We start from the raw sequence: 72,089 nt of genomic DNA on the forward strand, positions 1-72,089 counted from the left end.
ATATATATATATATATATATATATATATATATATATATGTGTGTGTGTGTGTGTGTGTGTGTGTGTGAGAGAGAGAGAGAGAGATGATATTAAGTTTAGTGGACATTGACCTCTAGATCATGTTTTTTTCTGACATACATGTCAGATTTTATTAAGGTTGAAAATTTAACAGCTAGTAATGTACCAATTTTTCAAACATCAAAAAATCATATTTTTATGTTACTATGATCTAAGGGTTGATTACTACTATTCTGATCATGTTGAATGCATTTATCATGTGAGATTTGGCTATATATTTGTGTGTATGTGTGCATGTGTGGCTATATATTCGTGTGTATGTGTGTGTTTGTGTGCGTGTGAGAAAATATTTGCTACAAACAAAGGTAAAGAACTAATGAGCTGGAAATCATAGGTGCAAGTTCTATCTACTGTTTGCTAAGGATCAAACCTTAGATAGTGCTCTTCTAATGCAAAAATGTGATCTTTTGAGTTATGAAATTTTGGCACATTGTAAGCCATTGATTTTTTGACTTCTTTAAAAACCTAATTACTTATTATAATCACATGAATCAAAATAAGTTTTCTACCAAACAAATCATGCAGATCACATCCATAACATTTGATCTACACTCATTAGTTCCTTACCTTCATTAGTAGCCAATATTTACCATATATATAGCCATTAGAATATGAGAATTAAAGTGTAAAACTCAGTATTTTTTATTCTTTTGCTTTTTATTTTTTGCAAATCTGATCATGCATCTGGCTTTGCCTGCCATACTTACTGTTGTTGTCCTGATATCCTAAAACTCTAAGGGCTTAGGCTTGCGCAGAGGTGACACTCGAGATTTGAACTTAGACCACCTGCCTAGCAGCCTAGGCCCCTCCCACTACACCAAACCCCTTGGGGCTGGTCTATTTGTTAGTTGGATCATGTTTTTTCAACAAGGCCCATGGGCCTAACTGATGGGTCATGAACCAAAAATTCTGCAAGGGGTCAGCTCGTCAGTAGATGGTCCAGTTGGGCTGGCCCATTGGGCATCCTCTACTTTCTCATCTATGAGTATAATGTAGTTTTTGGTATGATTAGACAAATTGCAACACAAGAAAATTATTCAACAGTCAAAACAACAATGCATTGCACCTGGAAGCTTCTTAAGAAATCAAAAGTTTAGGCTCTGTTTGGCAGCATTGCATTGACTTGGAAACACCATTTTCATGTGTTGCCAAAATATGGTATTGCCAAAAACACCCTATTCTGAATGGTGTTGAAATGTGGTATTGGGCTGACAGCTCCATTCTCAATGCAGTGTTTTGGCAACACCACTGCTCCCAAACAGCAGAAAGCATAAGAGCATTGGGGGAAACCGCAATACACCTCTAATTCGAAGCACCCAAACAGAGACTTACTTTGGAAGGTGAAACCACAAGATGGAATTTTGTGAGAAACTTACTTCCGAAGAAAGAGAAGGATGATTTTCTCAATAGGAAATGCAATTTCTTGATATTGTAGATGAAAACAATTATACTTTTTGCTTAATTGAATGCACCTATTATGGGGAAATACCTTTAGGGGCCAACCTTTTGCTCCTAATCTCAAAAAAGAACCTCACATTGTGAATTTTCTGATGCAGGCCTCTATTTATTAATCATTTTTTGCTACCAAATCCAACTAAATGGATTTGGATTCGTTCGGGTATGGGACCTGAATCTGAACCAAATCAGACAATCCTATGTCTAATTGTCTTGGATCCAAATTGTTGCGCACATCCATCCAAATCTGACCGGTTTATGTCATTCATTCTCTTGGCCACATGCAATTGAGCAGTACCCAAAATTATGAGTCTTTTGATCAAGTGGGACTCCTCATTCCAAGACTTGAATTTGTTCATATAAAGACTTAGCTGACTGGTGAAGCCTACTTGATCAGTACATGTTTGATCTAGCTCATAAAGATCCACACTAGACATGATTTCCATCAATAGGTAGGGGCCAAATCAAAGTGGCCCATATCCAAATCCAGGTCAAGGCTTAAAATCCCAGCTAGGCTCAGTCTAGAAGGGCTGAGCCATGAGCCACCGGCTCCATACCCAGCCCTACTTTCCACTGGGTCCATGTTGAATTGTCAAAACATGCAGAGACATGAATTGAATCATGTCTGTCTCTTGGATAGCAGGCAAAATTATGGATCCAAATGCTTGGTATAGAAGACACAAGCTCATATCTAAATTGGATCTTGAACATCATAGTATCAAATTTGATGAGAATTGGATTTGATATGGGTAAGATCCGAGTTAGAACCACAATTCTCGCATGGAATATGGAAATGGCTTACACAACTTGATTACAAATCAGAATCTTACATTTTCTTTTTTTCTTTTGGATTGGCAAGCTGGGGTTAGGCAGACCCCTTCTAGTTACTTCACAATACTAAAATGTTCTCAAAAGTAGCTTAGAAAGACCAAATAAAACCAATCTGGTGGTTTATCCTTCCAAACATTATCAATCCCCAGGATTCATGGATCAGCTAAACGAAATAGTTTGGTATTACATTCTTTTTAGGTCCACCTCTGTACACACTGGACTAGGGGTGTCAAAGGGTTAGGTTTGGTTCAGATTCAGATAGAATCAGACGCAAACCTGATTTGAGATAATGGTATCGGGTCTGGACTAGGGTCTAATCGGATCCACCATAAGAGAAACCACACCTGGATCCTATAAGGATTACATGAACCATACCAGGTAAAATAATATTTTTTTTATCATTTTTACATTGAAAATTTGCAGATCTTAATGGGAAGTCGGGTTGGCCCCATGTCTGGTATGAAATTTCACAAACCATACCCAGCTCCATAGTTTAAGCAAACCCTTCCGATTCGACCCAGATTCTAATTGGGCCTTTTTATTTATCACCAACCCTAACCCTATAGGGTTTGGTACGCGTCGGGTATAGGTGAAACCCGACCCATTGACACCCCTACACTGGATTTTGCTGGCTGCTTTGAATCATAGCTTTGGGAATCATATGAACAAATATCCTTCCTCGAGCTATCCAGCACAATATGAGAATGATTCACATCACTAAGAACCTCTTTCCACCAAAACCACTCCTTAATTGATAGTTTCATATACCTACCAAACCAGAACCCAAGTGACAAAACCAGTCAAACCTGCTGAAAATAGATAGCATCACCCATCTTTGAAGTGGTGCAATTGGGTTCCACTCATCCCTTATGTCATCCCCCATCTTCCTATCCTCTTAAATGTTGGGATGCAAGTTGTTTTGATCAAATCTGACTTTATAGATGGATTCGGCACGGTCGACTTAATAAGAATTGACTCTTGGATTGCATTTTTTTCAATGAAAAATACGATTTCTTAAATCACAAAATTGTGTGTTTTGTCAACCGTGGCCAAAAAATCCTAAACACAAAGTCAGAATTTGGTGATTTAAATGTCTTTCTTCACTAAATGAATGAAGTGTTCTATGGAGTCCGATTTGATCAAAACAACTTGCATCAATAAAATCCTGAGGGGTGTGAAGATAGGGATGGCATGGGGGTTGAGTAGATATGATTTGGAGGTGGTGGGTTTCATCGATTGGCAAACATTTTTTTTTCTTTTTGATAATGAAGGAACCTCACCGAGAACCAGGTCACTTAATGGGCCCACCTCTCCATGAGAAAAAACTCCTGGTTGAGGACTAGGGGTGGCAATTTCTGACACGACCCGCCCACCCGACCCGCCTCTTAGGCAGGTTCGGGTTGGGCTTAAGCCAACCCGTTTAATAAACGGGTCGACCCGCGTAACCCGTTTATTAAACAGATCGGGTTCGGGTTGGGGGTATGCCAACCCGCCAACCCGGCTGACCCGTTTAATAAACGGGTTAGGCGGGTGGGTCAACCCGCCAACCCGGCTGACCGACCCGTCAACCCGCCAACCCGACCCGTCAACCCGCCAACCTGCCTACCTGCCAACCCGACCCGCCAATCTGACCCGCGAACCTGAAAACCCGTTTACCCGACCCAACCCATTTATTAAATGGGTTGGCGGGTCGTGTCGGGTTACCCGTTTATTAAACGGGTCGGGTTCGTGTTTGCCACAGCTGACCCATTTAATAAACGGGTCGGGTTCGGGTTGAGGTATGCTGACACGCCAACCCGCCAACCCGACCCGATTGCCACCCCTATTGAGGACACGACCACCCCCGCCTTACATGCCCACCCGTGATAAAGCAATGGCGGGATACTAAGGTATATTTGATGGTTTGATTCCTATTTCAATAAGCATAGCATGTGCTCCTTAACACCATTAAGAACATTTGCAACTATCCTTACAACAATTCTTTTTTTTTTTTGAAAGGCAAGATCGGGTTAGGCAGACCCCCACCAGCATGGATGCACAACCAACCAGGCTCGGCTCGACTCGGCTCGGCTCATCCCATAAATGAACTGAGTTTTGAGGCTCGGCCGAGCACACGAGTTGAGCTTGATCGGCCTACCAAGCTCGATAAGGCTCGACTCATGATATTTTATATAATATAAAATATGATATATGGTTTGGGTTTTATAAAATAGATTTTTAAAATATATTTTTGATGAAAAAAATTTATGCAAGTCAGACACCAAATACAAAAAACCGGCTCACACTAGAATAAGATCCGAGTCGAACTCAGGAAACGTGAGAAAACTTTGTATTCCACACAAATCTACTCTTTATTGCCTTGAAAATAAAAAAATTTAATTAATTAATTGACTAAGAGTACAACCCTCTACGGAGGGCTTAAACAAATAATAAATAGTTACACGCCTTTTGCAAATTTAAATTAATGAAATAAACAACCTTAATCTAAAAGAAAATAGAAAAAAGGGTCTTCAGTGCTTGAGTGTCTAGTCCCTCCTTTCTTATTTTATGCTTTAGCTGGTTTTCTTTCTTCTGAGGGACTCAAAGGGACCTTTTGAGGGGCCTTTTAGGAACCTCGGAGAGTTCTTTGGGGGCTCTTTTGAGGGCTCATCGCACAATCAACCGCTTTCCTACAAAACAAAATCACAAAACACAGAGAAACTAAACCAAATCTAATGTTAGTTCAAAGAAAAAACACAAAAACAAGAATATAACTAACCTATAACAACTAATTACATGTAACAACTACTTCACTATCACTATGAGACAAATTAGCAAAACTAACTAACTAACAATCAAGAAACTAATCAACTACTAATCAATTATGAAACTAACAATCAAACTAACTACTTCACAACTAAGAATCAATTTAACTAAATGAAAAACAAACTAAACTAATTAACAAGAAAAAAATAACTAATGTAACAAACTAAGAACACATTAACTAAAAGACAAAAAAAAAAGAATAAATGAATACAACAAGAACTATATGTCGTCCGTATTTCCATAATTAATCAATAAAACCATAAAGTAAAAAATTAACCTAAGTTATTCAATAATCAAATGAAATAAGCAAAAATCGGCTATCTATTAACTTAACTAAAAATGCATGATAAATAAAAAATAAAATAAATCTAAAGTGGTTAACGTGAATTGACTATGATCTAAACTAACTAAAATTAATTAAGAATTGCTCTAGGCAAAATGTGATTAACGAGAATATTCTACACTAAAAAAAATGATAATTAAGAAAGAACAAAAACTGACTAAAAATCAAAGAATCTAATTAAAAATGATAATTACGATTAACATTATTTTCTAAATTAAATAAAATAAATGCATGGTGGAATTAAAATAACATAAATAACTGATAAAAAAACATCAAATCACATGCTCTCTTAAAATCAACTGAATAGAAAAAATCTAATTATTCAAATCTACTTTAACTATCGATTATCTAGATTGACAATAAATTAAGTAAAAACTAATTAACCCAATTAAATTTACTAAACTAATATAAGAACGTGATATAACTGAATATAAATTCACCTAATGAACGTAAATACATTCATTAAAAAAAAATAAAATCTAACAATCTAATATTGAAAAGAATCGAAACTAAAACAAGAAACCCTAATCGACTAACATGATTAAATCTAAACTAAATTTTAATTACACTAATTTATGTCTATTGAAAGTAACTAATTAATTCTGATAAAAACAGTAGCTAACGTAAATTTAAAATTATGAATTAACCACATAAAAAATACTAGTATCTAACTCGGCATGCAAATCGAGAAAAATGGCTACACTAAACTATTTTATATATTTTTTATTTTTATATTTTCATGTATTAAAAATAAAACAAATTTAATCTATATGCACTAAATATGCAATGATCAAATAAACTATATGCAATTATATGATGTATGCATGCAGGAACTAAAGCTATGAAACTACGGAAAGACGAAGGAGAAGAAATATACCTTCTGATCCGTTTTCGATGAAGGGGTTGAAAAAAAAATGTGGTCTTACGTTTGAGCTGTGACTGCCTCCGTCGAGAGGGGGTAAGAAGAATTGATGCCAGAAAAAGGTTAGAAGCAAGATGAAAATGGCAGAAAAAGAAAGAGAATGAGGGAAAACCGATTGAGAACGAGAAGGAGGAAGAGAAGAGAAGAGGCTTGCATTTTCTCAAGAGGAAAAAATGTATTTCATAGCTGAAAACATACTATTTATACTAAAAAAAATAGGTTATACATTTTTTTAAAGAAAACTCCAATTAATTTTCAAAAACTTTAAAATAGTACTTCTAAAAAAATGTGTTTCACAAAAAAGACTCTTCTAAACTGAATGAAATACTAATTAAACACTTCTAAACTAATTAGACTAATAATTAAAAAGTTTTAAACAAAACTAAACACTGAAAAATGCAGGAAAAAACTTGAAATATGTAATTTTTTCTTTTATTTTTAATTTAAAATAGTTTCTCAAAAACACTGATAAGAATGAGTTTTTAATATAATTTTTTATTAAATCATGCATAAAATAGTATGAATAAAATGCAAAAATTATACATGATCAAATTTCTCCATGCTTATCATTTGTTAGTTCTCGAGCAAACTGACCCTAAACAAAAAAGCAAAAGACAAACTAACCAAAGCAAAAAACTAACTTACTTTCGTAGGAATCACGGTTGCATTTAGCATATGCAGCAAGCTCTTTAAACTCATGAGTTACCCCAGTGGACGAGTAAGGTCTTGTGAGGGTTTGCAGTGATGCTACCCATAAACATCTCTGTCATGTATGCATAAAAATTCAACTTCAAAAAGTATTAAGTAGTTAAAGAATTTGTTTTCACGAATATTTAATGTCATTACACTCTCAAAACATATTTAGAGTCTTTTACATGCCACCAAAAAAGTAAAATTGTGTCTTTTACTTTTTAAAAAAAAGCCATAATCATTTATGCTTTATTCTCAGAAAATCAAATACACATATGTCATTGTTTATTTATCTTTACTCATATGTTTTATGTACAGGTTTTCTCAATACTTATTTCTAAGTAGTGAACTTACTCTTTATGCTCTTGACTTTTCTTTCTTTTTTTTTTCCGTTTTCCAAATTTTAAATTTTTCTACATTTTTTTTAGCACTATGTCAAATTTTAAGTTTTCGTTACCCGTGTATCAAGCTTTGGGTCAATGACTCCCAAGCTAGACGACCTTAGGGCACTAGATACAAAGTATCCCTTGGACTTAATTGTTCGAGTCACTAGACCTTTCATTTTAATAGTTTTATGTATAACTTGTTTCTTGTCATGTGCAATGTCAACATCTATTAGGCTCTCTATAAAGTCCATGTAATAGGCTTTGAGGTTGGTGACTCTCAAGCAGATGGCTTTATGGCACTAGGTATAAACACCCCTCAAGCTCTACCTACTTGAACCAAATAGGCTACAAAGATCAACTTAGATAGAGATGTGATTTCTTTCGTTATCCTTTTTGACATGGGAATCAAACACTTCAACTTGTGTCTGAGCCCAGCTACTAGGGAATACGAAGGCATCAAACAACTAAATGTATGCACTTTTTCACTTTTTGAGCTCTCATTTTCAATGTTGTTCATTTGCTTAGTTTTTCAAAAATAAATCATGTATATTTATACTTGTGATTCAAAATAACACTCTAACATGCATCTATCGTCATTTCTTTGAAATCTACATAAATAACCATATTTTTCTAGATTAGTGTCAGAATTTTTTTTATGGGGCTTAAAAATTCTCTAAAACCTTAATCTATCTAAGCATTCATATATGGTCAAACTCATTCCTTAAAAGCCCAATTTGTATGAGTTTTTATCAATGTGTAGATACATAAACAGAAAAGATTTGGGTATACAAACTACACCCACCCCCATGCTTGAATGACATTGTCCTCAGTGGCACTCCCTCATGCTTACATGAAACTAGATGAATGTATACTATGGAATAAAAGATATGCAAGGGACAGAGTAGAAGTTACATGATCGGTGCTATAAAATCTGTCCTGTTAATTGTAACTCATAAATCATATCCAAGTAATGAAATGTATGCATGATCTATCATAAATGCTCATAAAATAAAAAGAAGCAAAATCTACTGGATGACTAAAATTACAACAACAATATGGGTTGCCTCCCATAAAACACTAAAATTTACGTCTTCAGCCAAACGGATCTCTAGTTACCCTCCATCGTCCATGAGATCAATGGACTAAAGGTCATGCTCAATCAAGAGGTCTCAGATATATGGTCTCATCTTTTGCCCTGTCCACTATGTTTCCTAAAAGTCGACCCCTCTGCACCCAAATGACTCTTTTCTCAGCTATGCACAAGATTAGCTCCCCCACATATTTGAAAATCTCTTGGATACTCGTGGGGACACTTTTCAAATAATGAGCCATGAATCGAAGTATCATTCATGCATCTCTCCAACTGTAATGGATTAGATTGCTTTCATTGAGGATGAGTGCCCTCCACATGAAAACATTAGTCATTTTCGATCACTCTCATGGCAGTATCGAATATGTTTATCTGCAATCGCTTATTGCCAAAAAAAACATCCATCTCTCTAGTACGACAGTCAATACACGCATTGGCAGTGGTCAAGAATAGACTGCCAAGAATGATGAAGGTCAGGTGAGCGACATCAATACCTTCCATATTCTGAATGAGAAAATTAACAGAGAAATAAAAGTCATTGACCTTGACTAACACATCTTCCAATATTCTCTGAGAAATCTTGGTAGACCTGTCAGCCAAGTGTAAGATGGTCATAATGGGTTTTAAATCCTCAATCCTAAAATGTCATAAAGGAAACCCGACAAGATGTTCACACTGGCCCCAAGATTGAGCATAGCACGCTCGATAGTCATATTCTCGATGACACAAGAGATGATTGGTGCCCCTGGATCCTTAAGTTTAGGTGGGGCTTGGTGCCAAAATACCGAACTCACATGCTCAATCAGGAAGATTTTTTTAGGCAACGCTCTTGTTTTTTTTTTCTGGGTGCAAAGTTCTTTAAGAAACTTTGCATAGGCAGGTACTTATTGGATGGCATCGAGCAGAAAAAGGTTTATGTGAACATGCTTGAATATCTCAAGCATTTCTTACATTTTTGCTCTCTACTTGTCAAAAATTTTGGTCTTTCTAAAGCCTCAGGAAAGAGGGCCTTAGGTATATATGATCTGGAAGACTCAGATGGAGGAGCCCTCCCACTTTTTGGGGTTGTCTCAATAGGGATTGAGTACTCAATAATATGTCTCTCTCTTTCTTTTGCAGTCTTCCAGCTTCTATGAAATTCCTTCTTACTCCTGAAAGTAGTAATAGCATGGACCTGCTTATAGTGTGAGTCAGTCATGTGCAGGTCAGAATACATGAGTTCCTTACCCCTCGGGTTGATGACAGACTGATAAGAAAATGTTCTCTCACTTTGCTTGCTTAGCGCCTCGATGAGTTGTCTCATCTGTGTTTCTAATTTGGCAATGAATTGAGTATGAGAGCTCAAGTTTGCCTTAATACCCGAGAAAGCCTGCATCATCTTATCCTCAAAGGACTGGCTAGAAGTAGGCTTCTGAGATGGAGGCTGACTAAAGGGGGGCTTGGCTTAAGGGTAGATAGATCTCTGAAAACCAGGCGTATAGCCGCCTTGCCTGGGTTAGTTCTGGAAAGGGATGGGAGGATTGTTGTTGTGGACTCTTCCACAAGAAATTGGGAGGGTTTCGCCAACCCGGATTATAGGTGTTGGAATAAGGATTGGGCACTAGTTTAGCGAAACCTTTCATCACCTAAGTCTATTCATGAACAAACTCAGAGTACTACGGCGTTGTGGGGCTATCAAAGACATAGTGTGCTAGGCTAACACATAACACACACTTGTATGGCTGGTGAGGGATTTGACAACAACTGATCCAATTTCTGGATCAGCATGTCAACCTTTTTTGTAACTCAAGGTGTATCCCTATCTCGAAAATCTCAGTGTTCTTCACTCCATCATGAGCAGGTGCAACCCTCTCAGAACATGAGGTTAAAGCGTGGTGCATCGAATTCTCGCTAAGGGTCTCAAACAGAGCTCACGCTTCGTTCTCACTCTTCAACATAAAAGTGCCCAGACAGACTGCATCAACCATCTAACGATTTTTTTTTGTCAACTCATCATAAAAGTATTGCACCAGTTACCAACGGGGCACCTGGTGGTGGAGACACTTTCGAAGAAAATCTTTCATTCTCTCCCACATCTCATGAAATTGTTCTCTCTCAATCTGAGAAAAACTGGTGATGGCTTTTGAAACTGATTTGTCTTACCAATTGGAAAGTATTTCTTGAGAAACTCTCTCTGCATTCATCCCTAAGTAGTAATTGAAACCGTGTTTAAAGCCTTTAGCCAGTACTTGGCTTTGTCCTTAAGAGAGAACGGGAACAAGGTCAACCTCAATGCGTCATCTCTAAAATTATTGATCTGTACCATAGAACAGATCTTGAGGAACTCATCAAGATGACAGTAGGGGTCCTTGTTACTAAGGTCGTAAAAGGATGGTAACATCAAAATAATATTGGCCTTGATCTCAAACTAGTTAGTTCCTACAGCGGGTCTAGCAATACAGGAGGTGGGAGTGTATTCAGTAGGAATAAAATACTCCCGGAGGAGACAGGTCAATTGCTGGTCATCAACCATGGGGCTGGATAGACGGGCTTTCCTAATGATATTCTCAGAGTCCTCTACTAACTCAGCAAGCTCGGGGTCAAGAGAGTGTCGCCCTTGCATACACCTGAGGACAGACTGGTGTAGCAACCATCCTAAGAAAATGTGCTCTATCTAAACCTAGTGTGCACACATGATCAACCATACAAAACACAAAGCAGGCAAAATAAAAAAATTCAATAAAGCAGGAAACACGCACCACTCACTTGCACCCAAACAGATATTTTGCAGAAAGCAAACTATGTGCATGGTACCAATCATGCACAATCACATACTAAGGGGGTAACCTACTTGATGGGTTGTAAAGGAAAAGTAAGATGGTCTCTTGGGCTCGCAAGCAACGTGGTTTTACAAATCCTAATTACAAAAATAAACTAACAATCCTAATTAATGAAAAGGAAAATAAACTAGCAATCCTAAATAAATAACAAAAATGAAACTAACAATCCTAAATAAACTAATAATACACAAGAGGCAATAAAGTCAATACTCGTTTCTATCGTTGTTCCCTGGCAACGACACCAAAAATTTGGTGTGAGTTTTATGAAATAGATTTTTAAAAGATATTTTGATGAAAACGATGTATGCAAGACAGACACAAAATACTAAAATTTGCTTAAACTAGGGTGAGATCCACGTTGAACTCGGGGAATGAGAGAAAATTTTGTATTCCATACAAATCTACTCTTTATTGCCTTGAAAATAAAAATAATTAATTAACTAATTGACTAAGAGTATGGCCCTCTGTGGAGGGCTTAAACAAATAATAAATAGTTATAGGCCTTTTACAAATTTGAATTAAATAAATAAACAACCCTAATCTAAAAGAAAATAGAAAAAGGATCTTCAGTGCTTGAGCTTCTAGTCCCTCCTTTCTTCTTTTATACGTTAGCTGGTTTTCTTTCTTCCGAGGGCTTCCTAAGGAACTCAAAGGGACCTTTTGAGGGGCCTTTTAGGGACCTCAGAGGGTTCCTTGGGAGCTTTTTTTGAGGGCTCACCACACGATCAATCGCTTCCCTACAAAACAATAACAAAACATAGAGAAACTAAACAAAAATCTAATGTTAGTTCAAAAAAAATCACAAAAACAAGAATATAACTAACCTATAATAACTAATTACGTATAATAACTACACTACAAGACAAATTAGCAAAACCAACTAACTAACAATCAAGAAACTAATCAATTATGAAACTAACAATCAAACTAACTACTTAACAACTAAGAATTCATTTAACTAAATGAAAAACAAACTAAACTAATTAACAAGAAAAAAAATAACTAATGTAACAAACTAAGAACACATTAACTAAAAGACAAAAAAAGGACTAAATGAATACAACAAGAACTATATGTGGTCTGCATTTCCAAAATTAATCAATAAAACCATAAAATAAAAAATTAACCTAAGTTATTCAATAATCAAATGAAATAAGCAAAAATTGGCTATCTATTCATTTAACTAAAAATGCATGATAAATAAAAAATAAAATAAATCTAAAGTAGTTAACGTGAATTGACTATGATCTAAACTAACTAAAATTAATTAAGAATTACTCTAGGCAAAATGTGATTAACGATAATTAAAATCAAAGAATCTAATTAAAAAATGATAATTAAGAAAGAACAAAAATTGGCTAAAAATCAAAGAATCTAATTAAAAATGATAATTATGATTAACACTATTTTCTAAATTAAATAAAATAAATACATGTTGGAATTAAAATAACATGAATAATTGATAAAAGAACATCAAATCACATGCTCTCTTAAAATCGGCTTAATAGAAAAAATCTAATTATTCTAATCTACTTTAACTATCGATTATCTAGATTGATAATAATTTAAGTAAAAACTAATTAACCCAATTAAATTTACTAAACTAATATAAGAATGTGATCTAACTGAATATAAATTCACCTAATGAACATAAATATCATAAAGAAAATAAAATCTAACAATCTAATATTGAGAAGAATAGAAACTAAAACAAGAAACCTTGATCGGCTAATATGATTAAATCTAAACTAAATTCTAATTACACTAGTTTATGTCTAATGAAAGTAACTAATTAATTCTGATAAAAACAGTAGATAACGTAAATTTAAAATTATGATTTAACTATATAAAAAATACTACTATCTAACTTGGCATGGAAATCGAGAAAGATGACTATACTAAACTATTATACATTTTTTTTCTTTTTATATTTTCAGATATTAAAAATAAAACTAATCTAATCTATATGCACTAAATATGCAATGATCAAATAAACTATATGCAATGATATGTTGTATGTATGCAAGAACTAAAGCCACGAAACTACGGAGAGACGGGAGAGAAGAAACATACCTTCTAATCCATTTTCGATTAAGGGATTGATAAAAAAAACACGGTATTACGTTTGAGTTATACATGCATCCATTGAGAGGGGGTAAGAAGAACTGGCGCCAGAAAAATGTTAGAAGCAAGACGAAAATGGGGGAGAAAGGAAAAAAACGAGGGAGAACCAATTGAGAACGAGAAGGAGGAGGAAGAGAGGAGAAGAGGCTTGTGTTTTCTCAAGAGGGAAAAACATGTTTCATGACTAAAAACATACTATTTATACTAAAAAATTAGGTTACACATTCTTTTTTCAGAAAACTCCAATTGATTTTCAAAAAAAATCAAATAGTACTTCTAAAAAAGCGTGTTTCACAAAAATGACTCTTCTAAACATAATGAAATACTAATTAAACACTTCTAAACTAATTAGACTAATAATTAAAAAGTTCTAAATAAAACTAAACACTGAAAAATGCATGAAAAAACTTGAAATATGTAATTTTTTTCTTTATTTTCAATTTAAAGTAGTTTTTCAAAAACACTTATAAGAATGAGTTTTTAATGCAATTTTCACTGGATCATGAATAAAATACAAAAATTATGCATGATCAATATATATATATATATATATATATATATATATATATATTACATAAAAAACAATACAACCCCCCCCCCCCCCTTGAGCCTCACCCAACCTCAAGACCTTTGCCCAGCCTCGAGCCTCCCGCTCTGTCTCGAGCCTCCCCCAGCCTAGCCTAGAGACTCCTTCCCCATCTCGATATGGTAGGCGCTAGGGAATCCAATCGGTGCTGCTGAGGATCACCACCACTACTCTCTCCACAAAGGATCGTCATTCGCCACGACCGCTCTCTTCCCCTCTCTTGTTGATGCACCGCTCTCTTCTTCTTCTCTCTCTCTCTCTCTCTCTCTCTCTCTCTCTCTCTCTCTCTCTCTCTCTGTTGAGCTCAGGCCAAGCCATGGTTGTGCTCAAAAGTGCGAAACCGAGTGATCCGGGCTTTGCTCGGGCTCAACCCGGTTAAGGTTCGGCTCGATCCAGGCTCGAGCTGAGCCTGTACACCAGTTTACTTAGGCAAGCCGAGCTTGAACATGCCAAGCTTGACTCATGTGCATCCCTACCCACCAGTTATTATTCAACGTACCATTGAGGTTTGAACCTGCAATGTCCCACCTCAAGGAGACATGCACTGACAGCTCCTACCAACTACTCAGAGCCCCCTTTGGTTACTTGCAGCAACTCTTGCTTTGAAAGACAAGTGCATTCCTTATCTCCCAAAGTTTATGAATCACGACCTGAAATGTTACAAAATCCCAGAATTCTTAATGAGTTTGTTGCCCACTTGCTTGGATGCTTGGTATCATGTTAGGCATCCAAGCAAGTTTGCTATCCTGCAAGCCAAAACTATCAAGATATTAAGAGATAGTATTAAAGATACAATTTGGTTGAGAGACATGACTTCAAATCACATATTTCACCATGTGATTTGGAATCTCATGCAAATAAGAAACTGAATGTGATTTGAAATCACATTTGAAGTGACTCTCATCGAAATCACATGTTTGGTTACATGTGCAAATGAGATTCATTCTCTTGATCGCATGAGATGTCAAATCACATGTTTGGTTAGCTTTGCAAATGAGGTTTTTTTTAAAGGCTATGCAAATGAGATTCATTCTCTCATTTGCATGAGATTCCAAATCACATTTGAATGCAACCAAACGTGCCCTAACTCTCTTGACACGTCTCTCTCCAGGAGACTATTGAGAGGGAAACAACCAACCTAGGGGTCAAACTAGAGCTTAGTTTGTGATCATGATTAAAGCTTCCAGTTTGCATGTTGTGCCACTATGTCCATCATGCTTCTAACATATTTTCATCCCCAAGACATATGACCTACCTTCCAATTAAACCATATGGGATTGACTTTCAGATATTTAAACTTCACCAGTTTAGTAAAAGGGCCTCTGATGGTGCTTCTATCCTGTAATAATTTGATTTGGAAAGACAAGCCACAGACTACCCCTGAGGGAGATCTTTTGTAAAAGCATTATTCTTTAATATAAAATTGGGGCAGCGTTCTTGTTTTAAAAAAGAGTAAGCACCTATGTAACACGGACTCTTCTAACAAGGCACCACATCCGCGTCACACCCTGTAATACCTGTAAAATTTGAGTGATGTTATACCTATTGGGCCCAGGATCCGTTACCCGGATCCAAAAAGAAATATAAATATGAGTATTAAAAATATATATGTAATAGTAATGTTTAATAAATAAATAATTAAAAAGTAATATAATAAAAGATTTGGGTAAATGGGGTTTGGATCCATATTGGAGCCAACCAGATCCAATTTATGGATCCATTACCCGAATTAAGGTGGATCCATGTGGATCTGTCAAATGGCGGCCAACCCGGATCCACATTAGAGTGGATCCATAACTTATTATTGACCCAAATCCACGTTAGAGTGGATCTGGTACAGCGGCACCATGGGTCGCGGGACCCGTACCAAGACCCAGACCCGACCGCATCTTAAAAGATTTAAAAGACAAAGAATCGTGTCGGAGGCACGATTCTTGCCCAATACAGGAAGAATGGGGAAGGGTTACAGAGAGGCTGTAACTCATTTTTTCTGCCATTCTTGGAGAGGGAGGGGACCTTCGCTCGATAAAGGGGAGAAGAGGACCTCGCCCTTCGGCAGATCCCCTTTCACCTCTCATTGTTCTCTCGCCTCCCTCTCGGCTCTTCCATCCCACCTCGTTGGAGCCCTTTCTCCTCGCCGGCGACGATCTTGCGCTTGCTTGCAGAAACATCGGCGCTGGAGGAAGCCGACCACCTGCAACTGCTAATGCCGACACCTCCAACTATTTTTCATCCGAAAAGAGGTAGGATCTTGTGCTTTTCATGTAGGTATCGACTGACATCGGTCTGTGATTGGGTTTGTCAAGGGAAGTGAACCGGGTTTCCGCATGTCTTAAGCATCGATGGGGGTTCTTGGATGCCGGAAACCCAAGCCTGTAAGCTGGGGATTCAGGTAGCTGCGACATCTATTGGGGTTCGGGTACCTGTGGTTGTATCGGATCAACCAGAAATTGGGGGTTCCGATTTCTTGTAATCGGACAAGCCCAGAAATTGGGGGTTTCCGACTCTTGGTATCGGATGATCCCAGATTTGGGAAAACTCGACAGCCACAAAGAACGAATGTAGGTTTATTATGTTTGATCTTTAGGTTGTGGTGGGGATCGAGCGTGGTGTGTGTGTGTGTGGGGGGGGGGGGGGTTGACATTAAAAGAATGTAGATTTTCCTGTTTTCCCCATTTCTTGTAGTTCTTTCGAGAGTCGAGCATGGGGCTCGGGGTCTTTCCGATGGGGTTCTTGGCTATTGGACTACTCTAGATCTGATAATTACTTTATTCTTTCAGAAATTTTGTTTTGTGTTTTCTTAGAATTCTTTCCGTCATATTGAAATGAATTCCATGATATGTTCGATTTCACCTTGTTATCTAATTAGCTTTCTGTTTGTGAAAATATAATGGACTCACATTTGGAATGCTCATGTCCCGACATGTTTGGGGTATGCTTCCATGGTTACATTACCACGTATTCCTGAATGTATTGTTTGGGTTTTGGTTATCCATGCTTGTGTAAGGTTGTTACTAAAATCAAGGTACATTTGTTTTGATAGCCAAGGGGGTTGTTACACTCTGACCACACATCCTTATATTGTTCTTTTTGGACAGCCGAATGTGTCTGCTTGAATTTTTGATAAACCGAGCATCTTTGGTGAATATATTGCGCAGTATATGATTGTGGTTGATTGATGGTTTACAGTTGTTTTAAGTCTAGGTTTAATTCAGGAAAATTAGATTAAATCAGTGAGTTGGAAATGAAACTGAAGTAACTATTGTTTTATCAAGTGTTATGAATCTGAGTTCTGCAGCATTGCTTATTCACATGCATGCTATTGGAAACATTTTATTCCATCTATGTATAACATGATGTATTGAGTTGTTTATAATTTACCCGGGCCTTGAAATCTTAAACTTGACTTTCTTAAACAGGAAAACTTTTCAATGTTCTTAAATAGTAAAGATTGTTTCTAAAACTCACATGTAATGCAAGTTGATCTTATACACAGAGTATCCCATACATAATGCCCAAACATAAAAACAATGTAAACATATGGTTTATATGATGATCTGTTGACAGTTAAATACGGGAGTAATATGTTATTTTATGGATGGTATTAAATCTGAATTCCTATTATTTTGTTGACGATGATTAAATTTGATTATATGATATCTTGTGTTCTGTCATCAAACTGATTTGTTTTAGGTTGATTAATATCCAAGATAACTATATGTCATCTTATTGATTATATCAAATCTGTTCCAAGGTTGAATTAATAATGGTTATTAAATTTGAATACATATCTTTTCGTTACCTATTATCATGCTTGATTTCAACTTATTCTATTACCTATGGTTAGACTTGAGTTCTAAGTTAATTTATTTTTCATCATCAGTATTGACTTCAAGTAGTTTGTGACTGGTTTACATGAAATACCACGTGCTTAAACTGCTTTTTGTCAGAAAATGTAATAATTGAATTGCTAGAATGCAGTATGTTAGTTGTTTTGAGGAATGGGGTTGTTATATTGGTTTCACACATATGATGGAGTATATAGTGATATATGGATATGTGCTTTGCCTAAGAGGGCAATATATGAATGAGTTACCCGATGTGAGTACTTGAGTTATTGGCTTGCGTGCTATGTTAATAAAAGTGATGAAAACCTAATTGTAATTATTAGGTGCTTGACTGGTTTAAAAGCACCGGAGCACTCTGAGTGGGATTAAGAAATCAATATGGAAAAAAATATATGGATGGTTTATACACCTTGGTAAAATGACTAAGGTTGGGATCTACTGTTGTGGCAGTAGAAGGAAGTTGAGAAATGTCCTGAACTTTGGGAAAATGATTAACTAATGAAACCAGTTTTTGAGGCTTACCTTGGAGAGGGTAGGTGGTACAAAACTTCGAGGACTTGTGTTGTATTTTGAGCGTGAAGCAGCTCGTTGGTCCCCGTCCTCGGATTAGGGACCAGGACTACCTATATGTCCTAGGTGGTAGTTTCATGTCTTCTGCAGAAGTTAGGGATGCATCCTGTCTTGAGTGGAGCCCTTGGGAGATTCTCTCGGCTATTAGTCGCTCCCTTGGGAATTTCAGTCTCAGTTAGAATGTTCGGGTTAATAAAATACTCTTGAATAATATACTCCCAAACGTTCTCTTCTGAGATGGTCACCTGTGCCCGTGTGTACCCGCAGAATAAGATAATTTAAACACAATTTAGTGCAGTTGGGTATCACAGTGAATGGAAATATTGGAGATATGCTTATGTTCTTTAACATGCTTTATATTCTGAGCTTGTGATGATAGAAAATTGTGAAATGTGTAGATATGAGGTAGTTGAACAACTATATGAGAGGTGTATATGTTAATGCTATGATTGTTGCAATACACATCTCACTTACTGATTAATGTTACACTCTGATATTATTATGACTGTTGCATATCATACATATTTTGCTTATTAATGTTGCACACTATACTTACTTGCTCAGTTATGGTTGTTGTATAACTGTTTACATACTCATGTATATGAATGTTGGCTTCGTTTGCATAAATTGCTTACTTGTTTAGACATATGTTGAGATTCACCTTTGACACCCACATCACATGCTAGAGTCATGACATACCTTCATTAAGAGTTACAGTTTTTCTACTTAGACGTGGTAGTCTAATTCCTATAGTTTTTACCATTTTCAGGTAAACAATTAGACTTATGAGTGGTTGCGGAATGAGGCATTGGATCGCGATTGTTGATTTACTATTCCGGTAATTCCTTGGGTTTATGGTAATTAAATGTTCATTTCATAATAAAATGAAATACATGTGTTGAGTTTTCTCTCAAATGTAATGTTCCGAAATGCTTAACCCTATATTGGTTATTCTTTCCGCTGTTATAAAAAAAAATCCACATAAATCTGGGTTAAAATTTTTGGGATGTTACACACCCGCACCCAGGCGGGTGCAACACTTGAACACAACTTCCTCTGTGTTAGGTGAAGTCAACCACAATGAGGTCCATTTATATGTAAAAGTAGATTCAGTTAACCCTAATCAAGTCCACTTTTATCTATATTATATATATAAATACATAAATGCACATAAATACATGTAGTGTTAACTTAAAACGGTTAGAATATATATATATATATATATCCTCCTCATTTTTTAAAGTGCCGCATCCGCACTCATACCAGTGCCGCATCCGCACTCATACCCACACCAGCACCTATGTGACATAGGTAAGCACCAATGTGTGAGAATGTGAAAAGAGAAACTGAGAATTAACTTGTGAGGTTAAAATCACTATCTTCATGCCATCAGTGGGCATTACTTTTTTCATTCCTAGGCATGAGCAAGCTTCATTTTCAACAGTGAATGTGTTGAGTTTTGTTACATCAGCCCCTAGGTTTAGATGGAGCATTAAAAGTTTTTCTTTCTTAGGCACCATTACTTGAACTTATGCTGCTTTCAAATTGAGTTCCTTCCAGAGTATACTGAGGCGATTTTATCCATGTTGGACAAGCTAGTTAATGGAGTCTTTGAAGTAATCACTTTTTTCTTTCTTAATATTACCAACGGGAAACTCCTGTTCAAGTGATGGTGCCCGAGGGAGAATGATGCCCTCCCATATGACACGCCCCCAAGCAACACAAGCAAAGAGATCCCTGTAAATTCCCCGCAGAATTTTCAAATCCATGTGGCACAATGGTTGGCGTAGTGGATTGGGGATTTGGCAGATAGACAGGTGATTAAGGTTCAATTCCCATGGGCATCACCCTTTTGCGCAAGCCAACACCCAGCATAGGCCCCATAACAACAGTAGGCACGTATGGCAGGCTGAGCCAACGTGATCAGGTCTTAGGGACTGGTGGCGGTTTCTTCGTCGAGATATAAATCGAAAAAAAAAATTTAATCTTTTCAAATGCAACAAAACTTTCTTTAATTCATCCCTTGTCTAAATGGAATATAACAAATGCTTGAAAAAAATCATCGAATAAATAAAATAAAACAAAGGCATGTCTCAGACCCAGCACATGTAGGTGGAGCTGTTGGGTACGCACCAGATAAAGGACTAGAATAACTTGGAGAAATCCTTCAGTCATAGACTCAGCCTAACTTGAGCCGGACTGAGCTCATGCAAACCTTGCATAGCTAGGCATACATCAACCAAACAATGAATTTGAATCACAAAGATATGGAAACGCAAGATGGAGAAACAATCACAAATTTTGATTTCTTTGGTTGAAGACCTTGCCAATATCTTTAATTCTTTACGTTTGATTACGTTTTTTGGTGATTGTTCAGACAAAGAAACATATCAGTGCTTATGAGGATAGAAAATTCTGAAGAAATCATGTAAGATATACCAACAATTTAAGACATGACATATCAAGCTTTTGCTTTGAACCTATGTCACACGGATACTCCATTTTGACTCCCGATTATCCACTTGTATATTAGTTACATTGAAAACTTTCACAAAAATGGCTGTATCCCTGTATCTTCAGCGATATCTATGTGACATAGCTTTGAACCTTGCAAGATACGCAAGCTGAGAAAGGTATCATATTACATATTACACTTTGTTGTTGCTAAGTTTCCTGTATCTATACTCCACAAGACTCTGGCCTCCTCACCCTGCAAAACAGTGAAACCATTTAGCATTCCTGTTTTCAAGATTCAACCGACCCACTCAAGTTCAAATATAGAGGTGTAAGCGGGTTGGTTGGTTCGGGTCGGGGTCTAACTTTAGGTTGATCGAGATGATTTTGATTCAGGTATGAAATTTTAATCCGAACTATGAATCAGGTGTAAGCATAGTACTTGTTTAAACAATCTAGGCCAACAGGTTAGTTCAGGTTTATATGAGGTTGTCCATAAACAGGCCAGGGAGATTTTGGATGAAGTTTTAATAGGTTGGATAAGTTTGGCTTGGATGCAAACCAGTTCAGCTCTTTGACCGGTTCAGGTATAAATCTGTTCAGGCCTTAAGTATTTGAGTTTGATCTAGTTCAGGTATTAATCAAATACATCTCCAGTGGGCCTCAAACCAGGTTAGAAGGATTGAACTTGACTTGGAAACATTACAAATTCAAGCGTAACTAGTGTTGAGTAGAAGATTTTGATTAAGTTGTAAAATTAGAAAAGCAACATAACCATGGAGTTGAAATTGGCTCAGGTATAAATCTATTCAGATTTCTATTTGTTTGGGTATCAATTGTTTCAGGTCCTTGTCAGTTCAGGTTGTTAAGAGTACAAACACAAATTGGTTTGCTACAAGTTGATTGGTTTGCTACAAGTTGATTGAAGTGTAAACCGAGTTTAGGTTTTGGTCGTTTCAAGTGCTTATTGTAAAGAACTATTTGGAACTGGTAGGCCAGTTAATGGATTTCAATCTTATATTTCCATACCTAAGAAATGGCCTGTCCGTAATTGGGTCCAGGTTTTGGAACTGAATCAACCCATAAGTGTCGTAAAATCAAGTCAGGTAAGGCCTAATTGGCTCAGTTATCCAATTGAGATAGGGTTCATCCAAACCACTTACACCATACCCAAATACTAGAAAATAAACATGCATTGAGATGAATGAAAACATAACCTAATTTCTCTGAGAGAGAGAAAGAGATATCTTGCCTGCCTAGTTGGGAGAGCTCTGGCTGTGCTAATAGCAAGTCTACAAGAGTTTTTTCATTTGTCTCCCTGTTAGCACAGAGGGCAAGAGAAGATATCAGTAATAAATACAACCCATGGAAGAAATGATATCAAGTGATAAACCATGAGCACACTTTCCATATACTTGCCATTTACAAATAAAAATCAACTATGAGTAACACCTTCTTTTGTAACTTGTTTCCATTTTGTTAAGGCAAAAAGTTCACTAAACGCCTTGAGAAAATACGGTGATTATAGTCACCATGCAATCTGAGCAAACCCCACTTCTCACAAAGTTATCCGGCCTACGATTCTTTGATTTCCTGAAATAGGAAGGGAATAACTGAAGCAAATGAATATTTACAAAACAAGGAGACGAGGCATCGATTGTCAATTGAAATGGGAATGAAAAGAGACCCCAAATATATGTGAATTGCTGATTCAGCGTGATCCTTTTGGGGCCAGAAGGTAAAATCATTAGTCTCACCATGTGTCACCACATCCAACCGACTTCACGTTTCTTACCTCCAGGTGAAATTAAAGAACCAACGTCATATGAAACACTATTTTTAGCAAATAAGCGCAATATCTGGCAATAAAAAAGCCGCTGAAGGAGAGCTGAAGCCACTGGTCACATATAAACGCCACTGATGACACAGGTCATGCCAGAATCGAACTTCCTGCTGTTTCCCAGCTTCCAACTTATGCCACTTCTAAAATGTGCAAGTACTCACAACCAGCCCTTCCAAATACCAGAGGCCAACTTCCAGTATGTTTGAAATTCCAATTCCATGGCTACCCCCTCAGGGGAAATTTATCTTCAATTAGGGATATCTATGCATTCTGCTCCAGACATAACCTCCACCAGCACTTCCATAAGAAGTGGGTCTATATTAATGCTCAAAACCATTCTAATCCCACAACGAGCTAATTCCATTAGTAAAAGGCATCTGCATCCATGATTCCAAATGTACTCCATGATGGCTTTCCAAACACTTCCACATGTAAGAAGAAATAGCTTCTTTAGCCACTGTGACACCTTCGTTGAGATAAAGAATACAGAGAGAAGGTAAGATGGAAGACTTACTAGTGCTTGCTTCATGAACATCACCGTCCCCGTGTTAATCATGATCGGAGTTGTCTGCTTAAGCAATCCTTCACGGCAGCCCATTGGGCACCCCTCAAATGTACTTTGTCAAATGCATTCCTACATATTTCCCAATTGACAACCAAAGATGCACATTGCTTCTTCCTTTAGTAGCTTTTTGAGTTAAATAACAACATTTCACATTTCCTCACAAGCTGGATGCCAAAGAAAATATCTTGAGAATAAGCTTTGTTATATCCCACATTTGCACTAGATATGTCATCCCAAAGAGAAGGATGTCATCAGCAAACTGAATGAATGTTGAGGCTGGAATATCAGGTTTAGCAACCCAATTAGAGAGGTTGTTCTCCATTGACTTGCTCAAACCCTTCCTGGGCTGATTAAACAATAAGTGGAAGAGAAGATGTTCATGTCTCAATCCTCTTGACATGAAAAGAGGAACTCTAGATTTGACATTCATAGCTACACAGATAGGGCTGAAGCAAGGATACCTCAAATCCACTTGGCCCACAAACCCCGCACCACGCCCCCCCACCCCCAAAAAAAAAACATTTCATCCATGCAAAAGGCTAGAAACTCCCAACAAACCAAGTCACAAGCCTTTTCAAGATCAACTTTGAATACAATAGCTGGAATCTTACCTTCCTCAATTATAAAATTGCTTTATTTGCAGCGATCCCACATCCCTAAATTTTCTTCCCAAAATAAAAGGCCTTTGTATTGAAGGATAATAGTATTAGGCCGACCAGGGTATTTTAGTCATTATGCCCCATCAAGAGCATTTTTGTAAGTTTTGACATTTGATAAGGGTACTACCAGAGTTGCCAGTTGGGGAAGCGGAAGCGAGGCACTTTCAAAATTTTAAGAAGCGGGAAGCATGGGACGACTTAGAAGCGAACCATGAATCATCTCGAAATCGACCTAGGAAGCGACTTAGGAAGCGAACCGGAAGTGACCTAGGAAGCGACGGGGAAGCAAGGGGAAAGCGAAAAAAGAAAGAAAAATAAAAATAAAAACACAAAAAAATGAAAAAAGAAGGGAAGCGAGCTTTCCAGTTTTTTTTTTGGCGCTTCCCAGCACGTTTCGGAAGCGCCACATTTCGGAAGTGCCACATTTCGCGCTTCGGAGAAGCGCACTTCCCCATGTCCTATGGTAACCCTGGGCATTAATGTCATTTGACTTCTGGGATGTCCCAACCATGACAAGAGTGTAATTCATGTATCACTTGATATTTGTTTTGTAATGTGTAAAGGTAGATAAAGGATAAGTTAATGTTGTATAAGGGGATGCAAAGGTAGCTAAAGGATGAGTTAAGGCTGTATAGGTAGATGCAAAGGTAACTTGGACATGAAGTCCAAAAGAAACCTTCCATAAATAAGACCATGGAGCACCTAAACGACAGCTCTTTCACTTTGGCTCACAAGGTGTTCCTCTCTCTTCTTCTTCCTTTTTCTCCCTTTCTCTTTTGTTGTATTGTATATTGAAGAATACCAAATTCACAAATAGGTGAAGGATAAATAGTTAAATACTACACTTGCCAAGGTTTCAGTGATGCTCTTGAAAGCACAATTGAGCAAAGAAATGGGAGAAAACCTAGAGATATCCGATACTCCTAATTCGTTAGGGATAAAGATGGGATATGATCTGCTGAGTTCCTCAGCAACAACCATGTCATAGAACTCCACCATCATCTGCATGATGAACTCCTTGTACTCTGTCCATGTGTTTGAATAGAATGTCTGTTATGGTGTTGAACTAAAATACATTCCTTTTGTTTTACATATATCCAATTATCCACAGCTAGAGGCTAGAGATACCCTTGGGATATGTGCAGCATGGCCTATTTAGCATCCAGAGTCGAGCCCCATGTGATAATTCAATTAATCATTTCCCTGATTATCTCAAAGCAATGTAGGCCATTGATTTATTTTCCCTTTCACCTTCAGAAATGATTCATGCAACTTATCAACTATGATCAACCCTACCACAAATTCATATGCAAACACATCTCAAGGGCTTCATTGAGCTTTTTGCAACTGAATCTACCAACACCAGGAAATGTAACATGATAACATGTGTTACAGTACCATCATAGTTTGTGTTTGTGTGTGCATGACTGCACGTATGCACACATGACTATCATCATCGTCATCATGTCTTTACTCACCTAGACAGGGTTGCTTCATAAGTCCCACTTCTCTATTCCTATTTAAAGTCACAGACCAGAATCCCACCAGAATCATTCATGTCTTTATTTCCGGACAATCTATGTGTCCTATTTAAGTCCCATTCTTAAAAGTTTCATCCTCTAAAAGCTTTTGCCCCATCCAATTTTTATCATATATATATATATATATATATATATATATATATATATATATATATATATATATGTTATCTGGAATTATGTGAACTGGAGTATGAACCAAGATTTTCATGGGTTTTTTTTGTTCTTTTTCTTAAATTTCACTGTACAGATGTGATCTACAAGATTGGTTTTATAGGAACCGGCTCTTGGATCATCCAATTAAGACGCATAAGCAGGATCATTTAAGGTTTGAAAATCAATGGCTCAGAATTTTCATAAATATATAAGCAACCAAAAACTGTATTTTTCGTTGAAAGTACATGATCCAACAGTTGATTCCTAGCAAATGGACTGTGTCCAACACATCTGCAGGGTCGGATCTGCAAAAAACGCATCAGAAATCAGAAATGCCTAGTTCACACTCCAGTTCACATATTTCTAGTTAATATATGTATATCTATGTCACCTGGGTACGGGTTACGGAGGGTACGACATGGCAATTCCAAAACATGTGGGTACGGGGACACGACTATATATATATATATATATATATATATATATATATATATATATATATATATATATATACAAAATAACAACAAAAAACAACAACAACAGCTACGCCTTCATCCCAAAACAATTGGGGTCGGCGATATGAACCAAAAAAGAAAATCATTCTGGGTCTTCCACATGAATCCTTCTCCTCCAATCATTTTTATCCAATGTCATGTCCTCGGTGAGGTTCAAAGCATTCATATCCTTTCCTATCACCTCCATCCATGTCTTCCTAGGCCTACCCCGACCTCTTTTAACTAATATATTTTCTCATTTCTCCATCCTTCTAACTGGAGCATCATTAGGCCTTCGCCGAATATGTCCAAACCACCGTAAACGATTCTCTCTCATCTTATTTTCAATGGGTACAACGCCTACCTTCTTACGTATCTCCTCGTTCTGAATCTTATCTTTTATTGTATTTCCACACATCCATCTCAGCATACGCATCTCAGCTACACTCATTTTTTGAATATGATGTCTCTTGGCAGCCCAACATTCCGTACCATATAGTAAAGCGGGCCTAAATATATATATACAAAATAAACTGAATATAATCTAAATATATATTATATACTGAAAATATAATTATAAATTATAAATTAAATACAAACTTGTATGTACGGAGGGTAAAATGGCGTGTCCGGGTGTCAACGCATGTCGACACGGGTATGGAGGGCAAAATGGAGTGTCCGGGTACCATAGATGTATATATAGAAGAGAGAGAGAGAGAGAGAGAGAGAGAGAGAGAGAGAGAGAGAGAGAGCATGATTGAACAGCTATAAACAGTGTAAAGGAACCAAAGATTTTCTTCATAAAAAATTACATGAATTAACACATTAATTATTTACAAACCCCACAACATGAGGGAACCAAAGATGCATTTAACAGACGTATATAATTTCAAGTCTTTTAGCAGACTATCTGCAAACAATGTGTAAAAGACAAGTAAACTAACAGAAAAAAGGCCTTAACAAGTCATACTGCCAATTGTTTCTCAAGTACTTGTGCCTTGTAAATAACTATGAGACATACTATATGCAACCTTTATGATGCTGATGATCATTTAATAGAGGAATAATGACGCAAGGCTTCTTCCTTAGGTTCAATAAACTACTAATTTTGTAACAGCGATGAAAAGATCAAGAGAAGGAAACAAACAATAGTGCATACCTGTCATCAAGAAAAACCAATCTATGATGAAGCATGGAATCAGGGCCAACATAGCTAACAACCAAGCTGCCAGCATCTGGATGAGGCCAGATTCTGGAAGCAGCAAACCGAAGTAAGAATGTCCCAGGCTTTTCAACTCCTTGAGGACCTCTAAGAGAAGATTCTGCTTCTTCTCGAGTAATCATCCCTTCAACCCACTTCGGTGATGTACATTCCCATGCTGCATGCAACTGACGTTTCGATAAAGTCAAAGCTACAGGATATAACCATTGCCACAGTCTGTCAAAACTTTCACGACTAATGGTGTCAGAGCATCCAGCTATCCTTTTCAAATATTCCTTGTCCTGAGAGAATAAAAACACAAACTGATATTATTAAAAAAATAAAAATCAAGTAATGAAACATTCTCAAGCAACCAAACACCAGATATATCAAAGCAACCTCCATGGACAGGGTCCTGTTGACAGACTGAGAAACCTTCGCAAACTGCCTTTCAATTTCACGTATTGCATTTCTCCAAAAAACATGGTGATCCTTCTGGGAAAGCAAGCTCCACATTTGGTTCCCTTCTTGGATCAAGCATTTTGCAATCAATATTTGGTATCTTTGAATCACAAATAACAAACAGAGACATCAGATCGTATCCAACAATACATGCTTTCAGAAATTACACAACTTCCAAGAGGTCAATATAACTGCACACAATCCATGGCTAAACATATTCAACATGCATCAAATGCATATGCATCAATTAGAGTTTGATGAAGTACCTGTTATGAGAGCAACCTGTATACATGGAAACCTGAGCAGCAAAGTCAGCAAAATCTTGTTCACTTGCAGAAGTTACAACTTCCTTGAGAAAAGCTGCACGTTCAGTTATACCCTCAAGGCAATACTTGAAAATGGCCAAGTCTGTTAATTGACTCACTGTCCTGCCGAAAGCAGATTTTTTGGTTTGAATGTTTTCACAACCATATGGAATATCATCTATTCCATGCTTTACAACTCTTGCTTCACGGTTTGCTTTAGATGCAGTACCATCCTACATTAGTCCATAAAAACTTTAGTGGCATCTTACTCCAAAAAACAAAAACAGGTCAACTGAAAAGTTGAAAAGATAACAGTACTGTGTTAAACATGAACAACTCGGCATACATCATTTGAATCTATGTTACAGACATTGCCTTCTTCACAGAGAAGATGATCTAGACCATTGTTTGTGCCGAACCTCCAAGCAATCTTCCAATGTCCTACTTTGACACGTTTTAGAGAAGGACTGTTCACAGACCCTTGAAAACTTGACAATGGAAAGTGTTCATCTCCATCTTGTTGAGCTTCATTAGAGTCCTCATCAGCCCCTGGTGATTGAGGTGCATCAAGCAGATGTGTAGATGGATTTGACTTTCTCCACACAGATGATGCACGAGTATTACGATTTCTCGAAACACAACGAATTGGACGAGAGTACACTTCAAAGAAAGGATATCTTCGCTCATTTGGTGATTCAAAACGAACACGGAATAGTCTGTTTTCACATTTGGAGGAAAGCTGCATGCGGAAAGCAAAACATCAAAGATGAGATTTCAAGCTTCATAATGAATGATAAGATACTGAAAGAGAAACCAGCACCTTTTTAAAAAAATTAGGAAGGTTTCATTGACTAGCTGTTAAAAGTACCTGAGATATTTTTAGCTTAAAGGATGCACGCCCATGCAGAAGTTTGATAGGTCTATCGGTAGAAGGGAATTCAACTCCATCAAATGTCGTCAAAAGAGGAGCTTCAGCATCATCTTTTGATTTCTCAACAGGTAATCCATTATCCGCATATACAAGTGAAGCTATAACCTGGAAACATAAAGAAATACAGTAATAAAAGTACAGCAACCTAGAAGCAGCAGTCAATCCAGATATAACCCAAATTGAGAATCACTGACAAGAGAAAATAACCTCGATTTCCTTGTGTGAAGAACGTCCAAGAGCATCTAACAAGATAACATCAAGGGCAAAGTTCCTGCGGCAGGAGGCCTGGATAACAGTAAGAGATCAGTAATTATAAAATGAATTCCTTTTCAAGGGATACCATGTGTTTGAATACGAAACATTTTGTGCATGTGATGTGAATGCTTCCTTTTTCGAAAAGGTGAATGTGAATGTCGACAACTTTGAAAATGTGTATGTGAGAGAGGGAGAGAGCATGATTTCACAGCTTTTCAGTGGTACAGTAACCTCAGAAGAAGCTACATAACGTGTATAGAACTTTTCACAGCAAATACTATCAATTAGAACTTAGAAGAAATATGCCAATTAAAGGAAAAGAGACTCAAAGTCCAGGGACAAATCTCAAAAATACACTTCTGAATTCCAAAATGTCCTACCATATTGTAGAACCAAACCCTTGTCTCTAAAGCAAATGAAAATATTTCTCTAACCTTACCACCAACAACACTCCAAACACCATCCCCACCTTCCACAACCTCATTGTTTTCAGAAAGACACGATGAACCATCAAGCGATAACACCAATGGTGGGTTCTGCCAGCAGGAAATGAACTTAAGAAACATGTCAAAAAAAAATCCATAGTGCATGAGGATACAGAATTTCAAGTTCGTCCAATAAAAACCAGTGTTTGATTCCACTAGATTACCTTCATAAAGTCATCAGTGACACATGGCAGATTAAAGATATGAACATGATGAACATAGCCATGGAACTTGTCATCCCCTCCATCATTACCAGTCAATGTTTTGTTTGCAAGTTTCCAAACAGGGTCATTCGCTGAAGGGTGAGACAGCTGCTTTTCACCAACAACTGCTCCATTAATGTGAAGGCGGAGATAGGTTGTAGCCACCTAAAAATCAGAATGAGGGACGATTAATATAGATAGTTGCCTTAATCAAATAATATCATAACTTTCTGTTCAGGAACCACAACATAAACAGATAGGGTGGAAAATAGAAGGTCATGTAAACAAGCTGGAACCAAAACACAACTGTTAAATGTTAAGGGAAGACGAATCATGTTTGTTTTAAAAGAGAGAAATGAAGCTCAGATTTTGGGGTCAGAAAAACAAAAACAGAAGCTAATAGCAAATAGTTGGAATCAATCCCAGGAGTTCCAAGATATGGCTTCTCCAGGTTCTTGAACTAGCATCTACAGAAAGGAGTTAGATTCTTGAAACCTAATAACAAGGAAAAACCTTGTGATAGCACACGAACATGGAAGTTAACCATGCAACAAATTGCAATCGATCGTGAGTAGTCAATTTATGAGACATTCTATGTGCTATGTCACTAAGATACTCCATTTTGACTGTTGTTTTGTATCACCGTATATATAAGTCATACTGAAAACTTCATAAAAATGGTTGTGTTGCCCATATCATCATCTATATCCATGTGACAGACTGTGATTCCACCTGATTTATGTTGGAAATTGGAATTATGCTAAGTTCCTACTAAAGGTACAGATACCGTAAATGGTATAGCAATAGCCATCCTATCATCTTCTAAGCCAAGCAGAACACCATCTTCCACATCAGACTAAAACCATGTGATAAGCAGAAAGTTGGAAGCTTTACCCTGATAGCTCCATGATCATTAACACTTGCTTCAATAGGACAACTAATTTATCCACTTTCATACATGCCATGCAGCCAATGATAAGAAGTACAGGTTTTTTTTCTTTTTCTTTTTATATGATCATCGAATACAAGAGTAACTTCTTTCTTAATGATCTGATGCAGGGCAGGACCCGATTGGATCCATCGTGCCACCCGATCCACCACAAAGGGCAGACGATCGGACCCACGTGTCCGATCCCATCGCAGGTACGTAGCCACGACGCAGGGATGTACCCCTGCGCACTTACTCCAGGCGTGGTCCAGTTCGAACATCACAGAGTCAGCAGTCGATTGAAGCCAACCCGGATTGCGATTTGGGTCCAAGGCTGGACCCGCGACCCGGGTCCAGCAACAGTCTTTAAAAACCCTCTCCTAGGGTTTTGTGAGGGGGATTACAGATTTTCTCTGGCAGCAGCCATATTGTTCAGCAGTTTCCTTTTCTTTGCCTTTACCCATTGTTTTATTCGTTATTGCATTTGTTTACGTAACTTTGTCATTCAGCCTACTGTCTTTTTGTTTATTGAATCCATTATTGCGAATAAAAGAAAACAGGCCCACTGATTACCAGTGGGTATTCCTCTCCATTTCTGGGCATCGTTCGACCTTAAAAGTTGGGTCATTACAATCAGTCGACTGGTGTCACGCTGCCAGCATCACCACTGTATCAGAGTGGTATCAAAGCCAGCGCCTTTCCCCTCGTTTCGCAAGATGGTTTCGGAGGTGAGGGGCGATCCGGCGACGGTAATCGAGCAGGAGGATGCCGACAACGCAGATCCGATGCTGCGAATGATGGAAATGATGACAAAGATGCAAGAGAACGTGTTGCGTATCAGCCGGGACGTGGCCGGAATATCACGACGACTTGATGGGGTCGAAAATAGGGTTGCGAGGATCGAATCACCGGCGGCGATACCTACTTCTTCTACACAGCAAATGGATCCGATTAGGGGCGGGAGCGCTAGCGTCCTCGTTGAAGCGGTGGCTGACAATCCAGCCTAACCAACTGTTCAGACTGCCGCACCACCATAAAACGCAGGGAGGGAGTTGCGCAGGTACGCCGACCTCGTGTCGCCCCACCCCGAGGTACCGATGATGCCCTGTGGTGAGGTAACCACTCGGTTGGGGGAAGAGGGGGGTCCCAGTGGAAATTTGGGTGCGCCTGCCTGGCACCGACCCACGCAGCAGGGGCTGCAGGTCGGGCACGGCACGCGTGGCCTGAGCATGATGTCGGACCAGACTAAAGAGGGGCTCCCCAACCGCAGTTTGGGTGCGCCTGCCTGGCACCGACCCACGCAGCAGGGGCTGCAGGGCGGGCACGGCCCGCGTGGCCCGACCGTGCCACTGGGTCAGGCAGCCGACGCGCCAGACTTAGCCCAGGCTGAGGAGGGTCTGTCGACCTTCCCAGCACCTGCGCGCATGGGTAATGTCGCAACCCACCCGCAGGTTAGGTGGGCTGATTTTGTTTGGACTGGGCCTGACCTCTCAGGGTCTGGTCAAGACCCTATGTTAATTGGGTCCGGACCCGGTTATCAAGGACCACCCTTTGGGTTCTCGAGAGTGGGTCTGGATCTCACACCCTCCTACCCAGCCTACCCAGTTGGGTTCGGTTCGCAGTTTCCTACGAATCCGACTCAACCCGTTAATTTTGAACCCCAAAATGAATCCTATATCGACCCAAACTTGTATCGGACCAGAGCGGAGCTCCCGTTTGATTTTGAGCTGGGTCAAAACCAGACCCATAATCATATGGATCGTGGATTGAGTTCAAACCACGCCTCTTACCCCCACAGCTCAATTTCCGATCCAACCTATCCAAATCTGGGTTCGACGAATAGTTTTGGATTAGGCCCGATCCATATCCAGTCGGGCGAATCATCTCAGTCCTATACCAACCCAACCAGATACCCGAACCAATCCACTAATCCATTACTGATCCAAACCCAGGTCCAACACCCTTGTCATAACCCCAACCCGTTTTACTCCGTTTCTACTCACGTAGAGCCCGAGACCCAACAAACCCGTCCACCTTTAGTAGGACCCCCTTACATCCCGATGCAACAGCGCCAGCCACAGATGGCCCCCACCCGCGGGCTAGCCAGGCCGCGGCAGATTCAACTTGGACCGGCGCAACCTGAGCGCTAACCACCCATAGGTGGAGTTCGTCAGCACCAGCATCCAGGCGAGTAGTACCGCACAGAGGGCGATAAAGCAGTATGGGACGACAACGTTTTCTGGAACGAGTATCCTGCAAGAATGGTGGAGGCTCGTCAGCAGAGAGCACCAGAGCACCCCTCCACTTATGGGGTGAAGTTGGATCTTCCGGAGTTTGCGGGGCGGTTCGATAAGGAGCAGTTCTTCGACTGGTCTTATGTCGTGCAGTTCATTTTCCACTACCACATAGTCGCTGAGCACCGTCGTGTCTCCCTAGCGTCTACTCGGCTGAGAGGCTTAGCACAAACATAGTGGGTGGAGTTGCAGCGGTCGAGAGAGCGGCAGGGACTCGAGCGCGTACAGTCGTGGGAGGAGATACAGAGATTGATGCAGTCAAAATTCGTGCCTTCAGATCACGCTGAGAGAGCCTGCAAGGAGTACCTGACTCTGCGTCAAGGCACCCGAACTGTGGCGGAATACACTGTTGAGTTCCATCGTCTTTCCCTGCGTGTGCAGATCGAGGAAACCGCCCGCCAGCAGGTCACGAGGTACATTTCTGGTCTCCGTCCTGCTATCTCTAATGATTTTAGTTGTATCACTGTCGAGACATTAGATCAGGCAAGCAGTTATGCCATGAATGTCGAGGAAAAGCTGAAAAGGAGGCAAGAATATAGGACCTCCCGTAGTGAACCATCCAGTCGACCTAAGTCGAGTTTCCCAACTAGGGGAGCAAGCTCCCCTAGAAAGGAGGACTCAAAGCCTAGAGCAGACCTTAGCAAACCTGACCAGTCAGGACCAGCCTTCCATACCCGGTCTAAAGCCAAACCTAGTGAGTCGACCATTCGTTGTTTTAGGTGTCAGGAGTTAGGACATGTCGCATCTAAGTGTCCCACTGTGAGCAAGAACACCCATCTTGTTGAAGGTATTGTCAGCATCCGAGAGTGAGAGTGAGTCTTTGGTCGAGGATGAGGATGAGAGAGAAATCGTAGAGTTCGACGGCAACGTCGAAAATTTATTGTCCATCCGTCAGTTCTAACCGCACCCCGCGAGTCGACCCTTGCGAAATGGTTGTGGAACAACATTTTTAGAACTAGGTGCAACTGTGAGGGTTACGCGTGTGACGTTATTATCGACACCGGTGCTTGTGAAAATATGGAGTCTGAGGGCGTTGTATCTACCTTGAACCTAAACACCGAGAAATTGTCCCAACCATACAAGATGGCGTGGTTTAAAAAAGGGAACGAGGTTCCCATCACCCAACGTTGTTTAGTTTGATTCTCTATGGGGGAGCATTACCACGACGAAGTATGGTGTGATTTAGCCCCCATGAATGCGTGTCACATTCTTTTGGGTCATCCTTGGCAGTTTGATCGCAAAACCATTCACGATGGGCACAAGAACACATATTCTTTCCTTTTTAAGGGTCATAAGTGTTAGAATCTGCACCTTCAAGCCTTGGAGATCTGCCTTCAACCTGAAAATACAAATTAGGGAGAAGAGAAGAGAGAAGAGGGAGAGAGAAAGAGAAAAAGGATGCTGAATGGGAAAATAGGGTACGTGATATCGATACCCTCTTTGCTGTATGTATTTATAATAAAACAACACAGAAATTACAAGTATGCCACATTCGTTTGGATCTGTTCGGATATGGATCCTGAAATCGGATCCATATCCAATACAGATATAAATCTAACATCCCCCCTCAAGTTGTGCATGATATTTCATCATGCCCAACTTGTTCTTCAAATACCAAAACTGTGATCCAGTAAGTCCTTTGGTGAAAAGATCAGCAACTTGTTCAGAAGTATGTATATACGCAGGGGAGATTTCCTCATCTTCTATTTTCTGACGGATGAAATGTTGATCAATCTCAATGTGTTTGGTACGACTGTGAAGGATGGGATTGAATGAGATTTTGATGGCACTTTGGTTGTCAACAAGCATGTTAGACTGAGCAATAGGAAGAGACAATTCCCCAAGAAGATGACGAAGCCAAGTAGCATCGGCTGTGCCAGCAGCCATGGCCCTATATTCAGCTTCTGTGCTGGATTTGGCAATGGCGCGTTGTCTGCGACTACTCCAACACACAAGATTAGAATTAAGAAAAACACAATAGCCAGAAACAGAGCGGCGTTCATCAAGATCGCTTCCCCAATCAGCATCAGTGTATGTAGAGATAATATGGCCATCCACAGTAGGAGAGACGCGTTTATAAGTAAGTCCATCGCCAATGGTCCCCTTGAGGTAACGTAAGATACGCTTGACAGCTTCCATATGAGCATCTGTGGGAGCATTCATAAACTGGGAAACCTGATTGACGGCATATACAATGTCGGGACGAGTGAATGTTAAATATTGAAGTTTCCCAACAATACTGCGATAAAAAGTAGGAACAGGATATGAAGGACTGCCATCTGAAACGTTCAACTTTGTATGCAAAACACTGGGTGTGTTAGTGGGCTTACAATCAGTCATACCAGAGGATGTAAGAATATCAAGGGCATATTTGTGCTGAGAGAGGGTAAGGGAATCCTTAGTCCTGTCTAATTCAACCCCCAAAAAATATCTGAGGTCCCCAAGGTCTTTCATTTTGAAATGTTGTTCTAACACTTCTTTGATCTGGACAATATGAGAAGAAGTATTACCCGTGAGAATAATGTCGTCCACATATATCAATAACCAAGTAGTGATCCCTCCTTTGTGATAGATAAAAAGAGAATGGTCAAGGGCGCTCTTCTGAAAACCAGCTTCTTGAATGTGAAGAGAGAACCTTTCAAACCATGAACGAGAAGCCTGTTTTAACCCATATAATGACTTGTGCAACTTGCACACCCATAAATTAGGATCACTAGTAGCATATCCTGGTGGCTGTTCCATGTAAACATCCTCTTTGAGAAAACCATGAAGAAAAGCATTTTTGACATCAAGTTGATGTAATGACCATCCAAAAGTAACTGCAAGAGAGAGAATAACCCGGATTGTACTCATCTTAACAACAGGGCTGAAAGTCTCATCATAATCTTCCCCATGTTGTTGAGTGAAACCTCTGGCTACAAGACGAGCTTTATACCTATCAATACTTCCATCTGGTTTATATTTGATTTTATAAACCCATTTGGATCCAACAATATTCTTATCCTTTGGTCGAGGAACGACTTCCCATGTTTGACATTCATTCAAGGCTTCCATTTCTTCATTCATGGCTTCAATCCAACGGGAATTGTGAGAGGCCTGAGAATAACACTTTGGTTCAGTCTGTTTATGCAAACTGGTCATAAAAAGTTGAAAATCCAAAGTGAAAGAGTCATAGCTTATCCATCTATCCACGGGATGTCTTGCTCGAGTGGACCTTCGTGAATGAGAAGGAACAATGGCAGAGTCAATGGTAGGGGCAGGAGTGCGACGAGAATAAACCAAGCCAGAGAACCTGTCTAAAGGAGGATCATCCATCTGAGCATCAGACATGTCTGCTTCATTATGAGTACTATCCATCTGGGCATCAGACATATCTGCTTCAATGTGAGTACTGTCAGAAGAAACTGGAAAAATAGTCGGTTGAATTCCACCACTTAAGATATTTGAACACAGCCATGGATCATATAGTCTAGATGCTGAATCATGAACGGCCTTGGATGAAGTATGAAATTGCAATCTGAGTTCATCAAAAACGACATGTCTTGAAACATGTATACGACCTGTAAGGGGATTATAGCATCTATAGCCTCGATAATGATCCGCATAACCCACAAACTGACACATTATAGCTCGTGTCTGAAATTTGTTCCGGATGCTGGAATCAACATGAACATAGCAAATGCATCCAAAAACCCGAAGCTCATCATATTTAGGATGCTCATTATTCAAAAGAAAGAAAGGAGATTTCCCAGCGAGAAGAGCTAGAGGCAGTCGATTTATAACATAAACAGCTGTGTGAAATGCCTCAGTCCATAGAGTCATAGAGAGATCAGTGTCATGAAGCATGCTTAAGGCAGTCTCTACAATGTGTCGGTGCTTGCGTTCTGCAATGCCATTTTGCTGTGGTGTGTGTGGACAGGATATCTGTCTAGTGATGCCATGATTCAGCAAGTATTCGGTAAATTCAGATGATAAATATTCACCACCACCATCACATTGAAAATGCACTATGTTGGATGAAAATTTATTTTGGATGAGGGCATGAAATTGGGTAAATAGATGAAACACTTCAGATTTGTGTTTTATGAAATGTATCCATGTATAGCGAGAAAAGGAATCAACGAAAATGACATAGTATCTACTGCCAGAAGGAGATGAGACAGGAGCTGGTCCCCAAACATCGGAGTATATCGTTTCAAACAATTTAGAAGCTCTTTTATTTATGGAATTAAAAGGAAGAGCATGACTCTTACAGAGTTGACAACTTGAGCACATGCCTGACTCACTAACAGATTTCAAACTGGATTTGTGTAACAATCCATTATTAACAAGACTGGCAATAAAAGAATGACTACAATGGCCTAATCGATTATGCCAAATGGTCGGCATATCAACTTGAGTCAAATTGACTTCATTCGGATCAACTGAAGGAGAAACAAGCGGACTGGACTTGGACACTGGAGGAGCTTCCTTGAGGACGTACATGTTGCCTTCACGAATTCCTTCAGCGAATATTGTCTTGGTGAGAGGGTCCTTGACAAAAACAGAGGAAGGAGTGAATTCAACTGATGTGGAAGAGTCATCAATGAGTTTAGATACTGAAATGATGTTTTTCTTAACATTAGGAACAACTAAAACATTTTGTAAAGGAAGAGAAGTATTTGGCAAAGACACATGTGCATTTCCAATGTGAGTGATTTTGTGATGGGTGCCGTCACCTGTAACTACAGAACCTCTTGCTAAGTATGGAGAAACACTAGATAGTTTACCTGCATCATCAGTCACATGAGCGGCAGCACCGGAGTCCACATACCAGACACCATCATTGTTTTGCTTGAGATTCAGATTAGAAATCGCCGTCATTAAGAGTTGTTGAGCATCAGGTGTGAAGGAGGAGGAAGACGATCTAGGAATGGCAGAGGGGTTTGGCCTGTGATCACGTCGACCTCCCTTAGATTTGTTCTGAGGATTGTGCCAACATTCAGATTTAACATGTCCTCTCTTGTTGCAATAAAAACATGTAGGGATGCGCTTCGGCAAGTTAACATGAGTGCTGCCCTGAGGAGTAGGGAGAATACCCTTTCCTTGTCCAGATGTATGACCCAAGATGTGTGCACGCTGCCCTGACGTACCATGTGTAGAGGTGACTAAAATACTAGCCGAAGTAGGAATAGAAGCATCATGCCTGTGAACTCTACTAGCCTCATGCTGAATCAGTTTTGCCTTTAAGTCTTCAAAAGAGGGTAAGACAGGGAGAACCTCTAGGGCAGTGCAAAATATATCAAACTCTGACCCTAGACCACTAAGGGCCTGCTGGACTTTATCCTTGTCTGAAATAGGATGACCTATAACAGCAAGTTGATCGCTTACATTTTTAATTTCATAAAGATACTCAAGTACAGATCTAGAGCCTCTATTGATACTTTGAAATTGACGCTTCAATTGAAGATATCTAGCTTCTGAAACTTGAGAGTATGTCTTTGCAAGTGTATTCCATAGTTGGAAAGCCGAGATATCATCATCAATGCCTGCAAGTACTTCTTCAGAGAGAGTAGAAGTAATATAAGCCACTAAAGCCTGGTCATGTGCCATCCATACAGCATATGCTGGGTTAGGGATATTATCTGTAGCGGTCCCTGAACTGGTAGCCTCCTTTGTTTCACCCAAGATGAATTCAGGCGGGACTAGGGTGGAGCCATCAATGTGACCATACAGACAATGGCTCTTAATGAAAGGGACTATCTGACGTTTCCACGTCAAATAGTTGGAATGGGTTAACTTTTGGGAAATGAGTTGGGAAAGAAAACTCGAAGAGAGGGTAGACATTATGATGCTGATATAATATTGCCCTTAAAAAAAAAAAATACTCGGCTAAAAAAAAATGAGAAGTTCAATACTCAGCAGACGTGGACAGGCAAGGATGCTCGACTGCTAATGCTCAACTGGAGTGAGATAATCAATGCTCAGCAGTCATTGACAGGTAAAAATACTTGACTGCGTGTCCACAGATGCTCGGTGGAACGAGGTTTGATCGTGATGTTGCTCGGTGAAATGAGATCTGATTGGCAGCTGCAAAGAAGAAAAACCAGCGAACCAGCGAGGTCTGATTGACAGGCGTGAAGACTATCTGATCGTGATCAGTCGTGGCTCGGTGGAGTGAGGTTTAATCGTGATCAATCGTGGCTGAGAGGCTGAAGAATGCTCGCTCGATCGCAACAGGCGTGAAGACTCGCTGCTCGATCGCGACAGGCGTGAAGGCTCGCTTGATCCTGCAGAATACTCGTTCGATCGTGAAGAGGACTTGCTCTATCGTGACAGGCGTGAATACAGGGAAAAGATCGATCACGGATGCTCTGATACCATGTTAGAATCTGCACCTTCAAGCCTTGGAGATCTGCCTTCAACCTGAAAATACAAATTAGGGAGAAGAGAAGAGAGAAGAGGGAGAGAGAAAGAGAAAAAGGATGCTGAATGGGAAAATAGGGTACGTGATATCGATACCCTCTTTGCTGTATGTATTTATAATAAAACAACACAGAAATTACAAGTATGCCACATTCGTTTGGATCTGTTCGGATATGGATCCTGAAATCGGATCCATATCCAATACAGATATAAATCTAACAATAAGATTGTCCTTCTCCCTATCAAGGAGACCGATTTTCCTACCGTGGATAAGCCTGAGCGGGTTCCTAGGCTCACGGGCCTCTCGTACTGGCCTTTCTTGAACCATTGTCAGGAAGATGGCTATTGTTATGCCCTGGTGGCAAAGCCGTTGATGAGCTCGTCTGAGACCATTCCTGCGGACGTTGCCCCTCTTATAGAGGAGTTTCGCGACATTATGCCAGATGACCTGCCTGATGGATTACCTTCGACGAGGGTAGTCCAACACGCCATTGATTTTGTGCCGGGATCGAGTCTCCCCGACCTACCTGCCTATCGCATGAACCCTTCCGAGGATGCTGAGTTATTGAGGCAGGTTGAGGAGTTACTGAAAAAGGGTTTTATTCGCGAGAGTGTTAGCCCTTGTGCAGTACCCGCCCTGCTCACTCCTAAGAAACATGGGTCCATGCGTATGTGTGTTGATAGTCGTGCGATCAATCGCATCATGGTCAAATACCGTTTTCCCATCCCCCGTTTGGATGATATGTTTGATATGTTATATGGTGCCTCCATTTTCTCCAAAATCGATTTAAAAAGCGGGTACCACCAGATTCGTATACGGGAGGGGGATGAGTGAAAAACAGCATTCAAGACATGTGATGGGTTGTATGAGTGGTTAGTCATGCCGTTTGGGTTATCCAATGCCCCAAGTACTTTCATGAACATGATGACCCAAGTGTTGCGTCCGTGTATAGGAAAGTTTGCCATTGTCTATTTTGATGATATTTTGATTTATAGTTCGTCTTTGTCTGATCACTTGAGTCACCTGCGTCAGGTCTTAGAAATTTTGAGGAGAGAGAACATGTATGTCAATGCAAAAAAGTGTGAGTTTATGACGTCTAGTGTCGTGTTCTTAGGTTTTATTGTGTCATCTGATGGAGTTAAGGCAGATCCCGCAAAAAGTTCGTGCGATTGTCGATTGGCCTACCCCAAAGACTATAGGAGAGATCCTCAGTTTTCATGGGTTAGATACTTTTTACCGACGTTTCGTGAGAAACTTTAGCACCCTCATGGCCCCCATCACAGAGTGCCTAAAGGGTACTGGTTTCTATTAAAATAAGTCGACCTCTTAATGCTTTTCTTATTAAAGTTTTACTTAAGTCTGTTTTTGGTATTCTCCAAATAATGAGGGACCCATATGTAATTTCTTTCTTATGGCTGATCTCTATTTAAACAAGTAGAGATTAGACCTAATATGAAAAAATAAGACGTCCTTCTCTATCTTCTTTTCTTTTCTACATGGTATCAAAGACATCGACCTTTGGGGCCGTGACTTCTGGATCTGTGACAAAGCGTGCGTGAAGGGTACCATATCGCGTGAAGAGGCGTGACTTTAGGGTCTGCACAAAAGCTTGCGTGAAAGGTACCAGATCGCGTGAAGGGGACCATACCTAAGGTGTGTTCAAAAAAAAATTTGGGGGGGAATCAAGTGGTATAGATCTGATAACAGATCTGCAGTCTGACAAAAGTCAAGACTCACTGTAATCAGATCTAAATGTCGAGGTGAAAGTATGGGGTTCGGTCGACCAAATCTGGTGGATACAGGTATTGTGCAGTAATGGTGTAGTGAAGTGGGTGACGATTTTGGTGCATCTATGTTTTTTTTTGTCGTGGGTGTGGGTGACGACCAGATTTGTCGTGACTCAGTTTGTTTGTTTTGCTGTTGTTGTCGTGATCGTAGACCCAAATATTCCTTTGGATCTAATCGTTAGTTCAGGCTGCTGTGAAGATTAAAACTCTATATTGTCATTTTATTTTGGAGTTGTGAAGCTTATATCGTCGTTTTGTTTTGGATCTGCATATTCTTTTAGCTCTGATCGTTTGTTCCGACTGCTGTGAAGATTGAAATTCTATATAGCCAAAAAAATTTTTTGGCTGTCTGAAAAAAAAAAGGGGAACTCTTATAGTCGTAGATCTGCATATTTCTTTGGATCTGATTGTATGTTCAGATCTGCCCACAGATCTAGGTGTTGTGGTGAAGGCAAATCACTATAGTGGATTGGGTCATTATGGAGCAGGCCTGTTACTAACTGTGACAAGTTTTTTTTTTTTTGTGCACGTGGACATCTACTGCAACAGTGTCAGTGGTTGTGGCTCCTTAGCTCGTGTTATTCATTATGGGTGATGCTCCAAAATCTGATTATAAAACTGAAGCTATTGGAGAATATAAAGCCCTTGCCAATCTCTTCTCCTATGGTTCTTCTGTGAAATTAAATGAAACTAACTATGCAAGGTGGTCCAGGACTTTTATGATGTCTGTGTCTAGACATCGTAGAAAGCATATTCTATTGGAATCTGAACCTAATGATAAAACAGGAAAATATAATACTTGGGATGAAGATAATGACATTGTTATGTCATGGATCATGAATAGCATTGAATCTCATATTGCAGATGGCTTAATTTATTACAATACGGCTAAACAGATGTGGGACACCCTTCGAGATACATACTCTCAAGAGACCAACGTGAGTCGTATTCTATAAATTGAACAGGAAATATATAATCTACAACAAGGTGATCAATCATTGGCCAAGTACTATGCCTCCGTTAAGGCAGCCTTTGAAAGATTGAATGCTCATAGGCCTCTGTGCTGCTCAAAACAGAAGGATCATCAAGAACAAACTATGGTTGCTCGGTTCCTCATAGGTCTATCATCAGAGTTCTCAGTTGCAAAAGTTCAAATGTTGACCGGGTCAGATGTTCCTACTCTTGCTGATGCATATAATCGATTGAGTAGACTTGCCATTTCTCTTCCACAATCTCAACCAGCATCTCAGTCATCTGTTTTAGCTGTTTCATCTAGTTATGGACGAAGAAATATTATGCATGTTAGAGGCAGAGGTCGTGGAAGAGGTATGGGAGGTAGAGGCAAACTCCAATGTACCTATTATGGAAAATCAGGTCATTTAGAAGATCGTTGCTGGGATAAACATGGACGGCCTGCATTCTCTCCATTGAAGCCTAATGTTCCAAAAGCTAATGTTACAAAACTAGAGGCAGAGCATGAAACAAATTCTCCTAGTGAATCTATCACTCTTAGCCGTGTAGAATATGAGGAGTTGGTCTCTCATCGTCCTTCAAGTTCCTCTTCTCATGTTGCTGGTGTGGCCTACTCTCCTGGGGATCATCTTTCTCCTAATGATAGTAAGTGGATTGTTGACTCTGGTGCATCTAGACATCTATGTGGAAAATCTAAAAAAAATTCAGATCTAAAGGCTATTACTGCACATCAAGGAGTCTCATTAGCTGATGGTAGTTCCTCCCTGGTAATTGGTCAAGGAAATATCTCTATATCCTCTTCTTTGCAGTTCAAAAATGTCCTTCATGCTCCTTCATTTCCTCAAAGTTTATTATCAGTGAGTTGCCTTACAAAAGAGCTAAATTGTAGAGTGATATTTGATCATGTGTGCTGTCATTTTCAGGATTTGCTGACAGGGAAGAAGATTGGTGGAGGCTATGAAGAAAATGGAGTCTACTATCTACATTATCCTGTGGGAAATATTTATGCTACAGTTGATTCTTCCTCGAGTCCTGTTCAGTGGCATTGTCGTTTCGAACATCCTTCATTGTCGAAGCTTCGTCGTGTCATTCCTTAAATTCCGTCTACTACATCATTCCAGTGTGAAGCATGTCAGTTGGGCAAGCATCATCGGAGTTCGTTTCTTTCTAGTCAGAGTCAGTCCAGTCATAAGGTCTTTGAACTTCTACATGCAGATGTATGGGGTCCTAGTAAGATTCCTACCAGGACCCAATGTCGTTATTACCTTGTTATTGTTGATGATTATTCTAAGTTGTCTTGGGTGTTCTTAATAAAAGAAAGATCTGAAGTTCCTAGTATCCTCAAATCATTAGTTATTGAAATAAAAACTCAGTTTGAATCTGTTGTCAAGATTATTTGCACTGATAATGCTCTTGAGTTTAAAACCAAAACACTATTGCAATTTTATCGAGACCATGGAATTCAACCCCAAACCTCTTGTGCCTACACTTCCCAACAAAATGGGGGTGGCTGAGCGAAAACACAGGCACCTCCTTGATGTAGCCCGCACCCTTATGATTCAATCCAATGTTCCTGCTTCATTTTGGGGTGATGCAGTTATCACAGCCTGTTATTTAATCAACCGCATGCCTTCATCATCCGTGGAAGACCAAATTCCTTTGCAAATCATGTATCCTAATGTATCTCTTTTCTCTCTTTCTCCCAAGGTATTTGGGTGCGTTTGTTTTGTGCACAGACTCGAACCTGATCGTGATAAATTAGCCACTCAAGCCACTAAGTGTATGTTTATAGGCTATCCAAAGAATCAAAAGGGGTATCGATGTTATGAACCGATTTCTCGTCAAGAGTATGTCAGTGCGGATGTATCCTTCTTGGAGTCTATTCCATATTATTCCAGTACTGGGGCTCAGTTGCAAACTGATCAAGATAACTCCTTTCCTCTTCCTATTCCTCCTTTTCCGTTGGAGTCGGTGCCCCCATTACTGAGTCCTACTCCACCTTCAACTCCACCTCCCTCTCGTTTTCACAATCCTCCATTAGTGTATGCGCATAGAGCTCCACCTCCTCCAGTGCCTCCATCCGCTTCTTCTCCTGAGGTAAGTATTCCTGATAGCAATGACATTCATGTTGATGATAACAGGCCAATAGCTCTACGAAAGGGGACACGACAATGTACCTTATATCGTATGTTTCAGTTTGTGTCAGATGCCAGAATTGGTAATCAGTTGAAAGCTTTTATCTCAGCCTTATCTGCTGAAACTATTCCTCTGAGTTATCAAACAACCATTCTCGATAGTAAGTGGAAGCAGGCTATGCAAGATGAAATGGATGCTTTACTATCTCAACAGACATGGGATCTTGTTGATCCTCCAGAGGATGCGGACATCGTTGGATGTAAATGGGTATATACCATTAAGTACAACTCAGATGGTTCAATTGAAAGATATAAGGCCAGGTTAGTAGTGAAAGGTTATACTCAAACATATGGTGTTGATTTCTTTGAGACTTTCTCTCCTATCGCGCGGATGGGCACCATCCGTCTTGTTCTCTCGGTAGTTGTTCACCATGGATGGAGTTTGTGTCAACTAGATGTGAAAAATGCATTCCTGTATGGGGATCTGTCTGAGACAATATACTGTTAGAATGGCCCACTCGATCTTGCTGGAACGTGAGAATGAGGCGTGAGAGAGAGAGAGAGCTGCGGCAGCAAAAGGGGACTTCAATAATGAAGTCGTGCCCTACTTTATGTTTATATATACATATACAAAACAGTAACTGGGTTGGACCAAGTATTTGGATCCATACCCAGACATAAACTTACAAGTTACATTGGAGAACCCGACCCATACTGGAAAACCTGATCCAGTTTATGATACAGTCTTAATACCCTCCCTCAAGTTGTGCATGGTCCTGTACCATGGACAACTTGCCTTTGAGATACCAAAACCGCGCACTCGTAAGTCCTTTGGTAAGTAGATCAGCAACTTGATCTTCTGTTGGTACATAGACTGGAATAACTTCTTTGTCCTCTACCTTCTGTCGGACAAAGTGTTGATCGATCTCTATGTGTTTCGTTCGACCATGATGGATAGGATTGAAAGCAATTTGAATGGCACTTTGATTATCGCAAAACAGATTCGCAACCTTCACTTTTTCTCCTATCTCTGTTAATAAATGTCTTAACCATGTAACTTCGGCAGTGGCAGAGGCCATGGATCGGTACTCAGCTTCTGTACTTGAACGCGCAACAGCACGTTGCTTCTGACTACTCCATGCTATTAAGTTTTCATCAACATACACAATACCCAGAGACTGACTTTCTATCGTCTGGATCTCCTGCCCAATCTGCATCTGCATACACTTCTAGTGGTCTATGTTCTCCTTTTGCCTTTGATTGACGATAAACAAGCCCATCTCCAAGAGTACCCTTCAAGTACCGAAGAATTCTTTTAACTGCATTCATGTGTTCTGTACGTGGATCGTGCATGAACTGAGAGACTTGATTCACTGCATATACAATATCCGGCCTCGTAAAAGTAAGATATTGAAGCATCCCAACTAAGCGACGATAATATTTCGGGTCCTCATAGATCTCCCCATCTTGAGCACTGAGTTTATGGTTTAACACGCTAGGAGTATTCAATGGCTTGCAGTTCTTCATTCTTGACTTTTCCAGAAGATCCAGAGCGTACTTGTGTTGGGTCAACAAGAGGCTAGTATTTTGTCGATCCACTTCAACCCCCAAGAAATATCGTAGGACACCCAGGTCCTTCATCTTGAACTTCTGATTCAATAGGATCTTTGTAGCCTCTATATGCTTGCAAGAACTTCCTGTAATAATAATGTCATCTACATATATGAGAAGTAAGGTGTTGACCTGATGTTCTCGAAAAATGAACAATGAATGATCAAGTTGAGAACGGACAAATCCAAATCGCTGTACTTCAATGGAGAAACTGTCAAACCATGACCGAGATGCTTGTTTTAGTCCATAAATGGCTCGTCGCAATCTGCAAACATGTGTCTCAGGATTGTTTTCTGTATAACCAAGAGGCTGCTCCATGTAAACTTCCTCCTTCAGATCGCCATGTAAGAATGCATTTTTAACATCAAGTTGACTTAGAGACCATCCATGCTGAACCGCCAAGGATAACACAAGTCGAATGGTTCCCATTTTTACAACTGGACTAAAGGTCTCGTCATAGTCTTCTCCATATGCTTGTGTGAAGCCTTTAGCGACTAGTCTTGCCTTATATCTTTCAATGGATCCGTCAGGTTTGTACTTAATTTTATATACCCACTTAGACCCTACAACATTCTTATCCGGAGGCCTAGGAACTATTGCCCAGGTCCTGCATTCATGCAAGGCTCCCATTTCTTAATTCATAGCATCTGCCCATTTTGATGACAAGGAGGCTTGGGAGAAATCGATGGGTTCTTCTTGTTTTTCAACCTGTGCAACGAATAACTGCATTTCTGTGGAAAAATTCTCATAGCTTACCCATCTTTCAATAGGGTGTCTGATCCTTTCCGAACGTCTGACATGCTCAGTTATGTGGGGTGTGTCCCTTCTTCTGACATACACTGCCCCTTTGAATCTTCTGCCATCTGGACGAGCAGTACCTGATGTCAAGGTTTCTTCTGCGATGGGAGGCACAGTAGTTCCCTTAGCAACTGTCAACACGTTCCCACTAGGTTGTGCATTGGTTTCCATGGGCTCACACTCATCTATTACTGTGTGACATGGAGCAGAGTTATCCATTTCTAGCTGATCAAATAATTCATTCGCTAGCCACGGCTGATAGCTTTCTTCCTCCTTAGTAACCCTTGCTTCTTTGTTCGAGATCTGAACATTGTTCTCATCAAAGACAACGTTTCGTGAGATTTTAATGCGTCGAGTGTCTGGATCATAGCATCGATATCCTTTATACTCTTCAGCGTACCCAACAAACCTGCATCTACAAGCTTTATCCTGAAATTTATTACGTTGGGAACTGTCAATGTGAACATAGCATACACATCCAAACACTCGTAGTTGACTGTATTGAGGTTGGGTACCAAACAACACGAAATAAGGAGTCAAATTATTCAACATTTACATAAACCGCAGAGTGGAAAGCTTCTGTCCAAAGACTTAAAGGAATATGAGTGTCATGCAGCATACTTAGGGCACTTTCAACAATATGACGATGTTTTCTTTCCGCGACCCCATTTTGTTGTGGTGTGTGTGGGCAAGATATTCTACGCCTTATCCCGTTGTTTTGAAGAAATTCAGTAAATTCCTTTGATAGATACTCTCCCCCTCCGTCACACTGGAATTGTTGAATACTTGTCGAGAATTGATTGACAACAAGAGCATGAAATAAACGAAAGAATTTGAATACCTCAGACTTGTATTTCATAAAATAAATCCAAGTATATCTGGAAAAACTATCAATGAATGTGACATAGTAGCGACTACCAGACAAAGAGGGTTGTGGAGCAGGTCCCCAAACATCAGAATGAATAAGTTCAAAAGAAAAGGAAGCTCTTTCATTTATTGAATTGAAGGGAAGTACATGACTCTTACACAACTGACAACTAGAACAAAGAAAACCATCAACCTTATTATGCGGACTTGATCTTGAAATAAGTCCACTTGACACAAGTTTCTCAAGAGAAGAATTATTACAATGACCCAAACGACAATGCCAAATATTTGGCTTATTGTACGAAGACAAACTCAAACAATCCTTAGATGAATCTAATTTGAATGGTTGACCAATTGACGATTTCGATCCAGCTCTGCGAACAAGTGAAGAAGTCTCTTTGAGGATATACATATTTCCCTTTCGCTCTCCCTCAACGAGCGTCTTCTTCGTGAGTGGATCCTTGACACAGACAGAAGGAGTAAATTTGACGCAAGAATGAATGTCATCAACCAATTTAGAAACATAAATGATATTTTTGACAATATTAGGGGAATGAAAAACATTGGACAATTTTAGGGAACCATCGGAAAGAGGAATATTCACATTTCCAGTGTAAGTTATTGGATGGAGAGCTCCATCTCCAGTTTTAATACTTGCATTTCCATGATAAGGGATAGGTTTCAAAATCTTACCAATATCACCTGTCACGTGGGCTGCAGCTCCAGAATCAATATACCAAGTTCCCTGATCACCCTGTTTGAAATTCAATCCTGACAAAGCTGATATTAAAAGACTCTTGACATTGTCTTCATCCCATTGAGTTCCTCCAGCTTTTCCCTTGCTTGACGATCCTGTGCCATTCATTTTCCCTTTGTTTTGCGGGTTGTGCCAACAATTTGCTTTGATATGTCCCTTTTTGTTGCACAAATAGCAAGTTGGAACATTTTTGAAATTGTGATTTCCCGAAAAACTACCTGACGGCATGCTAGGCGTGGGCAATAATCAACGCCCCCCTTGATTATTTCTTATCTGTCCATGTCCTCCTCGAAAGTGGCCACGTCCTCTTCCTGAATTTGTCCCTGTAAACAATACTTCTTGGCTTCCTGAATTGTTGCCTACATCTTCTCCTTTAATGGAAATTTCATATTGTAGTAATTTTGCCCGAAGATCCTCAAAGTTAGGAAGTGAAGGAAGACACAAGAGAGATGTTACCAACATATGATAATCTGATCCAAGCCCGTTTAGCGCTTGTTGAACTTTGTCCTTATCAGAAATCACACAGCCCACCATAGCCAATTGATCTGTGATGATCTTCACCTTGTTCATATACTCTGTAACAGTCATGCTTTCTTTCTTTAGGAGTTGAAACTCCCTCTTCAAGTGCATAATTCTTGCCTCTGAGATTTGAGAATAGGTCTTCGCAAGTTGTTCCCACAACTCCATTGTTGAGCACTCATCTGGAATACCTACAAGAACCTCTCGCGAAAGAGTAGAGGTAATGTAGGCTACAACAGCTTGATCTCGTTTTCTCCAAGTGGTGAATTCAAGATTTCGAATCAACTTGTTAGAAGTCTCTCCCTTATCGTCCACAATTTCCTGCACAATAAATTCTGATGGTGCAGAGATCGTTCCATCTAGGTGTCCATAGAGATCGAGGCTCTTAATGAAAGGCAGTATTTGCCTCTTCCAGGTTAAATAGTTATTGTTATTCAGTTTGTCTGAGATAAGTTGTCCTAGAAAACTAGATGGCAGGGTAACAGAATCCATGAAAACTGAACTATAAAGTTGCTGACTGCTGACAAACACTTAAGGAATGACTTTAGATCTGAAATAAATTCAGACCAGATTAAATCAAGAATAAATGAATAGGTATTTTAGACCTTGAAGGAATAACCAGAAATCAAGAATAAAGGAGTGAAATTGGATCGAGAAGAAATAAAAATCAGATTCGCTTCAGATCTGGAGTGAACTCAGATCTAACCGTGACAGATGAAGGAACAGCAGCAACTAAGAAAACAGATCTGATCTTGATTTCAGACTGGAATGAAACAGATGCAACAATCAAAACACAATATATGAACCTAAACAGTTGATGGCTGTTTTCAACTTAATACCAAATCTGATATCAGAACCCACGTTTGGGCAGATTCGGATTTCAGATAGCCTTTGGGTTCGACAGTCTGATCCAAATCAGACGTGATAAACAAAAGGAAGAAAAGATAGATAAAAAAAGGACAGCAGTCACGCAGGGTCCAATCTATGGATAGATTGGAAGAAAACAAACAAAAAGAGGAACGACGACTAAACAGAAGGGAAAAGCTGGATGAAGGCAGAAAGAGGATGCAGACAGAAATAGAAAATAGAAAAGGAGGTAGATTGAAGAACCTGGAAGAAGAAACACCTGGGACGTTGATCTCGCTGGATAGCCCTAGACGGAACAACACCTTCAGTGTCGATCTTGCTAGACATGCCCTTCGGAGTCGATTCACTGTGCAGAAGCCTGCTTTGATACCATGTTAGAATGGCCCACTCGATCTTGCTGGAACGTGAGAATGAGGCGTGAGAGAGAGAGAGAGCTGCGGCAGCAAAAGGGGACTTCAATAATGAAGTCGTGCCCTACTTTATGTTTATATATACATATACAAAACAGTAACTGGGTTGGACCAAGTATTTGGATCCATACCCAGACATAAACTTACAAGTTACATTGGAGAACCCGACCCATACTGGAAAACCCGATCCAGTTTATGATACAGTCTTAATATATACATGCAACAACCTCCTTCGTTCGAGGTTGAGGGGGAGTGTCAGAAGGTGTGCAGATTAAGAAAGGCGATAAATGGGTTGAAGCAAAGTCCTCATGCATGGTTTCAAAAGTTGTTTGATGTGATGTCAAAGTTTGGTTTTGATAGGTTAGCGTCAAACCACTCATTATTTATTAAGAAAACTAACTCAGGCCTAGTCATTATGGTGGTATATGTGGATGACATCATTCTTACAAGAGATAACATGAAAGAGATTGCAGCTACAAAGGCTTATCTTTAAAAACACTTTGTTACCAAAGACCTTGGTCCACTTAGATACTTTCTGGGCATAGAAGTGGCAAGGAGCACTGAGGGAGTAGTTTTGTCTCAACGAAAGTATGTTCTTGAGAATGTTGGGAGCTAAACCAGCAAATATTCCCATGGATCACAAAGTTCATTTATTGGATGAGGGGTCAAAACCCGTCGATGGCAGGAGTTATCGCTCGTTGGTAGGGAAGTTATTGTATGTGACAGTGACTAGACCTGATATTGCTTTGGCTGTAAGCAAGGTTAGCCAATTCATGGACAAACCGACAGAGGTACACTGGAATGCTACCATGATGATACTCAGGTATTTAAAATCTTCCCCTGGAAAAGGGTTATTATTCAAGAAGGGGGATACTCTGGAGGTAGTTGCTTACTCTGATGCTGATTATGCTGGGTCTGTAGAAGATAGAAAATCTACCACAGGATTTTGTGTATTTATGGGAGATAACTTAATCTCTTGGAGAAGCAAGAAGCAAACTGTGGTCGCTAGGTCGAGTGCAGAATCTGAATATAGGGCTATGGCCCAAACTGCAGCTGAATTGATGTGGGTTCGAACTGTGTTGACTGATCTTCAAGTGAAGGTTTCATCCCCTATGGTGATGATGTGTGATAACAAGGCAGCTACATATATAGCAAATAATCTGGTATTTCATAAGAGGACAAAACATATTGAAGTTGACTGCCACTACATAAGAGATATGGTTCAAGCTGGACATATATCTACTAAGCATGTAATCTCTGAGGATCAAGTGGCAGATATTTTTATAAAGCCTCTTGCCAGACCCAGTTTCTCAAAATGTTGCGGCAAGCTGAGCATGATTGATATTTATGCTCCAACTTGAGGGGGAGTGTTAAAATAAGTTGACCTCTTAATGCTTTTCTTATTAAAGTTTTACTTAAGTCTGTTTTTGGTATTCTCCAAATAATGAGGGACCCATATGTAATTTCTTTCTTATGGTTGATCTCTATTTAAACAAGTAGAGATTAGACCTAATATGAAAAAATAAGACGTCCTTCTCTATCTTCTTTTCTTTTCTACAGTTTCCATTAGACGCCGGCTGCTGGAAAAGCCTTTACGATCATCAAAGAAAGGATGACTAGTGCTCCTATCTTAGCTCTCCTCGATTTCAATGCAGTCTTTGAGGTTGAGTGTGATGCCTCTAAAGTGGGAATTGGCGTTGTCCTGAGTCAGAACCACTGACCTGTTGCTTTCTTTAGTGAGAAGTTGTCTCAGGCCAGGTGCCAGTATTCCACTTATGATGTAGAGTTTTATGTTGTGGTACAAGCCCTTCGTCATTGGAGGCATTATCTCATTTATAAGGAGTTTGTCTTGTATACAGATCATGAGGCATTGAAGTACCTGAATAGTCAGAAGAAGCTAAGTGCTCGTCATGCCAAGTGGGTCAGCTTCCTGCAAGAGTACACCTTCACGATTCGTCATCAATCGGGTACTCTAAACAAGGTGGCTGACGCTCTTAGTAGGAAAAACAGCCTTCTGATGACTATGTCAGTGCAGGTTATTGGGTTCGAACAGTGCAAGGAGTTATACCCGACAGACCCTGATTTCCAGCAAGACTGGGAAGGGTGTATTTCCTCAGATCGCACCACCATTTTAATATTCATAATGGTTACCTTTTTCGTGGAAACAAGTTCTGTGTGCCTAATTTTTTCCTAAGGCTTCAGTTGATTTCTGAGTTACATGAGGGAGGGTTAGCTGGGCATTTTGGACATGATAAGACGTTCGCTCTGTTAGATGAACGATACTTTTGGCCCAAAATGCACAAAGACGTTGTCAAGTTCATTCAAGGTTGTCATGTGTGTCAAATGTCTAAGGGTCATCGTCTGAATAGTGGTCTGTATACTCCGTTACCCATCCCTGAGCGACCATGGGAGCATGTATCCATGGACTTTATCGTGGGCCTTCCCAGAACTCCACGTCGTTTTGATTCAATTCTAGTCATTATTGACCGGTTCTCCAAAATGGCTATTTTCATCCCGTGTAAACGAACCACTGACGTCTCATTAGTAGCTTCCTACTACTTCAAGGACGTCGCCTGTTTCCATGGGTTACCCCGCACGATCACCTCTGATCGTGACACGCGCTTTATGAGCTATTTTTGAAAATCGCTATGGGCTTTATTGAAGACCAAGCTTCAGTTCAGTAGTGCATATCACCCTCAAACAGATGGCCAAACCGAAGTTGTCAACCGCACCTTAGGAAACCTGTTACGGAGTCTAGTGGGGGAGAATGTCAAAACTTGGGACTTCGTATTGCCTCAAGCCCAATTTGCATATAACAACTCCATTAACCGATCGACAGGCAAATCCCAGTTCCAAGTGGTTTATGGTCGGTCACCCACCCATGTCGTTGACCTAGCCCCTGTTGATCTCTATTTAAACAAGTAGAGATTAGACCTAATATGAAAAAATAAGACGTCCTTCTCTATCTTCTTTTCTTTTCTATAGTTTCCATTAGACGCCAGCTGCTGGAAAAGCCTTTACGATCATCAAAGAAAGGATGACTAGTGCTCCTATCTTAGCTCTCCTCGATTTCAATGCAGTCTTTGAGGTTGAGTGCGATGCCTCTAAAGTGGGAATTGGCGTTGTCCTGAGTCAGAACCACCGACCTGTTGCTTTCTTTAGTGAGAAGTTGTCTCAAGCCAGGTGCCAGTATTCCACTTATGATGTAGAGTTTTATGCTGTGGTACAAGCCCTTCGTCATTGGAGGCATTATCTCATTTATAAGGAGTTTGTCTTGTACACAGATCATGAGGCATTGAAGTACCTGAATAGTCAGAAGAAGCTAAGTGCTCGTCATGCCAAGTGGGTCAGCTTCCTGCAAGAGTACACCTTCACGATTCGTCATCAATCGGGTACTCTAAACAAGGTGGCTGACGCTCTTAGTAGGAAAAACAGCCTTCTGATGACTATGTCAGTGCAGGTTATTGGGTTCGAACAGTGCAAGGAGTTATACCCGACAGACCCTGATTTCCAGCAAGACTGGGAAGGGTGTATTTCCTCAGATCGCACCATCATTTTAGTATTCATAATGGTTACCTTTTTCGTGGAAACAAGTTCTGTGTGCCTAATTTTTTCCTAAGGCTTCAGTTGATTTCTGAGTTACATGAGGGAGGGTTAGTTGGGCATTTTGGACATGATAAGACGTTCGCTCTGTTAGATGAACGATACTTTTGGCCCAAAATGCACAAAGACGTTGTCAAGTTCATTCAAGGTTGTCATGTGTGTCAAATGTCTAAGGGTCATCGTCTGAATAGTGGTCTGTATACTCCGTTACCCATCCCTGAGCGACCATGGGAGCACGTATCCATGGACTTTATCGTGGGCCTTCCCAGAACTCCACGTCGTTTTGATTCAATTCTAGTCATTATTGACCGGTTCTCCAAAATGGCTATTTTCATCCCGTGTAAACGAACCACTGACGTCTCATTAGTAGCTTCCTACTACTTCAAGGACGTCGCCTGTTTCCATGGGTTACCCCGCACGATCACCTTTGATCGTGACATGCGCTTTATGAGCCATTTTTGAAAATCGCTATGGGCTTTATTGAAGACCAAGCTTCAGTTCAGTAGTGCATATCACCCTCAAACAGATGGCCAAACCGAAGTTGTCAACCGCACCTTAGGAAACCTGTTACGGAGTCTAGTGGGGGAGAATGTCAAAACTTGGGACTTCGTATTGCCTCAAGCCGAATTCGCATATAACAACTCCATTAACCGATCGACAGGCAAATCCCCGTTCCAAGTGGTTTATGGTCGGTCACCCACCCATGTCGTTGACCTAGCCCCTGTGTCTGATATCCCAAACAGGGCCCCAGACGCATTTGATGTCATAGAATATATGTGTGATATCCACAGACAGGTCCGAGCCAAACTTGTTGAAAGCTACGAGGCCTACAAAGCTTTCGTAGATCAAAGTCACCGTGATGTCCAGTTTCAAGTCGGTCAGCTAGTTTGGGTTTACTTGCGTCCAGAGCATTTTCCCGTAGGCACCTATGGCAAGTTGAGTCCTAAGAAGTATGGACCTTTTAAGGTCCTACGGCGATTGGATTTGAATGCCTACCTCCTTGAGCTGACCAACGATTGGCATATTTCGCCTATTTTCAACGTGTCTGATCTATATGCTTACTGTGGAGACAACAAGTCGTCAGAGCCGACTTCTTCCCAACTAGGGGAGAATGATGCAGAGCAGGACCCGATTGGATCCATCGTGCCACCCGATCCACCACAAAGGGCAGACGATCGGACCCACGTGTCCGATCCCATCGCAGGGACGGAGCCACGACGCAGGGATGTACCATTGCGCACCTACTTCAGGCGTGGTCCAGTTCGAACATCACAGAGCCAGCAGCCGATTGAAGCCGACCCGGATTGCGATTTGGATCCAAGGCTGGACCCGTGACCCGGGTCCAGCAACAGTCTTTAAAAACCCTCTCCTAGGGTTTTGTGAGGGGGATTACAGATTTTCTCTGGCAGCAGCCATATTGTTCAGCAATTTCCTTTTCTTTGCCTTTACTCATTGTTTTATTCCTTATTGCATTTGTTTACGTAACTTTGTCATTCAGCCTACTCTCTTTTTGTTTATTGAATCCATTATTGCAAATAAAAGAAAACAGGCCCACTGATTACCAGTGGGTATTCCCCTCCATTTCTGGGCATCGTTCGACCTTAAAAGTTGGGTCATTACAATCAGTCGACTGGTGTCACGCTGCCAGCATCACCACTGCATCATGATCTTAGCTACATAAATTTGTACCTACTCCTCTGCAGCCCCTGTTGTATTGAAAACAATGATAACAAAAGTACCACGGAATTTTATAGCATTTTCACAAGTTGCTAGAGAACATGGTAGCAGCACATATGAGATCAAACAATTCCAGGTACAAAAATCCTACTCTGGGTCAATAATCGATGTACACCTTTAATATTGAGATGTTTTAAATTCTTCAAGATTTTTTCTAGACCTTACAGTACTCCAGGGCACATAGCCTCAAACAACTGTGGTAGTACCTACCCAGGCATGAGGAACTAAACCATGTGTAAAATAACTGTGTTTGTGTATGTATTTTTTTGTTGGGACAATGAAGGTCACAGGAAGTTGCTCTGCATGATTCTTTCCATTATAGTGCACTGTTGTTTGAATGTGAAGCTTCAAAGATTATCCATGTTTGCTTTCTGCCATTTGAAAATAAGGATTTCTTCGTTTTTGTTGCAAGGGGAAGTCTCTCTTGCAACAATGTTATCCGAGTTTCATTGATTTAAAAATAATTGATTGTGGTCAACAATCTTACTTCTTGCATTTAAATAATCAAACCAAATGTGGGAGAAAAAGTGAATGGCGTAGTAGAAGGGGAGGGCAGTGTTAATGAATAATGGACACAAGGGGAAGGGAAGAAACAGGTTCAGCAACTTGGAAGAAGGGGGGGAAACCAAGTTGGGTTTTTTAGATAAATAGAGATGTTAGTAATGTTGATGTGAAAAGATCAATTTAAGACATCAACCTCACTTGGGTTAGTTGAAACAGAGCATATGATATTATTTCATAGTCTTCAGACAGCACCATCTAAGTGGCTTCAACAACTCAAAACTGCCATTGAAAGAATTAATGCAGTTATCCCAAGCACGGTTAGGCATCAGCCAAAAGTCCAACACAGATCATGGAAAGATCCATATTCTTCAAGGAGGGGATCAAAGCCGTCTCCAGAGTGTGCAACAGGATAACTGTAACCACAAGGCGACTGTTCTAGTAACGTGGACTACCAGTATCACAATAGATACGCGTTGCTTGGGAGATTGTCTATAATCTTCCCATGTAAATCACAGACCATGAAAGTCTGCTGGACACCTATCTCGCTGTAACTATGGACAGGCATGTACCTAACATAACATGCCTATGACAAATGAAGCAAGGCTGTAGGCCTCGGTACTCGAATTGGGTAATCTCTAAATTTAGCAAAATAGATACAACAGTTCTTGAAGGCCTTGAATATTGATGACCGGAGCCAAAATCATCAGTTCAACTGATGATTAAATGATATATTGGCAGTTAGAAGATTCCCCTGTTAGATTCCAACAAACATTGAAGAAAATCATAGCAGGACACTGCAAAAGCTAATGATACTAACGACAGAACAAGCAATGTTACCAGATGAAGTAGATTAAGCAAGAACACCCTCGTTCGGAAACGATAGCTATACAACAGGCAAAATCACGGAGATTAAAAAACAAATCAATGGGGGTAGTGCGGAGTACAACATAATATTCTCCGTGGGAAGTAGAGAAACCACCAACCTCACATCCAACATGAACCCATTTCTCAAACGGACATTCGAGTTCACTCGAAACGGATGGCCTTTCAGCCTCATCGAGAGATGTCTCTTTGTCCACCGAAATCATTGGCATGAGAGTGATCTTCTTCTCATCATTGAGCTTAAGAAAAGGGACAGAATCGTTGCCGTCCGAACTAACCTGTACCCACAACCAATTGAATCAAAATCAACAAGCTAGTCGAATACCCAACAAACCAAAAAACCTTGTGATTCATGAGAACCCTGAAAACAAAAACTATATCTGAAATGGAACTCGAGAATCCAAGGATTTTAGAGAGAGAGGGAGGGACCTGGTTGATGATGGAGGCTGGGAATTGGCTGGAATTAAGGAGATAAATCCAAAGGCAGAGCGTGAAGGAACCGTCTTCCTTTCTCGCAGCAGCACCCTCATTCTTGTTCTCGTGATTTCTGGATTTTGAGAGGTCCAAACGGAGATCCTTCAGCTCAAGGTAATCCTCCTCCTCCCTTTCTTCTTCTCCTTCTCCTTGCCTTTCTTCTGGTTCCTCTTGACAGCCTTCCTTCTCCACCTCCTCCTCCTCTTCTTCTTCTTCTTCTTCTTCTTCTTCTTTTTCTTGTCTTCCTTCCTGAGACATTGTCTCCCACTTCTTCTTCCTCTTGCCAACCTCCGGCAAACACGCCTCCGTTGTTTGTCCAGCATACATGTTACCCAAAGTGTTCGGGGTTCACAATGAAATTACCAAATTGGCCTCAACATCTACCAACCGCCTGTCTCATTCTCTCTCCTCAAGGAAATGGATTTGAACAAAACTGTAGACTCCTACTGTTTGGAAGTATAAGTAACTCATGAAGATTCAGGCTTTCACTCTTCTTGATTCCTCATCATGTTTGGAAAACTCTACAACTCATGAATGATCTGAGGGTCAGATTTGCTCAATGAGGCAGATCCTATGAGTCTCAACTAAAGGGTTTGAAACCCACGAGTATAGCAAAACAGGGCCTCAATAGAGAATTGGTGTGCCAATAAACAGACTCTGTTGAATGAGATTGGGGGATAAGATTGTGCTTGTGAGACTTGCACATATGATTTTTTGCTAGATAGTACAATAACATTAATAATAGCATATATTTCTCCATTAGGTTTATGCCATGTAACTGCAACCAACATTTTAAAAATAGTCCTTATAAGCAAACATATTGGATACAAGAAGGATCATGGTCGTTTAAAATCGAAATCCAAATTATAATCAATAGATCATAATCTGAATATGGAACATAGTGAGATTTGATGAAGTAGAGATCAATCTAGATCTGGAACATGCATAGTAATACTGGATCCATTAAAAAAAATGACCGAAACTAAGTTATATTTTCTCTTTAAGGAAATGATAGATTTGATCCAAATACGAACATAGAACTGGCATACAATGTTGACCTCTGTGGAATTGACATAGAGAACACTAGGATTGGATATAATTCGGAATCCAGATAACTTGCATCTTATCCAAATCCAATGTTTAACTATTGTGTGGGATTTGGATTACCCAGATCCAAATTGAATATAAACTTGTTAACCTGAGAGAAAGAGGTGACTGTATTCTAGTAATTACCCACTGGAATCCCTTCACAATGAGGAGTTGTAAAAACGTCTTTGCTATGAAAATAATTGAAAGAGGGTAAAAGTGAGTATTTGCCATTTCCTCAGGTTACAACCTCCCAAACACAGCCTAAGTGTATTTGTTTGAAAATGTTCTCTTACAAGTATCATGTAAGTACCTCAAACAAAGCTATTCATTTGAATTTTTTGTGTTTTTCTTTCTCTAAAAAATTTCAATGACGTCCACTGAATGTGAGGGTGGGTGTAAAATCCCAATCATTACACCCTTCCTACCCGTTTTATACGAGAGACCCCGAAGCAGGTTATATGCCCCCCCCCCCCCCCCCCGAACAGGGGAGTTAGCTACATCTTATGTTCGGGGGGTCCCAAAGAGCAGCACGTATGTAAGCATGTGCATCTCGTATCCCCATGTTTGTCAGCATTAATTAGCGTTGGAGTTTGATGTGATTGCAAAGACTTAAGTACCCTCTCTTCCATTGGTGCCAAAAAAATGGAGATTCTTAAAAAGGAGTGGTTGTAAAGACTTAAGTGCCCCGAAGATGATTATTTAAGACTCAGTCTCTACACTGCAGGATTATCCGAGAAAGAAATCTCCCCTGGAGGAGGCTATGAACATCAACCCTCTCACTCTCTCTCTCTCCCTTTTCTTTTTGCTTCTGTGCACATCTAGCAGAAGATCCTACATTGCTTCATCAAGCACCGACTGACCTGCACATTGACTGTTGTGGAGCCTGATTCAGAGTTTTTACCCTTACAGGAGGAAGGTTTGGGGGCTCCTCTCAGCGTGGGTAGCATCATTCAACTAAATGAGTTGTAGATCCTAATTCAGAGTTTTTACCCTTACAGGAGAGGGGTCTGGGGGCTCCTCCCAGCGTAGGTAGCATCATTCAACTTGAAGAGTTGTGGAGTCTGATTCAGAGTTTTTACCCTTACAGAAAGGAGGGTCTGAGGGCTCCTCTCAGCGTGGGTAGCATCATTCAACTAAATGAGTTGTAGATCCTAATTCAGAGTTTTTACCCTTACATGAGAGGGGTCTGGGGGCTCCTCTCAGTGTAGGTAGCATCATTCAACTTGAAGAGTTGTGGAGTCTGATTCAGAGTTTTTACCCTTACAGAAAGGGGGGTCTCAGGGCTCCTCTCAGCGTGGGTAGCATCATTCAACTTGATGAGTTGTGGAGCTTGATTTAGAGTTTTTGCTCTTATAGGAGGAGGGTTTGGGAGCTCCTCCCAGTGTGGATAGCATCGTTCAACTTGATTCGTTGTGGAGTCTGATTCAGAGTTTTTGCCCTTATAGGAGGAGGGTTTGGGGGCTCCTCCCAGCGTGGATAGCACCGTTCAACTTGATTCGTTGTGGAGCCTGATTCAGAGTTTTTGCCCTTACAGGAGGGGGGTTTGGAGGGCTCCTCCCAGCGTGGGTAGCATCGTTCAACCTGATTTAGAGTTTTTGCCCTTACAAGAGGGGGGTCCGGGGGCTCCCCCCGGCACGGGTCCCAGGTGTCATGGTCAAAAAATGCACAGAGTGTCATGGTGAGAAAGACATATGTTTGTTCCAAGCAAGGTTAGAAGAAATCAATGGAAAATCCAACAAGGAGCATGCCAGAATCAAGATGTGGATGTCAAGCGAGAATGATGTTGTGCAACTCAAATAACACAAAATAATAGGGGTCTGGTTTTTAGTTAAAATGAGTAATGAAATGACAATAAAAATTGCTAAAAATTTACAGGAATATACTAGACTCAATAACAAAGACACCACTTTTTACAGATTTGGAATATGACCTCCGGTTAGGGAGATATCGCCCTGACAAGTTGGTCCTAATTAGGGTAGCGATTTACAACGATTTGCTTACTGAATAACACTACAAATCGCTATAGTGATTTGCGGAGGATACTACAAATCGCTATAGTGAGATCCAACAACACTATAAATCATTGTGGGGCTTGTTGGAGACCCAAAAACCCTATAAATCGCTATAGTGATTTGCGGAAGACACTACAAATCATTGTTGAAAAGCCGGATAACACTATAAATCGTTGTTAGGCTCGTTAGAGACCCAAAAACACTATAAATCACTATAGTGATTTGCGGAAGACACTACAAATCGCTGTTGAAAAGCCGGATAACACTATAAATCGTTGTGGAGCTCGTTGGAGACCCAAAAATACTACAAATCGCTGTAGGAAAACTCGATAATACTACAAATCGTTGTTGGAAGGCCCCAAAAAAATTTGGTTCGGAGGGCGCTGTCCCTCGAGCCCCGCGCTAGGGGCGGCCCCCCTGGACCCCCCGCCCGCTGACCGCGCAGCGGGATCCGCGTTGGGGGGGAGCCCCCGGACCCCCCTTCTGTAAGGGCAAAAACTCTAAATCAAGCTCCACAACTTATCAAGTTGAATGATGTTACCCACGCTGGGAAGATCCCCCAAACCCCTCCTGTAAGGGCAAAAACTATGAATCAGGCTCCACAACTCATCAAGTTGAACGATGCTACAGTCAGTGTGCAGGTCAGTCGGTGTTTGATGGAGCAATGTAGGATCGTCTGTTGGATATGCACAGAAGTAGAGAGAGAAGGGAGAGAGAGTGAGAGGGTTGATGTTCATGGCCTTCTCCAGAGAGAACTCTTTGCCTCTCTTGATTTCTTCTCTAGAGAGAGAGAGGGTTTTACATTGTTTTACGAAGAAAGAAGAAGAAGACTTTGAAGAGTCAACATCATCCTCGACTTTCTGGATGGAGGGCATGTTTGTCCTTTTTTTGAATTGTTTGTTTTTTCTTTTTTGAATGAAGGGAATTTTTGTCATTTTCTCAAACCATCGCTTTATGAGAAGAAGAGCAAGAAAGGGTACTAAAGTCTTTGCAACCACACTAGACTCCAATGCTAAGTGATGTCAACATACACGAGAATACGAGCCCCATGTGCTTGTATACGTGGTGCTCATTCAGACCCCCGAACACAGACGTGGGATTCAATGAATCATCGGGGGAGAACATACACCACCCTCTCGAGAGACCCACCCAAGGGACAACTACAAGGATTTGACTTATTGTCAATCATAGTAACAATTTCTAGTGAGATTTTCAAAATATTGCAAGATTTATGAAAAAACATAAATACCATGATTTAAACACAATATTTATGTTTTAAACAGTTATTTATAGCAAAAAACCATGTATTCTTCTTTTTAAATATTTTTTATTAATAGTTTCTTATAAAAATTATTTTTTATATTTTTAAATTTATTTTTTTATTGCCAAGATTTTGCCAAAAAAAACACGAGATTTATAAAAAATTTCAAATTCTCCCAAGTATTTGAAAAATGAGATTTTTCCATTTTTAACGTTTGTCACTATGTTGTTAATCCCATGCAGGGAGGAACCTAGGGATAAGGGTCACGACCGTCATCCCTTAAAGAATAAGAGAGGAGTGTGGGGCTAAATAGCCTCCCCTCTTCCCTTTCTCTCCTTTTCTCAGCCCCCTCTCCCTTGGGCTCTATGCTTAGGCCCTCTTTTATTGTGGGCATTTTGCAATAAAAGCTCCTTCTCTCTTCTCTTTTTCAAGCGCTTCTTGAGAAGCTTGTTTTCCTCCCTCCCTCGGTAGTGTCATCTTTCCACTTTCTTTTAGCTCCAGAGAGAGAGGCTCTTAGGTCACCTCTATTTAGTGCTTAAGTTAGGCTTTTATTTTTAAATTTCCTAGGCAAACTACACTTTCTCTCTCTAACTTATGAATTCCTCCTCGTAGCTGAGAAGAACTATCCTTACATGAGAAAGCCCCTTTATCACTAGGTAAATTTGCCAAACTTTTGTGAGCAAGTTTTAATATTTTCCTAAGAATTACTTGTGCATATGTATTTACCAACTCACACACTTTTTCTTTTGTTTGTTTGGGCTTGGGTAAATCCATCACTCAAAGCTTACTTCGTAGGTGCTCATGGGAGCTCAAAATGCTTAATAAGAGTAATTACAAAAGAAAAATCTCAACATTGGTGATGTAACGGCTCAAACTCATACCCTTTGAAAAGGCAGATTTTTTTTTTAAATCAATTACAAAAATATTCTCATAGACCTGGGCCTTTACATTTTCACTCCCAATTAGATAAAACAACCACACCACAAATGACCTTACATTTATCACCTGAAACCATATCAACTCATTATTTATTTATTTGAAAGAAAGAGTGTTTAAGCGATAATTATAAAAGACATATCAAAGTTATTTAAATGACATAAAAGTAAATAAAGAAAAAGACTGAGTCACATTGTTCCTCTATGAATTGTCCAGCAAAAATATGACACTTGTAACTCTACCAGAAGCTAGTTGCTTCACTGGTCTCCTGCGACTGTGAAAAACCACAAATAGAGGGTGTCAGAAATCCGAAGAATTTTGTGTGTGAATCCCTCTAATGAAATAAATGAGCATAAAAAACACAGATAAGATTTCATGCAATAATTCAGAAGAATGCAATTATGACATTTACCCAATTCAATTAAGCATGCATGCAACATGGAGCATTTATTAAGCGTAAAGGAACATTAATCAATAACAGAAATCACAATTTAAGTAAGCAAGTCATTTAACATGCATTAGAAATTAAACATCAGGCATCCACCAAACATGTAACTGTTAAAATAAGTCTACCTCTTAAAGTTTTTCTTATTAAAGTTTTACTTAAGTTTGATTTTGGTATTCTCTAAATAATGAGGGACCTATATGTAATGTCTTTCTTATGGCTGATCTTTATTTAAACAAGTAAAGATTAAACCTAATACAAGATTAAGATGTCTCTCTCTACCTCTTTTCCTTTTCTACATGGTATCAGAGTCATCGACCTTGGAGGTGTGACTTCGGGGTATGCGCCAAAGTGTACGTGAAGGGTATCAGATCGCGTGAAGGGGCATGACTTCTAGGTCTGCGCTAAAAAGTGCGTGAAGGGTACCAGATCGTGTGAAGGGGACCAGACCTAAGGTGTGTTCGATTTTTTTTTTGGAATCAAGTGGTATAGATCTGATAACAGATCTGCAGTCTGACAAAAGTCATGTCTCAGATCTGTAATCAGATCTAAAAGTCGAGGTGGAAGTATGGGTTTCGGTCGATCAAATCTGGTGGATACAGGTACGGTGCAATAATATTGTAGTGAAGTGGGTGGTGACCTATTTTTGTCGTGGATGTGGGTGACGACCAGATTTGTCGGGGGTCAGTTTTTTTTGTGTTTTGTTCTTCTGGTTGTCATAAAATAAGTCATTTTGATCATATGTCGTGGACCAGCATATTCTTTTGGATCTGATCATTTGTTCAGGCTGCTGTGAAGATTAAAAAATCTTATATCGCCATTATTTTTATGTTCTGGCTATCGAAAAAAAAATAGGAACTCTTATAGTCATAGATCTGCATATTTCTTTGGATCTGATTGTATGTTCAGATCTGATCACAGATCTGGGTGTTGTGGTGAAGGCAAATTACTATAGTGGATCGGTTCATTATGGAGCAGTTCATTTATGAACTGTGACAAGTTATTTTTGTGTACACGTGGACATCTACTGCAACAACGTCAGTGGTTGTGGCTCCTTAGTTTGTGTTATTCATTATGGGTGATGCTCAAAAATTTGATTATAAGAATGAAGCTATTGGGGAATATAAAGTCTTTGCCAATCCCTTCTCCTATGGTTCTTCTGTGAAATTAAATGAAACTAACTATGCAAGGTGGTCCAGAACCTTTATGATGTTTGTGTTTGGACATCATAGAAAGCATATTCTATTGGAATATGAACCTAATGATAAAACAGGAAAACATAATACTTGGGATGAAGATAATGACATTGTTATGTCATGGATCATGAATAGCATTGAATCTCATATTGCAGATGGCTTAATTTATTACAATACGGCTAAACAGATGTGGGACACTCTTCGAGATACGTACTCTCAAGAGACCAATGTGAGTCGTATTCTACAAGTTGAACATAAAATATATAATCTACAGCAAGGTGACCAATCATTAGCCCAGTACTACGCCTCTGTCAAGGCAGCCTTTGAAAAAGTAAATGCTCATAGGCCTCTGTGCTGCTCAAAACAGAAGGATCATCAAGAACAGACCATGGTTGCTCGTTTCCTCACAAGTTTATCATCAGAGTTCTCAGTTGCAAAAGTTCAAATGTTGACTGGGTCAGATATTCCTACTCTTGCTGATGCATACAATCGATTGAGTAGACTTTTCATCTCTCTTCCATAATCAAAACTTGCAACTCAGTCATCTGCTTTAATTGTATCATCTAGTTATGGACGAGAAAATACTATGCATGTTAGAGGCAGAGGTCGTGGAAGAGGTATGGGAGGTAGAGGCAAACTTCAATATACCTATTATGAAAAATCAGGACATTTAGAAGATCACTGTTGGGATAAACATGGACGACCTACATTTTCTCCATTGAAGTCGAATGTTCCAAAAGCTAATGTTACAAAACTAGAAGTGGAGCATGAAACCAATTCTCCTAGTAAATCAATCACTCTTAGTCGTGCAGAATATAAGGAGTTGGTTTCTTATAGCCCTTCAAGTTCCTCTTCTCCTGTTGTTGGTGTGGCCTACTCTACTCGAGACCATCTTTCCCCTCATGATAGTAAGTGGATTATTGACTCTTGTGCATCTAGACACCTATGTGGAAACTCTTAAAAATTTTCAGATCTAAAGTCTATTACTGCACATCGGGGAGTCTCATTAGCCGATGGTAGTTCCTCCATGGTTATTGGTCAGGGAAATGTCTCTATATCCTCTTCTTTGTAGTTGAAAAATGTCCTTCATGCTCCTTCATTTCCTCAAAGTTTATTATCATTGAGTTGCCTTATAAAAAAACTAAATTGTATAGTGATATTTGATCTTGTGTGTTGTCATTTTCAGAATTTGCTTACGGGGAATAAGATTGGTGGAGGCTATGAAAAAAATGGAGTCTACTATCTACATCACCCTGTGGGAAACATTTATATTGCAGTTGATTCTTCATCGAGTCTTGTTCAGTGGCATCATCGTCTCGGACATCCTTCATTGTCAAAGCTTCATCGTGTCATTCCTCAAATTCCATCTACTACATCATTCCAGTGTGAAGCATGTCAGTTGGGTAAGCATCATTGGAGTTCATTTCTTTCTAGTCAGAGTCAGTCCAATCATAAGGTCTTTGAACTTCTTCATGCGGATGTATGGGGTCCAAGTAAGATTTCTACTAGGACCCAATGTCGTTATTACCTTGTTATTGTTGATGATTTTTCTAAGTTGTCTTGGGTGTTCTTAATAAAAGAAAGATCTGAAGTTCCTATTACCCTCAAGACATTAGTTATTGAAATAAAGACTCAGTTTGAGTCTGTTGTCAAGATTATTCGCACTGATAATGCCCTTAAGTTTAAAACCAAAGCACTATTGCAATTTTATCGAGACCATGGCATTCAACCCCAAACCTCTTGTGCCTATACTTCCCAACAAAATGGGGTAGCTGAGCGAAAACACAGGCACCTCTTTGATGTATCCCGCACCCATATGATTCAATCCAATGTTTCTGCTTCATATTAAGGTGATGCGGTTATCATAGCTTGTTATTTGATTAACCGCATGCCTTCATCATCCGTGGAAGACCAAATTCCTTTGCAAATCTTGTATCCTAATGTACCTCTCTTCTTTCTTTCGCCCAAGGTATTTGGGTGCGTTTGTTTTGTGCATAGACTCGGACCTGACCGTGATAAATTAGCCACCCAAGCCACTAAGTGTATGTTTATAGGCTATCCAAAGAATCAGAAGGGGTATCGATGTTATGATTCGATTTCCCGTCGAGAGTATGTCAGTGCAAATGTATCTTTCTTGGAGTCTATTTCATATTATTCCAAAAATGTTGCTCAGTTGCAAACTGATCAAGATGACTCATTTCCTCTTCTTGTTCCTCCTTTTCCTTTGGAATCGGTGCCCCCATTACCGAATCCAACTCCACCTTCAACTCCACCTACCTCACGGTTTCACAATCCTCCATTGGTGTATGCACGTAGAGCTCCACCTCCTCCAATGCCTCCATCATCTTCTTCTCATGAGGTAAGTGTTCCTGATAGCAATGACATTCATGTTGATGATAACATACCAATAGCTCTACGAAAGGGGACACGACAATGTACCTTATATCCTATGTTTCAGTTTGTGTCAGATGCCAGAATTGGTAATCAGATGAAAGCTTTTATCTCAGCCTTATCTGCTGAAACTATTCCTCTGAGTTATCAAACGATTGTTCTCGATAGCAGGTGAAAGTAGGCTATGCAAGATGAAATTGATGCTTTACTATCTCAACAGACATGGGATCTTGTTGATCCCCCAGTGGATGCAGATATCGTTGGATGCAAATGGGTATATACCATCAAGTACAACTCAAATGGTTCAATTGAAAGATATAAGGTCAGACTAGTAGCAAAAGGTTATACTCAGACATATGGTGTTGATTTCTTTGAGACATTTTCTCCTGTCGCGCAGATGGGCACCATCCGTCTTGTTCTCTCGGTAGTTGTTCACCATGGATGGAGTTTGTATCAACTAGATGTGAAAAATGCATTCCTATATGGGGATCTGTCTGAGATAGTATACATGCAACAACTTCCTACGTTCGAGGTTGAGGGGGAGTGTCAGAAGGTGTGCAGATTAAGAAAGGCGTTATATGGGCTGAAACAAAGTCATCATGCATGGTTTCAAAAGTTGTTTGATGTGATGTCAAAGTTTCGTTTTGATAGGTCAACATTAGACCACTCATTATTTATTAAAAAAACTAACTCAGGCCTAGTCGTTATGGTGGTATATGTGGATGACACCATCCTTACAGAAGATAACATGAAAGAGATTGCAGCTACAAAGGCTCATCTTCAAAAACATTTTGTTACCAAAGACCTTGATCCACTTAGATACTTTCTAGGCATAGAAGTGGCCAGGAGAAATGAGGGAGTGGTTTTGTCTCAACGGAAGTATGTTCTTGATCTATTAAAAGAGACAGGAATGTTGGGAGCTAAACCAACAAATATTCTCATGGATCGCAAATTTCATTTATTGGACGAGGGGTCAAAACCCGTCGATAGCAGGAGTTATTGCTCGTTGGTAGGGAAGTTACTGTATGTGACAGTGACTAGATCTGATATTGCTTTGGCTATAAGCAAGGTTAGAAAATTCATGGACAAACCGACAAAGGTACACTGGAATGTTACAATGATGATACTCAGGTATTTAAAATCTTCCCTTGAAAAAGGGTTATTATTCAAGAAGGGGCGTACTCTGGAGGTAATTGTTTACTCTGATGTTGATTATGCTGGGTCTGTAGAGGATAGAAAATCTACCACATGATTATGTGTATTTGTGGGAGGTAACTTAATCTCTTGGAGAAGCAAGAAGCAAATTGTGGTCGCTAGGTCGAGTGTCGAATTTGAATATAGGGCTATGGCCCAAACTGCAATTGAATTGATGTGGGTTCAAACTGTGTTGACTGATCTTCAAGTGAAGGTTTCATCTCCTATGGTGATGATGTGTGATAACAAGGCGGTTACATATATAGCAAATAATCTGGCATTTCATGAGAGGACAACACATATTGAAGTTGACTACCACTACATAAGAGATATGGTTCAAGCTGAACATATATCTACCAAGCATGTAATCTCTGAGGATCAAGTTGCAGATACTTTTACAAAGCCTCTTACCAGGTCCAGTTTCTCAAAATATTGCGACAAGCTAATCATGATTGATATTTATGCTCCAGCTTGAGGGGGAGTGTTAAAATAAGTCGACCTCTTAAAGTTTTTCTTATTTAAGTTTTACTTAAGTCTGATTTTGGTATTATCTAAATAATGAGGGCCCCATATGTAATTTCTTTCTTATAGTTGATCTCTATTTAAATAAGTAGATATTATACCTAATACAAGATTAAGACGTCTCTCTCTACCCTTTTTCCTTTTCTGTAAAATATGCATGTTCTAATACATAGCGGAATTATGCATGATTTATGTGCAATGCATGAACAATTTATTATTTTTCATTAAAGTTTTTTTTCCATATGCATGCCCTATTAAATGCATACAATTTAAGTTTCTCTTTTTAATTACCGTTGCTCATGGATACACTAAATGAGTATAATTTTCTGAAATCTAGTTAGGTTCTCAAGGTAGCTTAACATACAAGTTGTATTTTATTACTGAATTCCAAACTTAGCCCTCGACCGAATCACCTTCGAAATATTGAACCTTCACATCTAATGTCGGGACACCAGGGACCCTCCACGTATATAAGTATCACTTTCTTAGTATACCAAAATAACAGTTGTATCAAACACATCACCCTCAGGTAAAGTGACAGGCTCTTCTTAAAATGATGGCCAGGAGAAAGAACTTCAATATCGGGTTCAGGGGTCAAAGTAAAGTTAACAAAGTTTTTATATCCTCGTGGTCCCCCAAAACTGAACCTCTAAGATGCCCATTCTCTCGATGGGAGATCTTAGTTCATATATTATACTATTTTTATATATTATCTTTTGTTTTAAAAGTCAATTATTAAGTTCTATAATTTAGTATGCAAAAGCAAAGCAAAAGCTTGCATCTACCCTTGAGAGAACCATCACGGGACCACCGCCCGTGGGAAAAGCATAGAATAGTGTAAACACAATGAAATAGAAATAAATATGATTTTTGTGATGCATTTAAAAGTAAGTAATAAAGGAGCACCCAGTACTCAAGGCTCTCCAGGTCTGCGATGATTCACTTGGATCATCGATGCAACACATGCAAAAACCATCAATAACATACCACAACACATTACTTTTGAATGCTTCATAATGCACATTTATATATGCCCTTTCAAGATATGCTTCAAACGATAATATGCATGTACATGAACTCACAACTTTACCTTTATTTTGTGCTTTCGTCTAATTCACACCTTCGTGTCAATTGCATGATACAATTATTCATGGTGAATGCATGCTTTAATTAAAATATTTACTTCGCATGCAAGCTTTCATTCATGAATCTCTTTACACGTGTGACTACTTGTGCAACTATATATATGCAGCATGATCTAAAATTTCATATTCGTACATCTTCACAAAATACCCATGTAGTTAACATTGCCTTTGAATATTGCTCAAATAGAACTTGTTAATCATAAGCATATGAAAATTTCCTTCTAGCATGCACCTAGTTAGAACCTTCATAATGGTAAAAGTCTGGAATCTACAAAGGGTAGCACAATATACATATAAATATACATATACATATATATACTCTATTTCTGGACCATGTCGTCAGTTGGCTGGGTTTATAATCCAACCTACACCCAACCAATTGTCTGTTAGTTGGGGTTTCCCCTTTTTTTTACAGGGTTCACACCCAGCCGGCCCAGTCGACTGGGGTTACCAGCAAGCCCAGCTGACCCTGATCAGCTGGGTCGGGTCTGACCCACCCTGCTAGGTCGGTCCCAGTCTTGCCCAAGGGCTGGACTGGACCAGACAGGTCTTATCAAGCCAGATTGGGCCTGACAGCCCATGCACAGGCCCCGGTCTGGGCCTGTGTGTGCTGCCAGAGCTGAACAACCACCATAAAAAAATTTATTATTAACCTCCCCCTTTTTTTGTTAGATACAAGAAACATGACCCAGTCGGCTGGGTCTGGCATACAACCACGTCCTCCCAGTCGACCCAGTCAGCTAAGGCTAATTGCCCAAAGGCTCAGACGACGTCAGGTCGGTTCGGCCCAAACACCTTAATGCCCCTTTTTTTCTTTTGAACAAACGTCACCCAGCCGACCCAATCGGTTGGGTCTAGCCTGCAGCCAAACCACCCAAACATGCAGTTACAAATTATTTCTTTCTTTTAAAAAGAAAGATAAAAAAAAATACCGAAAACCAACCATAGGGATGATCCATGGGTCATCCTCCATGCATCGTGGAGGAATCCACCATGAAAAACGTTTTTTCTTATGGATTCCATAAAAAAGGCAAAAAATCGAACAGGTGTTCGATTTCTCATCTATTTTCAAAAGAGGAGACTCGTACTTTAGAACTGACGCTTTGGAGGTAGTTGATGCAACGAGAGGAAGGTTGACTGAGCCTCGACAATGTTGCCATGAAGGTCAAGTCCTTCATCTCCGATTGCTCCGTTGCCGAGCAAGAGTTCGAGAGGGAGAACGAGAAGGTGGTTCACCGGCTTCGGTGACTCTGCTGTCGAGCAAGAGGTCAAGGGGGAGAGTGAGAGGAAGAGAGAAAGAGAGTGTGTGGGAGAAAGAGGGGAGTGGAAGAGGCGTTATATAGGGAGGATCTTTTAGAAAGGAAGGAGGCAATTACCCTCTCCTTCCCAACGACTGCGCACTCCCTCTCTCACCATCGACTTGCGCCCTAACGCCCACTTTATCGGGCCAGCAGAGCTTTAGTGTTGTGTTATTATTTTTTTTTTAACTTGTTAGTTACGCGGGGCGCGGCTTGGGTCCGGGTCTAGGACCCGGGATCTAACCGCATGTTGAATCCATGGCTTGTCTGCCCAATTGGATATGTAATTAGGCTGGGGGTTGGATCAGCAGGTTGGATCCATATGGCTTCAACTGTGGATTCCCCCATTTATTGATATATATGTATGTTTAATATATAATTATTATAGTACTATATTATATATATAGTCCATTGTGGATCCTGGATCCTAAACACGGATCCCAAGCCCAATTTTAGAAAAATAGGCATGATTTAACGATAAAAATAAATAGAAAAAAAATGAGGTTATTACAGGTGAAGTTACAATCGAGTTTTTGTTAAATAAAATTCATTTGTAAAATCATTTGAAAATCAATAAAAATATTTTGTTTGTATACATTTTATAAATACAAAAATCTGGCAACAATGGTGGGACGCACTATCCTCCTAGGTTGAGATCTTCTCGATAATTATTTCTTTCTAGATATTTTTGAGTTCTTAAAGCATCGAGTCTTTCACATTGTTAGAGAATTTCATGTCAAGTAGATATTAGGAAGATATTTTCCGACCCCTACCAAAATTTAAAAAAAAAAAATGTTTGCTCACATGTGCTCTCTTTATTTTATCCTCCATCTCTCTAGGATTTAGAGCTATTGTGATTTGCTCAAGTCTTATTTTGCCTAATAAAATGGGTTCATAGCTCTCTCCATGGATTCACTTTCCTTTCCTTGTGTCCTTTTCAAGAGAATTTAG

General features: G+C 39.8%; 1 protein-coding gene across 1 annotated transcript; it reads right to left on the reverse strand.

The window, feature by feature from the left end:
- Window positions 1-20,830: 20,830 nt before the first annotated feature.
- Window positions 20,831-57,976, reverse strand: LOC149822563 (SH2 domain-containing protein A-like). Its single transcript, XM_089980304.1, has 12 exons — window positions 57,605-57,976; window positions 57,277-57,453; window positions 30,060-30,263; window positions 29,845-29,946; window positions 29,363-29,440; window positions 29,093-29,260; window positions 28,571-28,963; window positions 28,186-28,457; window positions 27,857-28,019; window positions 27,416-27,759; window positions 22,254-22,319; window positions 20,831-21,257 (listed from the first exon to the last, which is right to left on the reverse strand). The coding sequence occupies exons 1-12, from the start codon at window positions 57,974-57,976 to the stop codon at window positions 21,227-21,229; spliced, it is 2,370 nt and encodes a 789-aa protein (XP_089836430.1). The 3' UTR covers window positions 20,831-21,226.
- Between the last annotated feature and the right edge of the window lie 14,113 nt (window positions 57,977-72,089).

Source organism: Nuphar pumila, chromosome 11 (assembly GCF_984573655.1).
Source record: "Nuphar pumila chromosome 11, dmNupPumi1.hap1.1, whole genome shotgun sequence".
NCBI classification, from domain to species: Eukaryota; Viridiplantae; Streptophyta; class Magnoliopsida; order Nymphaeales; family Nymphaeaceae; genus Nuphar; species Nuphar pumila.

What these genes read in the sequence shown, in the direction of transcription:
- LOC149822563 (XM_089980304.1), bottom strand. Translation starts at nt 57,976, where the DNA reads ATGTATGCTGGACAAACAACGGAGGCGTGTTTGCCGGAGGTTGGCAAG. An exon ending in GGGTTCATGTTGGATGTGAG is followed by an intron (nt 30,264 to 57,276) that starts GTTGGTGGTTTC and finishes TCTGATTTTTAG; the next exon opens with GTGGCTACAACCTATCTCCG. An exon ending in ACAGGTTGCTCTCATAACAG is followed by an intron (nt 28,020 to 28,185) that starts GTACTTCATCAA and finishes TGTGATTCAAAG; the next exon opens with ATACCAAATATTGATTGCAA.